The 72,089-nt window shown below is 38.2% G+C and overlaps 3 protein-coding genes and 1 long non-coding RNA gene across 4 annotated transcripts; all 4 read right to left on the reverse strand.

Annotated features, from left to right (window-relative positions):
* Positions 1-35,634: 35,634 nt before the first annotated feature.
* Positions 35,635-38,243, reverse strand: LOC104249423 (uncharacterized). The gene is made up of 3 exons (XR_011403263.1): positions 38,170-38,243; positions 37,346-37,452; positions 35,635-36,490 (listed from the first exon to the last, which is right to left on the reverse strand). It is a non-coding gene; the product is annotated as an uncharacterized lncRNA (long non-coding RNA).
* A 1,496-nt stretch (positions 38,244-39,739) lies between these two features.
* Positions 39,740-52,030, reverse strand: LOC104249424 (protein EARLY FLOWERING 3-like). Its single transcript, XM_070160071.1, has 4 exons — positions 51,405-52,030; positions 46,108-46,880; positions 41,114-41,165; positions 39,740-40,997 (listed from the first exon to the last, which is right to left on the reverse strand). The coding sequence occupies exons 1-4, from the start codon at positions 51,873-51,875 to the stop codon at positions 40,983-40,985; spliced, it is 1,311 nt and encodes a 436-aa protein (XP_070016172.1). The 5' UTR covers positions 51,876-52,030; the 3' UTR covers positions 39,740-40,982.
* On the reverse strand, positions 39,982-40,968 carry LOC138879598 (protein HEADING DATE 3B-like). Its single transcript, XM_070159214.1, has 2 exons — positions 40,719-40,968; positions 39,982-40,604 (listed from the first exon to the last, which is right to left on the reverse strand). Exons 1-2 carry the CDS (start codon positions 40,966-40,968, stop codon positions 39,982-39,984), a joined length of 873 nt encoding a protein of 290 aa, XP_070015315.1.
* Positions 52,031-52,133: 103 nt separating the features above from the next.
* Positions 52,134-55,904, reverse strand: LOC138880317 (protein EARLY FLOWERING 3-like). The gene is made up of 3 exons (XM_070160072.1): positions 55,387-55,904; positions 53,791-53,875; positions 52,134-52,220 (listed from the first exon to the last, which is right to left on the reverse strand). The coding sequence occupies exons 1-3, from the start codon at positions 55,576-55,578 to the stop codon at positions 52,156-52,158; spliced, it is 342 nt and encodes a 113-aa protein (XP_070016173.1). The 5' UTR covers positions 55,579-55,904; the 3' UTR covers positions 52,134-52,155.
* Positions 55,905-72,089: the final 16,185 nt, after the last annotated feature.

Genomic DNA, 72,089 nt, shown 5'->3' on the forward strand with positions numbered 1-72,089 from the left:
ACCGAAAGGATAAGCTTATTGTACCAGGTATGGATAATCTTCTACCAATGGTAATGTTTATCTATAACAGAGTACCGAAAGGATAAGCTTATTATACCAAGTATGGATAATCTTCTACTTGGGGTAATGTTTATCCATAACAGAGTATCGATATGATAAGCTTATCATATTAGGTATGGATAATCTTCTCTTAGGGGTAATATTTATCTATAAAGGAGTATCGAAAGGATAAGCTGCTTTAGGAGGCTTATTTCCAATAGAGTACTAAATAGATAAATATATTTACGGCGGAGTCCCATATGAATAAGCTTATTCATGAAGATTATTTACAACGGAGTACTAAATGAACATCCATAATATAATACTATATTTATAAAATAACATGCGTCTTTAGTGAAATTTTCCAACAAATCGTGTACTACTTCACCTATGGTAGATTCTCCGCCTATGATATATGCAAGTTGACACAGACGCTTACGTATAGAAAAAAGGAAACTTCTAGGGTTCTAATCTTCTTTTTATCTTTTTTGTTATGCAAGGTCTATTTGAAAATTACATTTACATAGTATCTCCCAACGACCTGTATGTTTACCGTAACGTAATTAATATATAATTTTCAATGTCATATTTGTATGCGCAAGAATAATTACATAGTTTGATGATTTTTTCATGTCATAATCCAAAACCCATTATAGGTTGTGATGGCATACAACATCATCTCTAGGCAAGCCAACGATGAATAATCTAACTAATTATTCATTTTATTACTTTTGAAATTATAAGTTTTATTAAATAAGGAGATTAATGCATTTGAAATCATAAGTGCATACAATTTTAGCAAGATATAAATTAAAAGATGACAATATTAAAGCATAACCATTAACATCAGCTAGAATATCCCAAAATTCGGTGTCACAAGTGAATGAGCGTCTACTAAGAAGTGCAATAATAGTACGACATCTGTCTGGAATGTAAAATAGACAGGATAAAGTAAATAAATATGATGGAGACTCTGTGGGATATGGTGCGTAGCATAGAAAGCAGCAAACCATAAAGTCCCTTTAGGAGTTGCGCCTATACGCCAAGATGACCACCAAATGAACATGTCAGATCCTACACATTTACTGCAAAAGTGTAGCATGAGTACGTAAATCAACACGTACCCAGTAAGTATCTAGTCTAACCCTGGATAAGTAGTGACGAGGGATCGACATATCGATACTTACTAGTGGTCCAATAAAATAATATAATAAATAACAGCCAGATAAGAAACACAACAGTAACAATGAGGTAAAAATTGTAACTCACATAATCCTCCAAGATTTCTTTTGATGATATAAATCTCTTAAATCTCATGTGCTATCTCAATAGATCAAAAATTTCAAGTGCGATCTTAAACGAATAAGGAATATCATATAAGTACAAGGTCTTAATCAAAGAGGAATGCCATGAATATTCGAACTTCTAGCGGTATCACGCACGATTATGTCGAGGTCGTACGACCCGATCCAGAGTGGTGTATACATTGCCAAGGGTCGACTAACATGAATCAGAGATGTTTCTCAATATACTGTCGAGGCGTTCGGCCCGATCCACAAGAAATGCAGAAACTTATCGAATTAAGGGCCAGATATTAGCAACACAAGTACAAGAGCATAAAGTAAACATGATTTTTACCCTCTATTAAATATCTCGTCAAACAACTCAATGTGATAAAGCTCAGCCTAACATATTCCCAATTAATTTCACTTATATATTCAAGTGACTAAGTTAGCAAATTTAGTTCAACTAAGACAAATATTACTTGATAAAGTCCTAAGTCTATCCGGACATAAATATGTTTTTAGCTATGTACTGACTCTCGTCACCTCGTGTGTACATAGAACCCACAACTAGTCAAACAACGTACAAACCAATCAAAATATACCCAAAGACTCTTAATTAATCAATTTATAAAAATTTCCAACTCCGCTAGAAATGTCAACAAAGTCAACATCGGGTCGCGTGTCCAGATTTCTAAAATTTTCGAAGATAAACATTACCCATAATACTATGAACTCAAATATATAATTATTCCCAAATTCTATGTCCAATTTCGTGGTCAAAATCTACCAAATTCAAGGTTTTCTTTTAAAATCTCACAATTTTTACCAATTTCTATGTTTAAATACTTGTAGAATCCATGTAATTAACTTACAATATATGGGAATTACTTACCTTGCCATATATTATGAAAACATCCCCTTGAAAAGCTCCAAAAATTGACCAAACCATGTGAGAAGTGGAAGAAATGAGCCAAATCCCGAAATAAATTGAGGTCTGCCTAGGCTTTTCCTCTTCACGATTGTGGAAGCCCCATCGCAATCGCTAAGTCCAGAAATAACGCTGCCCAAAATTACTCGCATTCGCGACCACCACTTGAAGCCTTCTCCTACTACTTCACGTTTGCGGTAAACAAGTCGTGTTTTTAAAGGCTTAACGGCTCTAGGTTCCCCAGCTCCCTATCCTTCTATGCGTTTGAGAGTCACTATCGCGTTTGCGAAGGGAAACACATATCCTTCTCCACGTTTGGGACCTCTGCATCACATTTGCGATGAACACTTCCCATCAGTCCACAAATCCTTCTTCGTGATCACGTAAGTCCACTCGCGATCACGAATCACGACACTAACTCTAGCATCTAGCAGCATCAAAACACGTAAACTTGGTTCGGAACCCCCCCCCCTCCCCCGCCCTCCTGAATCACATCCAAGGCTCCTAGGACCCTGTCCAATCACACCAATAAGTCCCAATACCTTATCAAAATGTATCCAAAGGCTCAAAACGCCACGAATAACATCAAAATCACGAATCGACAATCAAAATCCTTCATTCAACTTTAAAACATTCAAACTTCAATGAACGCATCCGAATCATACTTAAACATTCCTGAATGACGCCAAACTGTTTGTACAAGTCATAAATTCGAGAGGCTATGGAACTGTTAGGAAAACAATTCACTTTTTTTTATTCCTTGTCGTGCGAAATTGCTGGCTTCAAAATTCTAAACTTATATCTTCTATTCTCTCACAGATGGTGAGGACACATGCAGCCCGAGATGACTAGGCACCCGCCCCCTACTAAAGCTGCCAGATCCTAGACCGGGGTAAAGGCCAAGAATGCCCACGTGGTGCAGCCAGATCACCCGAGTGAGCTACCACAGAGGAACCACTTGTAGCTCTCAAGTGTAGGCACCTGACATGCCAACTACAACAACAGCTCTTAAAGAGACCCTTGCACAGTTTCTGAGCATGTTCGGTACTCTAGCTCAGGCAGGGTTGATTCCACATGCTCCAGCCACATCTCAGGCTAGGGGAGGAGCACAGACTCCCGCTCCCCACTGCTCTGGGGTGTGGGCAGCAGGAGTCTGTTCTCCTTCCCCAGCCTGAGATGTGGTTGGAGCAAGGGGAATCAACCCTGCCTGAGCTAGAGTACTGAACATGCTCAGGAACTGTTCAAGGGTCTCCTGAAGAACTGTTGTTGTAGTGTAGGCATCTTAGGTTCCTGCGCTTCGACGGGAAATACAAGTGGCTCCTCTGTGGCATCTCACTCGAGTGCTCTGGCTACACCATGTGGGCGTTCTCGGCCTTCTACCCTGGTCCGGGCTCTGGCGGCTCTAGTAGGGAGCCCGGGTTCCTAATCATCTCTGGTTGCACGTGTCCTCACCATCTGTGAGAGAATAGAAAATAGAAGTGTTTACCTCGAAAAATGGTAATTACAATTAGATTTGATTTTGTTGTTCTAAAAATACATGATCTATTTTTGTGCTATTTGTTAGGTAATAGATGTTATGTTTGAGATTAGAAGATAAGATAAGAACTCAAAAATGGTATTTTTAAGAAAACCTAGTGGCTGAGAATCGGGGCCTCGAGCCTGGTTATACGGGGCCTCGAGGTCGAGCTCAGTACTACGTTACAGATAGCCGGTAAAGGACTAACAACTTTGAGAGCTTTGATGAAGGATCTTTATGATCAATAATGAGCAATAATTGAAAAACAATAAATAGAACATAATAATGTAAGCAATAAATGTAAATAATAGAACCAAGGGAGAATGTGTTTAAGTTAGAGAGTAGAAAATGTTCTTGTATTCAATGTTGTGTGTTCTATCTTGTGTCTTGTATCTTCCTTACAAAATGACAAGGGTTCCTTTTATATATGAGGGGGAATCCCAACATAGTACAAATGCATTTATTACAAAGATATGAGGCTGGTACAACTATTTAATGCCATGATTACGGGCTTGAATTAGCCTAATAGACTTTGTAAACTCTACTCACGTGCCTTGGGAACTTCATATCAATCCACTGCATCCACTGGTTTCTAGTGCCTCAAGTTCGATCACTGAGAACCCTCGGGGTCGAAACCCCGAGCTGAACTTCAAGCCTTCTAGGGGCGATCTTTACGAGGTGACTTAATGATCATAAAATCGGACCGCCGATTTTAACCGTATATAGATAGTCCTTGCATTTCTTAGAATGAAGATGATACGAAACGGTTTTGAATTCCCGCCTATTTGGCACCTACTACCATGACGTCAGTCCATCAGAGCATTAAATGCTATGACTCAAAAGCCGTGCGGGAGTCGCTGTCAACATGACTACTGTGAAGCCCCTGAACCGCCATTGGTTTAACTTTTCCACTTCTCAAACGCTTCATATATGGCTCGTATAAATACCTCAACTGTCTTGCAGTTCATACTTTATGATATCTTCAATTTTTTTATAGCCAAATTCACTACCTCCTTTGTTCTTCTCCCTTCTACACTTGCTTCTTTACTTTCCTTCCCGGAAACCCTTCTTTTTTGTAGTTATGTCCCGAACTTCTAGAACAGTACCTCTAAAGGAGGGCACCGCCTCCTCGTCACGCTCATCGAAGGGCAAACTGAAAGTGCCCCCAACTGTCGAGCAATGCACTCCTACCAAATTCGATACTCTACACGATTTTTTGGTCAAACATCCTCCTGCTACACAAGGCCGATGCGAGCATATATCTCGCTAAATTATCGCGGTGACTGATACAAAAAGAGTGAAAGATGACTGCCGATGGGGAAAGGCAGCATTAGTAGAAATTTCAAATCCGGAGGAGAGCATAGTAGACCATAAGGTTGGGTTCCTCTATGTGTACACATACCCATTTACTTTAGGCCCTGCTGATTCTTTGGATCCTTCTTCTTCATTGATAGATCTGGTGATCCTCGACTTCTGCCATGAGTACCAAGTGACGCTCGGTCAGATCTATCCTTCTTTCTGGAGGATAGTTCATATGCTCTGATACTTTTCCAACAAGGTCATGGGTATGACCTTCACTCTCCATCACCTAATCAGATTATACAACCCTCATTTTTATCGGGGTTTGATCAAGCTTCATCATCGGTCTATGAGGACGTTCTTTTCGAGCATTGACGAGGACAAGGATCAGGGGTGGATGAACCGGTTTGTCCGAGTGAAGACCTCGAACATTATCCTTACTAATGGGATGCCATTCCCGGAGGAGTGGAATATGAACCGTCAGTGCATCTACCTCGAATCATATTTTGTTGCCTTTTTATCCTCTTCCAAAAAAATAATCTTCTTTTGATTATGCAGCTACCATTTGGTACCCCGATGCTGTTCAGGATCTATCGGGCTGGATCAGGCTGTTGGATTCTGCTTTCCCTATTTTGATCGTTCTTGGCACGACTTGGCCAAAAATTTGTGGCCATCCAAGAATCATGGTATGCTTTTTACTGTTATGCCTACTAGGCTTTCTTATGGGTATCTTTAGTAAGTCTGATGCTTTTTGTTTGTGTAGGCCTTGGGGATGAAGTGTTGATGAAGCTGGATCCGATTGGTGGGGAGGGCACTTCGAAGCCCAATAAGGGTAAGAAGAGGAAGAAAGAAGCTTCGACTAGATCTTCAACTAAGGTCGACGCCACGGCCTCGACTTCGGCTTCTATGGCAAGTCCTCATACCGAGGACGAAGGTGACAATGATGATGTAGGCCATTTGGTACAAAAGACGAGATGTGGTGTAGATGCTCCGCAGGCTGTTTGGTCAAGGGTGGTCGATATAGACCAACCCCGTGCTGAGGGGACCCTCAAAGAGGGTGCGGCCGCAGCCCCTGAATTCCATGTTGAAAATGGTACAACTTGTGCCGATGATCCTGCTATTAATGGCTCTGGAGAGCCCAAGCCTGAAGCATCTCAGGGGCGAGAGGAGACCCTTAAGGAGCTTGACGCTCTAGGTGTCATTAATTTGGGCCCTTCATACTCATCGGGGGAGATCAAGAATGCTCGGGATTAGGATACCGCTGGTAAGGGGGCCTTCCATGGAGGGCGAAATGTGCTTGAAGACCTTCTAGCTGGTTTCGATGATAATATTGATCTCGATGCTCACCAGCTTGTTTTGCCTTTGCAGATTAGGAAAAAAGATGCCCTCGTGGGGAGACTTCAGGGAGAGGTTGATGCCAAGAATGCAAAGATCCTCTAAGCTGAGGAGGCAAGATGAGGCCGCAACCTCAGAGATAGAGCTTTTTCGAACAGAGTTGGCAACGATCCAGGGCCTTCATCGGAGTGCTCAAGAAGATGTTTCAGTTCTTTCAGTGGCCAAGGCTGAGGCCGAGGAAAATGCATCTTCATATAAGAAGGATGTTTCTACTGCAAATGAACAAGCCCAAAAAATATCATAGAGGTCCTAGTAGAAGCTAACTTGGGCCATTACAAAGGCGAGGAGGAAATTGCTAAAGGCGTCGATCTCTCGGCTAAGATTGAAGAAGCTCGATACTTGGAGGAAGAATCGGCATTCTCGTCCACTTCGGATGAGGGTTCCGGAGATGATCCGGAGGCTAGTGCCGGCGAGGAGTAGACCCATGTCTTTTTCCTTTATCTCTTTTCTGTGTATGAACTTCTCGGGGAAAGAGTCTTGTAAAGACGCCCCTTGTAAATATATTTTTTTCAGTGTAAGAAAACTTTTCTGCTTCAAATCTTCAAATTTATTTTCGATGCTTATGCAAAGTTAGCCTGTTGAATTTTGATGTTGGCTCTTCGGGGCCTATACTTGGAGTAGTCGGGGTCCTCGAGATTGGGCACCATCTCGAGATTAGGTCGATTGCCTTTTAGATTTGATGCTTGTGACAAAAGAAATTCTCGGGGTCTCAACGGCTCCTAAGTACCGCATGACAGTATCATGTATTTGCCACGGTTGTGAAGCGACCGAGGTGGTCCCACCGGTACATTTCCCAAAATTGATACTGATATGGTCAGAATTAATTGGTCATTAGGATAGGCGAATAGTCGTTTCTTGCTCTATACATGTGCTTGTTTATTTCTTATCTGAGGACCCTGCTACTTTGAGTAACTATCCCTTTCATAGAGTTCGTTTTTTGCGCTAGTTCTCTCATCATTTCAAAAAACTTTCGCCCAAGTCTTTACCTTCTATTTTCTTATTTTACCGTAGCCATGGCTTCTACGTCCAAACCTGTTCATCACGGAGAGGAGGTCTCCGTCTCTGCTTCGCACTCGATCGGTGGTACACCGTCGGTTTCTGGTGAACCAACCTCGAGGTGCTTTGTCACGAAGAGGGATTTTGCGTTAGAGAAACCTCCCAATGTTCAGGGCCATTGGGAGCATGCATCGAGGTTTATTTCCTCGATAGGGGAGGAGCATCTCGAGGCAGTTAAAAAAGACTGTGGATGGGGAGAAGAAGTGGTACTGCAGGTACCTTCCCCAGAAGAGAGCATCATGGCTCACGTCGAGGTGTTTCTGAATGTATATACGGACCCTTTTACGTTGGGCTCCCTTGATAGAGCCGTGCTCGAATTTTGTAGGAGATGTCGGGTTACCCTGGCACAGGTTTACCCATCATTTTGGAGGATAGTGCTGATGGTAAGATATTTTGCAAATGAGGCCAGGCTCGAGTTTACCCTTAGCCATCTTCTTAGATTGTACCGTCCCCTGCATCATCGGGGCTTGATTACTCTGCACCGTTGATCCACTCGGCCCTTTGTGGCCAGCAATGAAGAAGATGGGTACCGAGGGTGGATGAGTCATTTCGTCCGAGTGCGTACTATCGATATCATCCCCACAAAGTTCCTCCCGTTTCCTGAGAAATGGAATTTCGCACGTAAGTGGTATACTTGTGTTCTTATTGTTTTGGCCCACGGTGAAGGCAGACTCTATAAAGATACTTTATCCTTCTTTTATTTTACAGCAATCCCATTGATGCCACATGAGGTTACCGACCTAGCGGGTTGGTCTCGGCAACTGGCGGCTTGCTCGTCTTATGATGAGCGTAAGTGGTGAGATCTGGCCAAGGTTATATGTGAGGCAAAACACCACGGTATGTGGTATGTGGCTAGCTTTCTTTGAAAGGTACTTTTTGTTATGTGTACTAACTTTGTCACCACAGGTATTGGAGATTTTTCTGAGATAAGGTCCAGCCCTCTCGGGGAGGAGGAAGAATCGTCGGCTTTGGGGTAGAGGACTGATAACAAATGGAAGGAATCTTCGAAAGACGAGGGTGCTCATAGCGAGTCAAGCCCTGCTCAAAGGCTCAAAGAAGATGTTTCTGCTGATCCTGCAACGTTTGAGGCTTCTAGCCTTGGAAAAGTGGCTCCTCTATTGCCTCCATCTTCATCTTCCACCGAAGGTACTTCGAGGGATATAGGTATTCAGCCGTCATCCTTGCCCCTCTTCAAAGGTACTTCGAGGGGTGTTCGAGGCCAGGGGCCATCTAAATCAAGCAAGGTCTCGAGTGACCATGTCCCCGATGAGATCGGTTCAACTGGGGCTGGTAAGACCAGGCCAGTAGGTGCACGCTCAACCTTTGAGGAGGCTGAGCTGCTTTGTTCTGTGGTGAGCTTTGATCGACTTCGTCGATCCTTTGATCATATATTTTCGTTTTTCTTATTGAGCTTCTTTTTCGCAGGCTTTTGACAAGCTCAAGTCCGAGCTACTCCATTGTGAGTCCCGGTTAAGGAAAGCCCTAGATGGGGAGAAGTCCCTCAGGCTTCTTTGTGAAAAAAGGGGAAACAAATTGAGGCACCTTTGGTACGAGGAGAACCGGAGCCTAGACTATGAAAGCCACCTTGAGAAATATGTAACTTTTGCTCCGAGGGCATGCGTGCTCCTTCTCTTATCCTCAAAAATTAATACTTTGATACCTCGGTTGCAAAGCAAAATAGCGAATTTGGAATGCCTTTAGGGTGAGGTCGGCCAAGCTAGGCATGAGTTTAACGAGCTAAGGGCTCAGATAGATACCCATGTTGGGGCTACGAAGAATGCTCTAGCCAAGGTCTCTGCCTTCAAGGTGCAGCTCCGAAACGCCCGTGAAAATAGCTCGGTTCAGACGAGCAGGATTGCACGGCTCGAGTCCAACCTTTTGGAGATGAAGGCCGAGGTCGTGGATGCTCGGGCAGAAGCTGAAGAGGTTCGGACTAAGGCCGATAAGAAAGTGGTTGTCTATTTAAAAGACACTGCCAAATCTCGAGATAAGCTAAGAGGGGCTTCTGATCGAGAGAGCAGAAGCAATGAATATGCCCGGTTTAAATCTCGAAGGGAAACCCTTGAAGAGATTAACGCGAGGGGATTCAATCTCTCGGAAGAGATAGCGTAGGACAAGGCGGATGAATATGATGCCAAATTCTTAGTATCTGACGCCGAAGATCGTGGAGAAAGGGCTGATGGGGCTGCAGTCCCCAAGAGGAGGATAGACTAGGCTTTTTCTTCTTGATTCTTTGTACAGTGTTCTTAGGAACTTTCGTAAATGGAGCTTTTTGTATTTTTTCGCTTATGCGTATAAAAGAAAAACTTTCGGTTTCGTCTTCCATGCCATTTCCTCTACTTGTGTATGTCTTTCTTTGTCTTTGAATTTATTGTTTGTCGATGTTTTAGCTAGATGAACTGGACTTCGAGTAACGACCCTTAGGTATATGATTCGGCCTTGAGGCTTTGTTAGGCCAGCCCGTAGGCTCCGAGGCGTTGGTCGATACGACTTTTATCATATGTTGGCGGTAGTGGATCTTACGTAGTTTCCCTTAGGTGTATTCAGTTAAATGTTTCAATCTTAGTCTTTGAGTCGGATTTCGACTCGAGCTTATTGACCCTTAAGTTTTTTGAATTTTAAGCTGGCCTTTAGGCTCTTACGCGTTGGGTCGGTACGAACTCTTAATATAGGTTGGCGACAGTGGCTCTTACGCATTGGGTTGGTACGACCTTTTAGTGTAGGCTGGTGACAGTACCGACCTCTTAGTGTAGGCTTTATTTTTCCCTCGCTAAAGACTTTTTGAAGTTTTCATGTTCGCCCGACTCTTCGACGGCTCGGTAAGAGCCTCGATTGTGAGTCGTTATGTAGCGATAAACGAGCACCTTGGGAGGTTTTGCTCGTTAGCCGAATTGTTTTGAAGACCATTGTTTGGAGCTAATATGATCGAATCTCTTTTGCTTATGCCGAGGGTAGCCTGATTAACCGGTTCTTTTCGAAGTTTTTTTGAAGTAATTGAAGGCCTATAATTTTATAGCGACGGTTGGGCATCCCCGAGTCGCGTTAGTTTGGTAGGTACAGCCTTGTGATCGTAGTCATTGTATTTGGTCGGAGCCTTTTAGTCCCCAAGTGAAGTAGGTTCGTTGTTTATATTTAGGGTATGCCTTTTTAGGGGTTTTAAGAGTTTGAATATATAGCCTTAACTTTAAGATCGGGATTATGCCTTTTATAAGGTCTTATAAATTTTGTTACTTGGTACAACTATGATTCATGCCTTTCTTGAGGTCTTACAGGTTTGGTATTGCCCTTATGAAGGTCTTATAGCCTTTATTTTTCAACAAATCGATGAGGTGACTCTCGACGACAGTCCTCGAGACATCGAAAGTCTTTTGGCTCTGGAGCTGCTTTTTACATACTCGGTGCTGCCTCAATGAGGGCTTACAAGTTCTAAGTTTCTGACCCGGAGGTCAAGTTTTTAACGTCAGTCCCCGAGTTTTTCGGGAAAAATTTTTTGAAGCGCAAAGCGTTTTTATGGAAAAATATTCTTTGATTACTTGGCACAAGTATACAGGTTTTCATCGTCAAGGGCTCGGTTATTCTACACGGCCACGGTTCGTTCGACCGTTTGGCCTGATACATTGTTTTCCTTTCGAGAACTTTTTTTACACATCTTGACTTCTTCGAGGAGGCGACCTCGGGGGGATGCCCCCCAGTATTCGAGGTTGATTGTAGAGAAGCCTTGGATACTTGTTGAGTTCTCATTAGGTAGCACATAGATGTTGCCTTATTAAAAACCTTACCGGTAAAAACCCTTCTTGGGATAAAACCCAATCGAAGGAAAAGAGTGCAACGTATGTTTTGAAACCTAAGTCTTCAAGCTGGGCAGCGTGTTGACTGCTTTGATCGGACACCTGCACAAAGGTTAGTGTAAAATGTGAATCAAAAAAAGGAGGGGGTTATACCTTAGTGGTGATGGTGCTCTGAGCCACGATATGCTTCGAACGTTTGTTTTTGGGACATGACACGGTCCTTTGCTTGTTCCATTCGGGTGTAGCCGAGAATGTATCTCGTGATTGCTACTTCATTGTTTGCTTATCCTTTGATTATTTTGACATGGGAGGCGTTGATACTGGTGCCACGTCGTGCACCATGAACATTTCCCTCGTTGTATGTTGTTCCTCATACATAGCTTTTATACCGTCCTTCGTCGGGAACCTCATCATTTGATGAAGGGTTGATGGTACTGCTCTCATGCAGTGTATCCATGGCCTTCCGAGTAAGGTGTTGTATCTCATGTCTCATTCGATGACATGAAATTTGATATTTTGGATCGTGCCGGCCACGTTGATCGGGAGGGTGATTTCTCCTTTTGTTGTTTCGCTTGCCATGTTGAATCCGTTAAGGACTCGAGAAGCGGCCACGATTTGATCAAGCAGTCTGAGCTGCTCCACTACCCTTGACCTAATAATGTTGGCCAAGCTACCTGGATCCACAAGCACATGTTTAATTTGAAATGTATTCATAAGAAAAGAGATTACCAGTGCATCGTTATGAGGCTGAGACAGGGTCTCAATGTCCTTGTCGCTGAACGTGAGAGCGTCCTCGGGTATGTAACCCTAGTTCGCTTCTCCCTGGCGATGGATATTTTTGTTCTTTTGACAACGAGTTCCTGCAGGATGTCGGCTCCCCCGACAATCATGTGGATGACATGTTGTGGTTCTTCCATTTCATTTTTCCTGTTTTCCTCTCTTTCTCGATATTGGTTTTTGGCTCGGTTGCTGAGGAACTCTCGGAGGTGCCCTTTGCTAAGTAGGCGGGCTACTTCTTCTCGGAGATGTCTGCATTCTTCAGTCTTATGACCGTGTGTGCCATGGAATTCGCACACTAAGTTGAGGTTCCTTTGCGACAGATCTGACTATACATGTCTTGGCCACCTAGTGTTTCTGATTTTGCTGATGGCAGATACGATGTCCAAGATATCAATGTTAAAGTTGTATTCAGAAAGGCAGGGTGCCTCCATCAGTCCTGTGTGCCTGTCGAAGCCGACTTTGCTTACAAGTCCCCGAGGATTCTGACCTCGATCCATCCTTCGATCATTTCGGGGTATGTTACGCTTTGGGGCGTTTCTTCTATATTCGGTGTATGGTTGGTACCTTTCCTTGTTTTGTTTTAGTTCTTTTGCCAGGAGCCTGCTAGGATATACTTAGCCTGAGGGGGCTCCTAGTTGGTTGTCCTCGACCCTAATCTTTGATTGATATCAATTGTGGACATCTGACCAAGTAATGGTGGGATATTCAGCCAAGTTCTGCTTTAATTGATTCGAAGCCACCAAGCTTCGCTCGTCAAACCTTGGGTGAAGGCCTATACTGCCCAGTCATCGGAGACTGGTGGTAGTTCCATTCGTTCCATTTGAAAGCGAGTCATGAACTCTCGTTCTCTCTTTGTTTGATTTTGAAGACGTCTGATTTCCTTGTAGCCACCTTGATGGCGCCAGCATGTGCCTTTATGAAAGAATCTACCAGCATGGCAAATGAATCTATTGAGTTCGGAGCAAGGTTGTGATACCACATCACGGCCCCTTTCGAAAGTGTTTCTCTGAATTTTTTGAGCAGGACAGACTAGATCCCGTCGTCCCTTAGGTCGTTGCCCTTTACTGCACAAGTGTAGGCAGTGACATGCTCGTTGGGGTCCGAGGTTTTGTTGTACTTCGGAAGATCGGGCATTCTGAATTTCTTCGGGATGGGCTTTGGAGCGGCATTTTGTGGGAATGACTTTTGCATGAAATTCTTCGAATCTATACCTTTCAGGATCGGGGGTGCGCCCGGGATCTGGTCGACCCTTGAGTTGTAGGTCTCCACCTTTTTATCATTAGCTTCTATCAATTTTTTGCCTGATTTAATCCTCTTTGTGAGGTCTTCGAGCATCTTCATAATAGTGGGGTCGGCTGCTGACCCGTTGTTACTCGATCTTTTTGGTACCTGTTCGGCTCGAGGGGCCATTTTCGGTGGCTTTGCAGTTGAGCTATAGCCAGCTGTTGTGCTTACAACATCTCAAAAATAACGTGAAGGCTAACCTCTTATTCCTCCCGAGCTGGATTTCCTGAGCTTCTTGTTGATCTCTTTGGTGTATGATCATGTTTGTATGGGAGCTTATATCGCCGTGTTAGGCATCGCGTGAGACCACATCTGCGGGATTTAGCTCTGGCTCATCCTCAGGATTCCATGGTGGTACACCAATACCTGGAATAGCTACGTCGTTCTCCCCGTGGTCCTCAACGCTGTTGTTCCCATATGCATTTACTGAATTAGATATTTTGACCTGAAATCAAAGATCTTTGGATAAGAAAAAGTGTGAAAGATAACTTGCGTTATGTGGTAAACCAGCAAGAAAACAATCACTATTATTTTTAGCCCCACAGTGGGCGCCAAATTGTTTACCTCGAAAATGGTAATTATAATTAGATTTGATTTTGTGGTTCTAAAAATACGTGATCTGCTTTTATGCTAGTTGTTAGGCAATAGATGCTAAGTGTGAGATTAGAAGATAAGATAAGACCTCAAAAATGGTATGTTTAAGCAAACCAAGTGGCTAAGAATCGGGGCCTCGAGCTTGGTTATACGGGGCCTCGAGGTCGAGCTCAGTACTACGTTATGGACAGCCGGTAAAGGACTAACAGCTTTGAGAGCTTTGATGAAGGCTCTTTATGATCAATAATGAGCAATAAATGAAGAATAATCAATAGAACATAATAAATGTAAGCAATAAATATAAATAATAGAAACAAGGGAGAATGTGTTTAAGTTAGAGGGCAAAGAATGTTCTTGCATTCAATGTTGTGTGTTTTATCTTGTGTCTTGTATCTTCCGTACAAAATAACAAGGGTTCCCTTTATATATGAGGGGGAATCCCAATATAGTACAAATGAATTTATTACAAAGATATGGGGCTGGTACAGCTATTTAATGTCATGATACTGGCTTGAACTAGCCTAATAGACTTTGTCATCTCTAGTCACGTGCCTTGGGAACTTCACATCAGTCCACCGTAGCCGCTGGTTTACACTGCCTCGAGGTCAATCATTTAGAACCCTCGGGGTCGAAACCCCGAGTTGAACTTCGAGCCTTCTAGGAGCGGTCTTTACGAGGTGCCTTAATGATCATAAAATTGGACCGCTGATTTTTACCGTATACAAGAGGTTTAGAATTTCGCACGACAAGGAATCAAAGGAAGTGAAATTTTTTCCTAACAGTTCCATAAACTCTATTAAACCGGCTTGTGACTCACGACACCTATGAAACCTAGATCTCTAATACCAACTTGTCATAGCCCCAATTCTCCCTCCGTGAATTTGTCGTGACATCACCTAGCCTCTTCGACTAGGTAAGAATAACATTCACAGAAAATTAAATGAAAGCATGAAAACTAGCAACTAACAGTAACATAATTTTAAATAAGCATTCAACATGCCGCTCAGCATTTACAATAATCACTTTCGAAATTTACACAACTCTCCCAAGATTCGGAACATTATAACTCATAAGCTTCTACGAATCTCTAATTGTTCTATACATCTGTACTAGAATAAATAAAAGGAAAGCAACATCAGAAGGGATATAAGAGGACTCTGAGGTCTACGAACATGGGCAGATGTACCTTGAAGTCTCCAAAAATGGAAGTGACTGTGCAAACTAAACTCAAGGATGGTAGGAGGTTCTTGTATCTGCACACGAAAAAATATGTGCAGGAAAGGGCATGAGCACACCACCACGGTACCTAGTAAGTGCCAAGCTTAATCTCGATCGAGTAGTGACGAGGTCAGGTCAAGGCCCTACTGGTATATATATAATAAAAACAAGACAAAATGATATATTGCAGTAAAATAAAGACTGAAATTTAACAAGAATGAAATCATAGAAGGTAACAGCTCATTACACAGAGATAACAATAGAGGATCTCCCGAGATACCATCTCGTAGTCCCAAATGTAAATATGCAGTGGGGATCTGCCGAAATACCATTTTGTAGTCCCAAAGTAAATGTGCAGGGGAATATCTCGGAATACCGTTTCATAGTCCCAAAGTAAATATGCAAAATAGGGGGGATCTCCCGGAATACCGTTCCATAGTTCCAAAGTAAATATGCAGCTCAAACAACGCAAATAACAGTTACAGCAAGAAAACCTACAGTTTGGGCTAAGTTCAAGACAAGGGAAAATGGGAAATTCACTAAACATGTTGCACAGAGTTCAGATAAATAATTAAGGCAAGTAGACATGCTATTCTAAGCTAACGGGATACTACACATGCTGATATAACTCAAATCGGAAGAAGACATGTTATTACTCAGTAGAATTCGGGTTTTCACGGCAATTAGCTCGTGTACGTACTCATTACCTCACGTATACGGTGCTCACGTATCAAATAGTATCAAATCCTAAGGGGAGTTCCCCCATACAAGGTTAGGCAAGCCACTTACCTCGAACCAAGCTCAAATCAATATGTAAAAATGCTCTTTCCTCGAATATCCGACTCTGAACGGCCCAAATCTAGCAAAAATAAATTATATATCATAAATACAACTACAAGAAACTAATCTAGCTAATGAAATCAAAGCTAAAGCAAGAAAATGGAAAATTACCCTAAAAACCTCCTAGGGACCACTTCTTGGAATCAAGTAAAAGTCACAAAATATGAATACCCATTCACTCACGAGTCCAACCATACAAGAATTTCTCACATCCGGCCTCGAATCACCTTTCAAATCTCAAAAACATAGTCTAGAAAGTTTCTACCATTTTTACCCAATTTCCAACTCAAATCCTTAATTAAAGGGTGGAATCAACTATAGATTAATGAGATATAACCATAAAAGAGTTAAGAATCGTTACCCACGAGCTTCCTTTAAAAATCCCTCAAAATTTTGCCTTAATCCAAGCTCTTTAGGTCCAAAAATGGAGAATGAAATCAAACTCTCGCACTTAGCCCTTTTCTGCCCAGCGATCTCGCACCTGCGACTCCGCACCTGCGGAATTTCCATCGCATGTGCAAAAATTACTTAAAGGGACTGGGTCCACATTTTCAAGAAATGGGTCGCACCTGCGCGCCTAGCCCTGCAGATTTCTTCCGCTTCAACGATCCTTCACGCCTTGGTCATTTCCGCTTCTGCGCTCCATCTTCCGCATCTACGGATGTGTAGATGTAGTTATACCTCCGAACCTGCGACCTCTGGTCTCTTTCTTCCAAATTGCACCTGCGTCCATAGGCTCGCTTCTGCAGGCTCGCACATGCGGTCAATCTTGCGCAGGTGTGATTACACCAGGTGGAGCAGCTTCGGCTATTCTTCCAAAGCCAAATTTGAACAGTTAACCATCCGAAATCAACTCGAGGCCCCCGGGACCTAAACCAAACATACCAACAAATCCTAAAACACCATACGAACTTAGTCGGACCCTCAAATCACATCAAACAATACTAAATACATGAATCACCCTCCAATCCAAACTTAATGAACTTGAAACTTCAAATTTCTACAACTGATGCCGAAACCTATCAAACCACGTCAGATTGACCCCAAATTTTGCACACAAGTCATATTCAACATTACGGACCTACTCCAACTTTTGGAATCGGATTCCGACCCCGATGTCAAAAATTCAACCACCGGTCAAAATCTCCAAAAATTCGACTTTTTCCATTTCAATCCTAAATAAGCTATAAACCTCCAAAACACAATTCGGACATGCCCCTAAGTCCAAAATCACCCGACGGAGCTAACGGAATCAACAGAACTCCATTTCGGAGTCGTTTTCACATAGTTCCGACTACAGTCCAAATCCTAAGACTTAAGCTCTGTTTAGGGACTAAGTGTCTTATAACACTCCAAAAAACAAAACGAAACCTCCCGGCAAGTCACATAAGCAGAAAAAGGTACGAGGAAGCAATAAATAGGGGATCGGGGCTATAACTCTCAAAATGACCGACCAGGTCGTTATAGTAGGTCTGATTACACTTATTTCAAGTCCAAAAACCTCGTCTCACTTAGTTCAAGCTACTCGGGCAATAAGCCACCTCAAACGCCATCTAAAATCTAATACGATGTTATCAATGGGCTAATAGGCACAAATTGAATATGACTAGTTAAGAAAACGACCTAACAGATGCTATGAACCTATATTAGAGATGAGAAATATGGCACACAAAATAAGTATAAGGAACCGTACTCAACACCTCACTATTGCGGCGTGCAAACCGATCCACACATGATACCGTTACGGCGTACAACCTGATCCAAACATGGCACTAGTGTCGGCGTGCAACCCGATCCTCACATGAAAATCAATAAGGAAATACCTACTGAGCCAAAATGTTAATACCCATGAAATGCCAAAATATCAACCACAAACATGCCAAGTGTATAAATACAACCCTGGGAAGACAGATAGCGCCATGAGATACAAAATGCCAAGCGCGACTAAGGTGCAATAAACGACCTGCATCTCGAGAGTCATCTTGCTCATATAACACCACAAGCTACATAGGATCACAACACATGTCCGAATATTTGAGAATAAAGTATTACATAGAATAATTGACAACATGTATAACATCCAACGCCCGAAGACTCCTCCACAAGCAATGCTATGTTGAATGAACACATTCGATCTGATGTAGAGCATACATTCACATTAGATCTACCAACGGACCTCAGGCTAATTTTCGATCATCCCATATTGGGCCAATAACCTTTCGAAGATCCACAATGACCATATTCATGACACATACGAGCAGTCCTCCAATCCAGCAGTCTATAACCAAAGGAAAAGAGTGCCTCTTAGGCATAAACTCTCCTATTAGCAACAGTACCAAGATCTCCATACCTAATTTCAATATCTAACAATCAAATGACTAACACGTCACACTTATACAATCTTCCAGTGAGATATACTCCCACAACCTTCTACACCAAGTAGTAAAATTCGAACATCAACGGCCATCGACCATGCTATTTCCATAGTGCTAGTCAAGCATCCGCATTTCAATACCCAAAACTTCTTCCACAACAAACCATCCTCAGGCTGCCCAAAAATAGTGCCAGCATACTCTGAATATCTAAAATCCTCCCATGCTCCTCTGAGCTCGTGCCATTCATATCAAAACCGAATCGCAACTTTGATCCTCAACTTCCAATTTCTATATCGCTCATTGCACCTATTTTGTCGATGCGCGAGAGTACAAGAATTTTATCATAACCCCTGAACCATCGGTAGAATAAACACTTCATCGGCTAGAACCCTTTTACTCTACTTGTTTCAAAAGAACTATTGCAACACACAATTGAATTCCCATAACCGCAGCAAAAATGCAAACCGCAAGTCGTGGTCTAAACTGATATAACTCTTCCGAGATCCATTTACACATAACAAGGCCATTAGAATCAAATATCTCCAATCAATCAAATTACGGTGGCTATCAAGCCAGCACGTACAACCACGAATCACCTTATAGCCTTAACACACCGAAGGAACTTATCATTTCTACAACCATGCTGATTCAAACCATTACTAACTGACTCAAATTCTTCCAATTTACTCTTGTGTTGCCTTCGAAATAATAGTTCTATTCAAATATATGACAGACCCCAAACAACACATATCTCGAGTGACCCAAATCCCGAGACCACACCGCCTCAATACCCATCAGCCATCTCATACCCTCCTCATGCACTCAAAAGTATCTCCAAGTGATACACTTATTCTGAAAGTTCTCATGCGAATCCGAAGTTGTTTCTCCCATTTCTCCAACATTGTACCGCAAACCCGATGATAACATAGAAATTCCCCAAGTATCATTCATACTCTAATGCAAAACCACTCCTCATCCACAAAACAAACCCAAAATCCTTATACACCGCACTTTAATTCTTGAACCCACTAGAACCATTATTAAGAGTCACCCACTCTGACCTGGTCCCGACCGAATATTACCAAACTCTAGTACTCAATTAGTACATGAACACTCCTAAAGGAGAAACAACATGAATTCATTTCCTTGTACATCACATCTACAAGAAACATAAACTCTAAGTTATCCCAAAATTTGTACATGAATTGATAAGGCAAAATGTAGCATACATTCATCAAGTCCTTTGCCTGAATTACCCTTGATGTTTTCTTTCCTTAGTCATAACTAATCTACCAATGTACAGATAATCTAATATTACCAAGGCACACATCCATGTGACCCAATCGTAGATAGTGGGCTCCCCCACTTAGCTTTAAGTCGCAGTCACATAAATCAAGAACCAAAAGTAACTACTCCTTCTCAGTTTCTATGATCTCGCACCGGTAACCTGCCGAATTTCTCGCAAACTCTTTTTAAACTTTTCATAAAACATTCCGAATTATCAGCCATAATTGCACATTTAGCCTTCTGACAGTCGTACCATCTTCTTCAAGCGATCCAAGCTCACATCACATTACATGCCTCCCGCTGGGTAGAAAGTAGAACTCTTCGTAGGAACTTCATCAAAATCACACAATCACTAACCTACTCACATGAGATAGCCCAGCCCACCTGTGGAATTCCACATCAACATCTTCCAACAACATTGTCTTAGGTACAACTACCATGAAATCAATAAACCCTCCTGAGCCCATGCTCGTCCACCGGCCGTAAGAGTCTGTTCACTCCCCATTAGCATTAACCCAAGGTCCAACAATATGTGCCAAAACTCGAAGTCATGTTGCATCCCAAAACGATAATCAAGCTTTCACAACCCTCTTCATTCCAAGCAAAATCCTTTCCATTATATTCAAGCTTCCTCCGTGCAGAAGCCACTATCCCAAATGAAATTCATAGACTTACTCATTGTCTACCATGATCATCGCTCTCTAAACTTTCTCAAAGCATGTGGCTATCCTACTACATAATCCATACGCCACTCTGCCACTCCCACTACGGTTAAACCATCTCCTTAAGCAACTACTCATCCTCTGATGTTCATACATGACCTGCTAGCAATTTAACTACTACGAGATACCCCCCATCATGTCCTTCCTCCTCCTTAACTGCCAAAATACTGCTTCGAATTATAGTCCATATTTGTAGCACCCAAACGAATAAATTACCACCAACTCTGAGTCTCTATAAAGATCATCTCTCCCGAAACAACAATTCTAATAACACTGATTTGACTCTGAAGCCTCCATATACCACCATCTCTGATAACCACTGCATTGGCACCATTCCACAACACCCTACCCCGAAGGCAATTCAAAGGAGACCATAACACTGATGAACCTTAATATGTTCCAACAAGGACGATGGCACCATATCACAAATGAGAATCACTACGTTCGAAAATATCAACTCTTGCTACTCTGTCAACCAAGGCCTAAACATACATAGTCCAATTGCCTTTCCTCCACTAGAATTAAATGTCGAACCTCTAAACCATGAACCGAGTAATCCTCCTTTTGAGTCATTCACTTTCGTGATACGATAGTAAGAACCATGCCATTACACCAACATTGCGCGATAACCACGTATGAACATTATAATACACTGTGCATAGCCTCAAAACCGTAGGCAACACTAGCACTAGGTTGAAACGATAAAACACCCTTCCACAAGGCGACGATAATAGCATGACTGAATATGCAGGGAGGAACACCCTGTACCACATCTGTAGTACCACTACAAATCCTCTATTATCAATTGAAAACAAGATTTCAATATCGTATGAGAATGAGTAGGAAGGAATGAAGTCATAAGCTTCAATGGAATCAAATCGTACAATGAGGAATCAAGAAAGGAAGTGCTTCTAATGGCCTGGTAGTCTCTCGAAGATAAGTACAGACATCTCTGTACCGATCTGCAAGACTCTACTAGACTTGCTCATGGATCGTGAGACCCAAGTAAACCTAGAGCTCTGATACCAAGTTGTCACGACCCAAAATCCACTATAGGTCGTGATGGTGCACAACGTCGCCATTAGGCAAGCCAATGGTGAACCATCTAACTAATTATTTATTTTATTACTTTTGAAATCATAAATTTTATTAAATAAGGAAATAAATGCATTTGAAATCATAGGTTCATACAATTTTAGTAAGATATAAATTAAAAGGTGATAATATTAAAGCAAAATCATTAACATCATCTAGAAAATTCCAAAACCGGGTGCCACAAGTGCATGAGTATATACTAAGGAGTGCAATAATAGTACGACATCTGTCTAGATTGTAAACTAGAAAATACAAAGTAAATAGATATGATGGAGACGTTGTGGGCTATTCTGCGTAGCATAAAAAGTAGTTTATTATAAAGTCCCCTCAGTAGTTGTGCCTATACGCCAAAATGACCATCAAATGAACCTGTCAGATCCTGTACAATTAGTGCAGAAGTGTAGCATGAGTACGTAAATGAACGCATATCCAGTAAGTATCTAGCCTAACCCTGAAGAAGTAGTGACGAGGGGTCGATATCGACACTTACTAGTAGTCTAATAAAATAATATAATAAATCACAGCCAGATAAGAAACACTACCGTAACAATGAGGTAAAAACTATAACTCACATAATCCTCCAACATTTCTTTTGATGATATAAATCTCTCAAATCTCTTGTGCTATCTCAATAGATTAGAAATATCAAGTACAATCTCAAACTAATAAGGAACACCATATAAGTACCAGGTCTCAATCAAAGGGGAATATCATGAATATTTGAACTCCTAGCGGTATCATGCACGATTATACCAAGGTCGTACGGCCTGATCCAGAATGGTGTGTACATTGCCAAGGGTCGACCAATGTGAACTAGAGATGCATCCCAATACAGTGTCGAGGCATTCGGCCCGATCCTCAAGGAAGGAAGAAACTTATCAAATTATGAGCTATGTGTTTCTAACACAAGTACAAGAGCATAAAGTAAACATGATATTTACCGTCTATCAAATATCTCTTCAAATAACTCAAGGTGATAAATCTTGGTTTAACATATTCCCAATTAATTTCAATTATATGTTTAAGTAATTAAGCTAGCAAATTGAGTTCAACTAAGTCAAATATTACATGATAAAGTCTTAAGTCTACCCGGACATAAATATGCTTTTAGCTACGCACGAACTCTCGTCACCTCGTGATTACGTAATACCCACAACTAGTAGCACATAACAATTTAATACCTACAGGGTAGTTTTCCCCTCACAAGGTTAGACATGAGACTTACCTCGCTCTGTAGTTCCAGAACCGGCTCCAACGCCTCTCTAACACCTTAAACTGATGTCCATCGATCCGAAACTAGTCAAACAATGTGAAAATTAATCAAAATATACCCAAAGACTCTTAATAAATCAATTTATAAAAAAATTCAACTTTGCTCGAAATGTGAACAAAGTCAACCTCCAACCCATGGGCACGGATTTCGAATATTTTGGCAGATAAAGCTTACCCATAACACCATGAACTCAAATATATAATTTATTCCCAACTCCATACCCAATTTTGTGGTCATAATCCGAAAATACCAAATTGTAAGTTTTCTTTCAAAATCTCATAATTTCTACCAATTTTCATGTTTAAATCCTTGTAGAATCCATGTAATTAACTTACAATATATGGAAATTACTTACATAACCATAGATGATGAAAATCCCCACTTGAACATGTCCAAAAATTGCTCAAACCGTGGTGGAAGAAATGAGCCAAATCCCGAAATAAATTGAAGTTTTCCCAGGATTTTCCTCTTCGTGATCGCGGAAGCCTCATCGCGATCGCGAAGGCCAAAAATACTCTACGCGTTCGTGATAACCAGGACACATTTGCGAAGCCTTCAGATCCTACTGCTTTGCGTTCACGGTATGAACTGCGTTTGCGAAGGCTTAACTGCTCCAGGTCCCCCGGCTCTCCATCCTTCTACGAGTTCGCGACTCCTGGTTGCGTTCGCGAAGGGCAACTCAATTCCTTCTACGCGTTCACGACCTCCTCATCGTGTTCGCGATGAACACTTACCATCAGACCATATATCCTTCTTCGCGATCATGTAAGTCCACTCGCGATCGTGAAACACGACACTAGCGTCAGCAACCAGCAGCATCAAAACACCTAAATTTGGTCTGAAACCACCCCGAATCACACCCGAGGCACCCCGAGACCTCGTCCAATCACACCAACAAGTCCCTATACCTTATACAAATCTATCCAAAGGCTCACAATGTGACGAATAACATCAAAATCATGAGTCCACGATCAAAATCCTTCTTTCAATTTTCAAACTTCGACGAACGCGTCCAAATCATACTTAAACATTCCGGAATAATGCCAAACTTTACGTACAAGTCACAAATCACGATACGAACCTATTCCAAGGCAATAAATCCCAAACGTACATCAATAACATCAAAGTCTACTTCAAATCAAACTTGGGAAATTCTAAAGCCTTCAAAATGCCAACTTTCCACATTACGATCCAAACCACTCCCATACCATTCAATACTCAACCCAAACATACACCAAAGTCCAAAACCATCATACGAACTTATTGGAACCTTTAAATACCGATTTAGAGGTTGTTTACTTAAAATTCAAACATTTGTCAATTCTTCCAACTTAAAGCTTCTAAATTGAGAATTTTACTTCTCAATCAATTCTGAACTTGCCGAAAGTCAATTTTGACTACGGGTATAAGTTATAAAATATGAAGTGAAGCTACTCAAGACATCAAACTGTTGAATGATGCGCTAAAGCTCAAACAATTGGTCGGGTCGTTACATTTCATATAAAAGATAATTATCGAAAATTGAATAAACTTTTTCAGATACAAAAGTAAATAAGTTTTAATGTCTAAAAAATATATGCGTATATGGAAAAATTAAATATTACCCTCTCCATCCCAATTTGGTCAATCCTAAAGAGAATGTCACATTTCCTTATTTAGAAATAATTTATCTCTAAAATTCCTACTTTATCCTTAATGAATTGACTTACAGCACCACAAATATCTATGATTTATTTTAGATCAAAAGTTTTAAAAGTCCTTATTTCCTTCTTAAACTTCGTGCCAAGTCAAACATCACCACGCATAAATTGGGACGAAGAAAGTATCTATAATTAGGTATTTAAAGTACATAATTTATATTCAACGATATTGAATAATCATAGTTGGTAACTAATATCATAAATAATTCTCCATATGTTTCAGTTTATGTGAACCTATTTCTTTTTTGGTATGTTCTAAAAAGGATGACCCCTTTCTAAATTTGAAAACAATTTAGGTTAAACTTTCAATTCTACCCTTAATGAGAAGCTTTTATAACCACACAAATACTCTAGATCCTTTTTTGACTTGTTTAGGATAAAAAATTGCAAAAGTATTAATTTTTTCTTAAATTCCGTGTCCAGTCAAATAGGTTCACATAAATTGAAATGAAGAGAGTAATCAGTATCTTTCAAGAAAATAAAATTTTAACTTGAATTCATTAATAAAATTTCCAATAATGAATTCATATCGTTTACTAAGTTATGTGAATATAATATGAAATTTATGGCTCGGTATCACTTTTTTACTTAAAAAGGATAAATATGTGTTAGAAAGTTTTTTTTTTTTAAAAATCAGTTTTTTGCTAAATTCTGCTCTAGTTAAATTTATTGATGTACTCTTTTATTTGGTCCAACGCCTAAATATTAAAGTTCATTTATAGCTACTAGGGCCAAACTTATATCACATGATAACCACAAAATAACCTCGCACAAGTCATAGCCGAAAAACAATAACAAAGGCTAGAAATTGAAAAACCTAAAATCATACGCTCAACGCAAACAAAAAGGAAATCACTCCTAATCGAATCCTAAATTCACGCGTTCAGTATGAAATATTCAACCCCCAAACAGTATAAAAGTCGCACAAATATTCACATTATCAAAAATAATTCTAGGGTTTCTGAAGAGTAAACCCAAAGCAGAGCTCCAAAAAATTCATGCTGAAATTCAAAGTTTTTGCACAATTGTGGTCTACAATCAGCTTAATAGAGTTGAGATTTCGTTCTTAAATTGTAAAATTGATACAAAATCGACAAACACAAATAACGTCTATGAAGATTGTGAATGTTGGAACTACTGTTCCAATTTTGATTCTGATTTTACTTCAACAGAGTGGTGAGTGGGTAAGTGAGAGTAAATTTATTAATTTCCTTGTTAATGACGTGTTGATCAATTCAGATTATTGCTATGAGTATTTTGTTAATGAGATATACAAGCAATTGGGTAGAGATCCAATTACAAGTGCGATAAAGATAAAATATACAGTGAATGATGGCTATGTAGAAATTCCAATATACAATGATATGAGTGTGCACTTGTATATGGAGATGAAAAACAAAAACTTGGATATGACTGAATATTCATTATGCATAACGTTGAAAACTGTGTATTCAAGTACTGAATGCTCATATTCAAGCTCATACTAGGATGGTAACTTACTCGCAACAACTTCAGCTGGGTTACAATGTCAGAACGTAGAATAAGTACACGGAACTAATAGTGTTGAGATGTGGATAATCAAGGAAAAGAAGACAAATTTGAGATATTGAAGGAAAATTGTATAATAGACAACCCACAACATGAAGAAATTGTAGAAGGTCAGATGTATTGGGACAAAGATACACTCATTAGTGTAATAAAATACTATGCAGTACAAGAAAAATATCAATTTATAGTGTATAGATCATCTACAACAAGGTATGATTTCTATGTATGAGATTGCACTTCTCTGTAATTTTGTGTATATTGTTTGTATAAAAAATATATAATTATTGTATAATGAGATTGCATGTGTATACTGCTTATTTATTTTAGATACAAGTGTAAAAATCTGAAGAAGTGCATTATCATAACACTATATTTTAAATAGGTATTGTCTTACATGTGTGGATGAAAGGTGCAAATGGAGTCTTATATCTTCAAGTCTACACAAATCAAATGTCTTCAAGGTTAGACGGTCCAATGATGTCCACACTTGTCCAGAGGCGAGTAGATTGTTTTCACAATATCATGCTACTTCGTCATCCATTTCAAAAATAATTTGCAACAAATATGCCAATGCAAAAACAATATACTCTCCGTTAGACATCATGAGTGAGATGAAACAAAAGTATGGGATTAATATGAGTTACATAAAATCTTATAGAACAAAAGAAAAGGCGTTTGAACTTCTAAGAGGGATACCACGTGAATCTTATAGTAAACTGGATGCTTTCTTATTTGCTTAACTAGGTAAAAATCTTCCACTAGCATACACTGTTTTCGATTCTAATAATGATGCTTCCTGGGAATGGTTTTTTGAAATGTTTAGTTAGTCTTCTGGGAAAGGGAAAGGATATGCATCGTATCCGATCGGCATGCAAGCATATTGAGGGGTGCTTTGATTGTGTATACAGAGGTATCTCACTGTGTATGCATCTTAAATTTTTGGAATATATAAAGAAACAGTTCAAGAAGAACTATGACCGGCTGAGGGAAGTATTTTTTGCAATGGCCAGAGCATACAAAATTGAACCAAACTACTTCATCTTAAAACTACATGTGAATTTTCCGCTAAACTATCACAAACTACTTCATCTTGCCCTTTTTCTTGATATCCTTCAAAGTCTCGTCATCACTAACAGTATGTGACTTGCCCTTTTTCTTGTTATCCTTCATAGCCTTGTCATCGCCAACGACATGCGACTTGTCCTTTTTTGTCAGATCCTTCAATCTACCAATAGACTCGTCATCACTAACTGCACTTGCTCCTTGTTTCTTTACTCTATAATCCCATAGCAATATACCATATCGGTTTCGTATCCAATCAATTAATATCTTTAGGAATACTGCTACATTGAATGATGTACTCAGCAAATGCAACAACATAAATACCATAGTCACTACATGCAAGGTTGTACATAAACATTGAATAAGTTAGTTTAATATCCAAATAGGAATTCATGTACAAAAATAAATAAGAATCAGCAATATTCAATAATAATTTATGTATTATCTTACATTGATAACCCATCAACGACTTGAATCTCAAAAGGATCAATGGCGGGAATTCCTATAGGATTCTCCTTTGTGTCCCAGAAACCAATACGATGAAGGAAATATGTGAGCAACACTAAGTATTCTCATTGATCTCCGAACTGCACTATTCTACTGTGCGCCACTCATGGAGTCATATATAAATGTGCAGATCTTTGAATGACAGTATCGCCAATATCTAGTGCCACTTATCAGACATATTTATAGGAAAAATGACTTCATCAACAGTACACCAAGGAATGTTACACCTTAAAAATACCAAAGTATATACTTAGTAATTGGATCTGCTTCAGTAATCAAATTCATGTCTCTGTTTTTCTCCAAAAACTTATTTTACGAATTTCGGATCAAGTAGTTAAACAAACAGTCGGTAGTTGTGAATTTTACTGGAACGTCAACAGCGTAATTCCCTTTCTTTCTCAAATAGCAAAAACTAACATCAATATGCTGAAATATGAAGAATAAACACACATAGACAGAAAATGACATTATGAGAAAATTAAAATGTATATTTTATGTATAAACTGATTACACATTTTATAGAAGATACTACAAATATACACAAAATATACTCTTTCAAGTTGATACTATATTTTCTATTGCCATTATTGTTCTAGTCCTTTCTTCTTCCTACTATCCAAGGGTTACCAAGTCTCATTTCTCATTTTATTATATATAGAATCTATATGTAATTACAACATGGATAAAAGAAAAGAAATGGCATTTATGCTAACAAATTATCAATTTATAGTGTATAGATCATCTACAACAAGGTATGATTTCTACGTATGAGATTGCACTTCTCTGTAATTTTGTGTATACTGTTTGTATAAAAAATATATAATTATTGTATAATGAGATTGCATGTGTATACTGCTTATTTATTTTAGATACAAGTGTAAAAATCTGAAGAAGTGCATTATCATAACACTATATTTTAAATAGGTATTGTCTTACATGTGTGGATGAAAGGTGCAAATAGAGTCTTATATCTTCACGTCTACACAAATCAAATGTCTTCAAGGTTAGACGGTCCAATGATGTCCACACTTGTCCAGAGGCGAGTAGATTGTTTTCACAATATCATGCTACTTCGTCATCCATTTCAAAAATAATTTGCAACAAATATGCCAATGCAAAAACAATATACTCTCCGTTAGATATCATGAGTGACATGAAACAAAAGTATGGGATTAATATGAGTTACATAAAATCTTATAGAACAAAAGAAAAGGCGTTTGAACTTCTAAGAGGGATACCACGTGAATCTTATAGTAAACTGGATGCTTTCTTATTTGCTTAACTAGGTAAAAATCTTCCACTAGCATACACTGTTTTCGATTCTAATAATGATGCTTCCTGGGAATGGTTTTTTGAAATGTTTAGTTAGTCTTTTGGGGAAAGGGAAAGGATATACATCGTATCCGATCGGCATGCAAGCATATTGAGGGGTGCTTTGATTGTGTATACAGAGGTATTTCATTGTGTATGCATCTTCAATTTTTGGAATATATAAAGAAACAGTTCAAGAAGAACTATGACCGGCTGAGGGAAGTATTTTTTGCAATGGCCAGAGCATACAAAATTGAACCAAACTACTTCATCTTAAAACTACATGTGAATTTTCCGCTAAACTATCACAAACTACTTCATCTTGACCTTTTTCTTGATATCCTTCAAAGTCTCATCATCACTAACAGTATGCGACTTGCCCTTTTTCTTGTTATCCTTTATAGCCTTGTCATCACCAACGACATGCGACTTGTCCTTTTTTGTCAGATCTTTCAATCTACCAATAGACTCGTCGTTACTAACTGCACTTGCTCCTTGTTTCTTTACTCTATAATCCCATATCAATATACCATATCGGTTTCGTATCCAATCAATATCAATATCTTTAGGAATACTGCTACATTGAATGATGTACTCAGCAAATGCAACAACATAAATACCATAGTCACTACATGCAAGGTTGTACATAAACATTGAATAAGTTAGTATAATATCCAAATAGGAATTCATGTACAAAAATAAATAAGAATCAGCAATATTCAATAATAATTTACGTATTATCTTACATTGATAACCCATCAACGACTTGAATCTCAAAAGGATCAATGGCGGGAATTCCTATAGGATTCTTCTTTGTGTCCCAGAAACCATTACGATGAAGGAAATATGTGAGCAACACTAAGTATGCTAATTGATCTCCGAACTGCACTATTCTACTGTGCGCCACTCATGGAATCATATATAAATGTGCAGATCTTTGAATGACAGTATCGCCAATATCTAGTGCCACTTATCAGACATATTTATAGGAAAAATGACTTCATCAACAGTACACCAAGGAATGTTACACCTTAAAAATACCAAAGTATATACTTAGTAATTGGATCTGCTTCAGTAATCAAATTCATGTCTCTGTTTTTCTCCAAAAACTTATTGTACGAATTTCGGATCAAGTAGTTAAACAAACAGTCGGTAGTTGTGAATTTTACTGGAACGTCAACAGCGTAATTCCCTTTCTTTCTCAAATAGTAAAATATAACATCAATATGCTGAAATATGAAGAATAAACACACATAGACAGAAAATGACATTATGAGAAAATTAAAATGTATATTTTATGTATAAACTGATTACACATTTTATAGAAGATACTACAAATATACATAAAATATACTCTTTCAAGTTGATACTATATTTTCTATTGCCATTATTGTTCTAGTCCTTTCTTCTTCCTACTATCCAAGGGTTACCAAGTCTCATTTCTCATTTTATTACATATAGAATCTATATGTAATTACAACATGGATAAAAGAAAAGAAATGGCATTTATGCTAACAAATTAATATCAATATGTTGAAAATAGGAAGAACCATTATAGTGTTGAATTACTGAATCCCACAGGGGCAGGCGGGATACGAAAATGTGAAGAACCATTTTTTTCTTTAACATCATCAACTCTAAATTCAAAGATTTTATTTAGCTTATTTCCAATCTCTGTATAAACACTATCCATGATGAATCACGGTGAAAAGATATGGTTCATAACACTAAACACGAAAAATTGTCACGACCCTAAACCGGACCCGGTCGTGATGGCGCCTATCGTGAAACAAAACCAGCTGACACAAACCCCCAATTACAATTTAACAGTTATAATAATTCGATTGAAGTCATTAACATGTTATAAAACCCAAAATAAAAGTGAAATAGAACAATTTGCGGAAACAACATAGCCCGACATCGGGGTATCAAAAGTCATGAGCATCTAACATTTGTCTAAGAGTATGAAAGTGACTATGTAGTCTATTACAGAACTAATACAAGGAAAATAAGATAGAGGGAAAAGCACTGGATTGCGAACGCCGAGTAACTACCTAGTGTACTCCAAACCACCTGAGATGGAAGCAATCAGCACTCTCGAGCGGGACCCGAGGCTCCCCAATATGCACACAGGGTGCAGAGAGTAAAGTGAGTACGCCAACTCAGTGAGTAATAAAAGTAAAGGCGGCTGAGCGATAAGAAAACACGTAAAATATAACAAAATGCTACAAGAGTCAGTATAAAACCAATTCAATGCAATAAAATAGTGAAAGCTTGTAAAAACACCTTAGTTCAGTATAAGCTTCTTTAAAACATCTTTTAGCAGTTAAACGAGTGAATGAAAAGCAGTGAGAAGAGATAAACACATAAAATCAGCCCCTCGGGCAAAGTACCAACAGAATCAGCCCCTCGGGCTATCTCACAATCACTCGTATCAGCCCCTCGGGAAAAAGCATGGAACAACATCATCCCCTCGGGCTATAACACATCTCACACTGGGTACCCGCGCTCACTGGGGGTGTACAGACTCCGGGAGGGGCCCCTTACGGACCAAGCGCAATATCAAGTCATCTCGTGGCATAATCAATAGGCTCTCGACCTCATATCAAGCCACTTCATGGCGTACAACTCCGGCCCTCGGCCTCATAATCATAAATTAGTATAACACTGTTGCGGCGCGTAGCCCGATCCATAATAATCCTCACAACACAATCCCTCGGCCCCACTCAGTCAGAAATCTCTAAAAACCACTCGAGCACAGTAAATATGATATTCAGCCCAAAATATCATTTAAGATGTCAAAACAGAGTAAACATGGCTGAGTTATGAAAATAGTAGAATACAGCATGACTGAGTATAAATATGAAATCAAAACGGTGAGGAGATAGCAGTGAAAACTCCCTAAGGGTCCAAAACAGTTGGCACGATGCCCAAATATGGCATTCAGCCCAAAACATGATGATAGCAACAGTTTTTAACCAAATACGCAGTAACACAGTCATTCGGGATGGACTAAGTCACAATCCCCAACGGTGCATGACCTCACGCTCGTCATCTAGCATGTGTGTCACCTCTTAATATCACAACAATATATAATCCGGGGTTTCATACCCTCACGACATCATTTACAATCATTACTCACCTTTATCCCCTCAAAATTGAGATATAAACTCCAAACATATTCCCGATTATTTTCAGCAACACCTAATCCAAACAAATAATGATTTTTGAAAACCCAAATTTGAATTCAAAGCTTTCAAGCTTTTTAATGGCTATCAATGGTGGAAAATATCTGGAAGAATATTTACTTCCATAATTGTAGCGCGCCTAAATAGGAATATCTGGAAGAATATGATTTGATCTGATTTACGCCAAATCTTTTTAGAATATTCTGTTCCTCAATTTTAGCTCGACAAATTAGGAATATTCAGCTACTATTAATTAGTATTTAATGATTGGTATAATAACTGTAGAAAAAATGTGGATAGGGCGGGTAAATTAGAAACTATGTACATTTTTGGTAATAAGGTTTTATATATGATATAGGAAAGAAAAAATCTCAAAATTTTAAGGGGCTATACAGGATAGTTAATGCTAACTAAAGCACATTCATATCCGAGAAGAGAAAAAAATCAATATTTACAATTGTAGTGCCTATGTGGAATTGGAATCGAAAAATAACACAAATTCAATATAGAAAAGAGAACATAATATTCTTATGTCAGTCTCAACAGAACATAAAATAAGTTACAAACATAATTTTTAGAATAGATAATTTAAAAGAATATGAAATACTAAGTCCATGGAATGGAAGTGGAAAAGGACTCACATTATTCGTAAGAAGGTCGAAAGGAGGAAAGAAATCAAAGAGAAAGAGTACTTTTCCTTTTTAAAAAGATTAATACATTAAAAAAAGAAGAAGATATAATTCGAAAAGTTATATGGTAATTATATGAAATAATTGTCTTTAGTATTTTGCTCCTCTACAGGATTGGAGAGCGCAATTGTTCTTTTTAAACTATTTCATTTAGACTCTATTTCGTATTGATCAAATAATCACTTAGCCAATAAACATGTCAAGTGATATATGTTAACCTAATTAGTCCCAAATCTAATTACAAGGTGGCCTTCTCGTAATCTAAAACGGTTAAACTTTTTGGTTACTCCACATTTAACCAGCCCCAATAAGAGAAATTAATGCAACTTGACAATAGAAACAAGGGAGGTGTGCACAAATAGATCATTTAGGGTGTGTTGGCTAAGAAGGAAAATATTTTTCGGAAAATAATTTTTTATGGCTTAAATATTTTGGAAAACATTTTCCTCGTGAATTCATTTTCTTCCAATTGGAAAAAAAAAATCCTATCAAAAAAAGGGAAAACATTTTCCAAAACTCCAATCTTCCTCTCATTCCCCAACCCCCACCAACCCACCCCCACACCCCAACCCCCACCAACCCACCCCCACACCCAACCTCACCCTCGCCTCGCCTCGCCTCGCCCCATGCAGTTCCTACCCATCACCCTAAATATAAATAATATTAATAGTAATTTCTTTTCATGTTATAAATAAAGTATTTTTTTCATTTCAACAAATGCGTATTTTTTTTTATTTCAACAAAATGATGTAGTAAAAAGTATTTTCTTTTCATGATGTAGAAAAATTATTTTCTTTCATTTCAACAAAATGAGTACTTTATTTTTATGTTGTAGAAATAGTACTTTCTTTTTCAACCAAAAAAGGTATTTTTTTTAGTTATGGTATACAAAAATATTTTCTGAAAAAAGGTTTTCACTCACCAACCAAATAAGGAAACATAAAACCACTCATTTTTCATGAAAACATTTTCCATAAAAGATATTTTCCTTCGTAGCAAACGCACCCTTAGTGTCATTGAAAATTTTAGAATCATAGCATCGGCACCAGAATTTTAAAACACGCTCGTCATGGTCGCCAGGATTTCGCATTTGATATTGGGCCAAGATTCTTCCTTAACGGCAAGTTATGGTAATCATCACAATTTCTGGCCAAATCTTAATGATGGCCATAATATATTGTGTATGGGAGTGGCAAACGGGCAGGTCGGGTCGGATATGGTTCGGATTGAAAATGGTTAATGAAAAAATGAATCAATTATCCGACCCGACTCACATTTAATACGGATAAAAAACCGGTCAATCAGCGGATAATATGGGTAACCATATTATTCATGACTTCTTACATATGATCACTTTTGGGAGAATTTTTAATCTCCCTAACTTGAGAAACCCCCCATTTGAGGGGAGAAATTCAAAAATAGCCAGATTTACAACTGGTCGTTCAAAAATAGTCCAATTTCAAAAGTAATCGAAATTTAGCCACTTTTCATGTAAAGATAAATCTGAGCGAAAACACTGTTCAAAACCCGGAAAATACACCAGTATATTATACTGGAGTTCCCGCATAAATATGCTTGAACTCCAGCATATTATACTGGAGTTCCAGGATAAGTACGTTGGAACTCCAGCATAATATGATGGAGTTCCACCATAAGTACACTAGAACTCCAGCATAATATACTGGAGTTCATACACAGGTGCACCGAACTCCAGTATATTATGCTGGACCGGTCTTTGTTGCAGCAAAATAGTGGCTATTTTTCATTGACTTCGTAAACGCTGGCTATTTTTGAATGACCAGTCCGAAAACTGGCTATACCGTGCTATTTTTACCAATTTGAGGCTTTACAAATGTAAAAGTTAGACCCATTGGTTATTCATTTTCTAAATGAATATGGTTCTTATCCATATTTGACCCGTTTTTAAAAAGTTCATTATCCAACCCATTTTTTAGTGGATAATATGGGTGGTTAATTGTTTTCTTTTAACCACTTTGTCATCTCTAATTGTGTATAAATACGGTGATCAGGGGCGTATACACCTTATCTTATGCGGTGTCACGGGACACCGCTTCGTCGAATTTTTTAATATTTATGTATAAGAAAAATAAAAATATTAGGGATAAATATAGAAAATGACACCACTTACAACTACAATAAGTTATTTATTTATTTATTTTCTTCAAATTATGACACCGCGTATAAAAAGTCTTGCGTACGCCGCGGCAGTGATCACTAAGGATTTTGCCACATTTGCTAACAATCAATAGAATTTAAATTCTTGTGATTTCTAGCATGAGGGCGCATCCTTTTTGTATCCAAATTTGGTATTTAAATCCCTAAGATTTGTACATAGAGATAAACATTTTGGCTAGCATGAGGGCGCATCCTTTTTGTGTTTAACAATACTTGTGCTTCAAGTTCTGCATGATGGAAGGGTTCGGAGTTGGTCACAGTTGATTTCACTAATATAGTCATCATTGTGACAAGCATATTAATTACCTTTGTCAGGATTAATGGGAAAATGTAATGATCATGAGGAAGCACTTTCAGCTCGGCTGGTAAGCTGTTACCAACTTAAAGACGTTGCAATGTGACTGATATGCAGTCTTCCTACATACTCTATCTAATGAGCAGTGGTGATCAGTTTACAGAATATTAGTTGAAGTCCCTGTCGTCATACTATAAATACATGTGTTTAGGAAAGGGCGGATAGTGTCCTACCACTTTTCCCTCAAAGCTAACACCTATTCCAATGATACTAAGAAATATGTGCATCATTATGATATTATCAGATAGGGTAGTTTGACAACATATTCAAGCACACTAGGTCATTAGTCAAAAGGGACATATAGAATGAAACGATAGCCTTTAATTTCTCTCTTTTTGCTTACTTTGTACTACTAGTTAAGCATGAAAGTAAAAGTACTCTACTTGAAACATCAGAGTCTAGTTACAAGCTTCTGTCAAAAAATACTACTTAGAAGCAACACAATTCTATAGCTACTAAGTTTAGTGAAAACAGCTAAGGCTATTACGTGATCTCTCCGGCACATAGTACTTTTCATATCAATTCACCCCTCAACTACAATTGTTGAAGAGGAAAAATATGCCCACAATCACGAGGTACATTATTCCGCAAAAAATGATATAGCATATCATTTCTTGATTGATGCTAGCAAATGTCGCCATGTCCCTCGAACTAGTGAGCGTCTCGATCCGTGAAAGAACGGATTCAGACCTCACCATACTTAGTGTGACACCTTCTTCATCCTCGACTGCCTTAGAGATCCTCTTATTCTCCAAGTCCGCAATAGGGCGTGCTTCTTCAACCAAAAATTTCTTTTTCCTATTCAATTCCTCGACTGGTCCCTCCAGCCTTTCTAGCTTCAAGTTTGCCACTTTCATAGCGAATACCACACCTACTGTGAAGGTAATGGTCAATACAAACATAATTAATGTTGCACTCCAGCAGTTAAGCTTGTTTGATACTATTATGCCTCCCATGGCATATAACAGGAGAAATGCGATGTAATTCGAAAGTCCGCTTAGCACCTCGTTGGCATTTTTTTCCATCTCTAGCATCTGCAATTGCAATTTAGACCCCAACTTCTCAAGCTCAACCAAAGTACCAACACTTGAATCACGAGCACGTAAACCAGTAGAGGACGAAGAAGAGGTAGTTGACTCCATTTCCCACTTCAAGCAAACTAAGAAGAGATGCAAGAAAAAAAAAATCCAACTCAGAGAAACAAGGCTTTCTATAGAATAAATCCTTACTAATAGTATAAAGTAAGCAAATACAGAGACTCATGGAAGAAATGCAGATTCCCAGAACGAAGAATATTCAAGAAGTAGCAGTAGAAAGACATAACAGACACAAAAAAGGCTTTAGAATACAATTCTTCTTAGAAAAGTAAAGCTTCTGTATAAGAATGCCTAACTAATAGTGCAAAGTAAGCAAATACAGAAAGTAAATTCCCAGAAAGAATCATGCTCAAGAAGTAGCAGTACTACGAGTGAGGGGAAATTCCCAGAAAGAAGGATATTCAAGACCACTGATGTACACGAATTGTAATTAATTGAAGAAACTAAACTAGTTATAACTGTGCTTTGCATGTATCAACTAATCAAAAAGATTCAGAAATTTTCATTCTTTGCAAGAAATTCAGATTACAAAACTAAAAACCCAGAAATAAGATCATCTTATCAAGACTACTGGTTACACACTACTTGTTTTTCTATAAAAAACTAGCTATAACTGTACTTTGCAAATTGCATGTACGAATCAATAACAAAAAAACTCATAATATTCATTCTTCCCAAGAAATCCAAAATCCAAAACCGAAAAGCAAGAAATAGGAGCATCTTCCATATTAAAGACTTGTGATCATGCACTAACTAAAAAAAACTACTGTCGTTATAACTGCACTTTGCATGTATGAATTAATTAAACAATTCTTCAATGTTCATTTCTTCACAATATTACAAAACCAATAACACATAAAATAAGATTTTTGTTAATGTATAAAAACAGTAAAGAATTGGAAGAGAGACAGGCATACCTAGAAATTAAAGAAGAATATCTGAGAGAAACAAATGCAGAGGGCTCTGTTGAGTAATGGTGGGATGTAACTGAAGAAGAAAAAACAATGTCGTCCCACTTGAGCTTCTTTGAAAGAAATAACAGACAACAAATAAAAGCTTTAGAATACACTTCTTCTCAGAAAAATAAAGCTTTCTGTAGAAGAATGCCTAAATAATAGTGCAAAGTAAGCAAATATAGAAAGCAAATTCCTAGAAAGAAGAACATTCAAGAAGTAGCAGTACTCATGGGAGATTAAAGATCTTCATTCATATTCAAAACTATTGATATCATACACTAATTGTAACAAAAAACTTAGCTTATAACTGTTATGTACGAATTAATCAAAAATTTCAGAAATTTTCATTCTTAGCAGAAATCCAAAAACCAAGACCAAAAACCAAGAAATAAGATCATCTTTCATATTCAAGACTAGTGATATCATGCACTAATTGTAACTATAAAAAAACTAGCTGTAACTATACTTTGCATGTATGAATTAATCAAAATATTCAGAAATGTTCATTCTTTGCAAGAAATAATCCAGATTACAAAACCAAAAACACATGAAACAAGATCATCTTTCATATTCAAGACTAGTGATATCATACACTAACTGTAACTAAAAAAAACTAGTTATAATTAATGCTTTTCATGCGTGAATTAAACAAAAAAGTCCTGAAATTTTCATTCCGAAACAAGAAATCCAGATTAAAAAACCAAAAACCCAGAAATAAGACTTCTGTTAAATGCAAGCAAAAAACAGAAATTATAGGTAAAGAATTGGAAGAGAGATAGGCATACCTAAGAATGATTGAGAGAAACAAATGGAGAGTAATGGCAGAATGCACTGAAGAAAATAGAAAATCTTAGTCCCACTTGAGCTTCTCTTCGAGTCCAGCGGAGTTAAGCGGTTAGTTAGTTATAATAGAAATGGACCGCGCGGGAAAGATTCTTTTTTCTGTTTCCGTGGGTTTAATTCTTACAAAGTGATTAAAAATACTTTACTGCACTATGCATGTAGCTTAAATATTGATTATAACATGTTATATTTATTTTTATTTTCTAGGTTATTAATTTACACTTGCTATAATCACTTCATCAGTAATCAGTTATTAAAAATTACTATTATTTATTACACTGCCATTATATTAAATTCAAATCCATCAGTTCACAAAAAATATATTGGCAATGTGAAAAGAGGATAAATAACATATTATAACTAGTTTATAACATAGAATTTTCTACGCAATATATAGTTCATTATGTTTAGTAATTTTTTGACTAACATGTACCAACATTCAGGTTCTTATGCGTGAAACACAATTAAATTCCTTTGGAACATTTGGTTAACCAGAAATGAAAATCAATTTAGAAATTTAAAAAAAAAAAAAAAAAACAATGTTTCAGTTAGCAGTGTTATTAATCGCACAATGGAATTATAGTATACTTTTTCAAGGGACGTATTTTGTAAATGGGTACAGGCAGGTAAATATTTTCGCCTGGGTAATCATGAAAAAACTCCTTATCTAACGATTCATCAGATATTGAAGAGCTGGACATATCATCAGTTCTCACTTGGAAAATTCATGAAGTTGGGTTCTTAGATTTGTAAGCAAGTCAAGACATCCAATTTTTGCAAATACAAGAGCAAGGTCCATTGTATGATAATGTCGAATATGCCATAATTTTTTGGAGTATTATTAGAATGTATTCAGCTCCTTCAGAAGCAATTTTTCTTTTCAATTCGACTATTTTTATTTTTATTACACGATGCTCAGAGCTAGCGGTTGGATAAATCAAAGTACTATTTCCTTGAAGTTACTTGGAAAAACCAAACCATCGACAATGGGCTAGGGGCAATATCATGTTCGCACCACCTGATGTGGCTTTTCAAATTGGCCCTTAAGTTGACGAAAGGATTCAGCAGATTTGTTTACTTCCGACTTGTATTGCTTGAATCCTCCAAAAATGTCTCTACAACTCTTGTCAAATCCTCAAAAAATTCAGAAATATTGATTGAATCCTCCAAAAATACCATAGTACAAGGACGACAACATATTCAGAATATCTGACACAGGTGTTGCGAGACATTTGAGAGACCGCAGCATAAGCTTCAACAGCATTCGACACTCTGATAAACTGATACCAATAAAATCACGACCAACTCCCACAGTGGCGCAAACCATTGAACTCTTCAAGTATATGGAGGAAAACGATCTTTAGATGGCCTACTCTACGAGCAAGTAAGAGCTCCACAAATCTGGGGAGTCGAGTATAAGCTTAAATCAAATATTAAGAGAGGAAAAGCCTACCCTTGACTAAATACATCTGAAAGGAATACCACCTCAACGTATGTGAACAAATAACGACGAACTATAACACATATGAGCACTTAACAAAGATGCTCACTTTCAGTATACAACACCAGGAAGAAAAAACATTTGCCAGTATAATTATAAGGTAATTTTCAGGTATATTATCTCCAAAATGGCTCACTTACCAAATCAAAATCCAATTACAACATTGCTATCGAAAAAGGTTACAATAAATCAACCAAAATCACACCATTTTTGGATGTGCAAATGGTCACATAAACAACTAAGTAACTACTGCCTATAGATGAGTAAAACCAGAGATAAACTGTTTTCTCTCTTGTTGTATAGACTGGAAAATACGAGCAGCAGACTCTGTAGCAGACCTTGCATTACGAGGTACAACTTTGATGACTCCGACAGGATGACTAGGAACATGAGGTTGGGGGCTGCTATCAGGGTTGCCAATAGCTGGAGAAGTTGGGAACAGAGGAAGCACATTTCTTCCCTCCGTGGCATTATCCATGACTACTCTGTGAGCTCTGCTACTTGGACTGCTTGCAGTGCTGGCCAGTATCTCAGCATCTCTAGAGGCACAAGACTTCACATCTGGCACAGTGCCATTCTTATTTCTTGGCACATCACTTGAGTTCTGATGTTGAACACAAAAATTAGCCCCTCCTCCGGATAACTGATTTTGTAAACCTTGAGCAGCAAACTGGTTTGATTGATCGACAGCTGAAGATGAGATTGCTGGGTTTATAACTGGCATGTCATTCGGAGGAAAGTAGGCATGACCAGCCGGAGGTGCAAAAGGTATTCCGACCCCTTGATAGTGATGACGAGAAGCAGGAACTCCACAAGCTGGCGCTGAAAGATTTCCCACCGTTGGAGTCAATCCTGGAGGCCCATAACCTCCACAAACTGAACTCATGACTCCAGGTCCAGGATATAGCTTCTATACGAGTCCTTCAGGACACATAACTGGCATCAACCATTGGTGCCCCGATGGTTGGTTGAAGCACCAAGGAATCATACTGGAGTCATTTGTTATTGCGTGTCCTGAAAAAGGACTGTAGCTAGAAGGCTGGTTACTGCTCTGCATCAAAGAAAAGGAAGCCTTTCCTACCGTGTTTTCAGCAGAACATTCCATCCTACCGTTAGGCTTCTCAGAATCCTTCCTCCGCTTCGAAACATTGTCACTATCTCTGACAATATACTTCAACGGAAGTCTTTCAGCAGACGAATTCTTTACAGGTTTGCCTAAATAAGCACTATCTTCCAGCATGCTTCGTGAACCAGCTAGAGTCTCTGGACCTATTATAGTAAAAGGTACAAAAGCCTCAGCAGAATTACTTAATGCTACAGGAAAATAGTAAATGTAAATTGCATTTCTGATACTACGAAAAACCTAGCCTCTAAAATTGCCTCACCTTTATTAGCCGATGCAACTCAAAAACTTGAACTGCAAAAACTCTTTGCTGGCTGTTCCAAGACAATAGGGACAACGTCAAGCAAACAAATAACAAATAGAAAGAAGTTAGTCCTTTTAAGTGCATCAAGGAAATTTTTTTTATTAAAAGTAAGAAGAATAAGACTAGTGCATAGTTGAAAACAACTTTAAAAAGAAAGAACCACCAAGTCAATCTACAGACATCAATAGATACTGATTAAAGAAGGGGGGAATGAATATCCACACCCATCTATAAACTAGTCAGTTCCCCAAGATGCTCGAACAAAAGAGAACCTAAAACAGAAATAGAAAACCAACCGGCTGATCAAAGGCTGTAGAGCTTTTAAAGACAAGGCCATATTTAAAGGACTACTAGGCAAGGGCCTTCACCAGGACTTGCATGTCGAAAAACTTGGGCCTCTCTCTTTTTCTTTTTCATTGTTGTGCTGGCGGTGGATTTGGGACACACACAACATGCACCGTTTTCTCTTCTACCAAATGAAAATCAAAAGATTCAAGGCTGTCAACAGGATGACCTTTCCTACGGCACAAATATACTTTGGAGTTAACTTCCTTCATAGCATAACCATTTTTATGTAATTCTGAGATACACGTTGAAATCTGAGCTTCAGAAGTAAGGAAATGGAATCAGTATGCTAGCCACCAGAACTTTGCCCCCCACCATCCCAGGCAAGGAAAAATGAAAAAAAAAACTCAATGAAATACTACCTCCGGACTCCGGTACACTTTAAAACTATTTTAAGCCCAAAAAAATGATCCAAAATAACGGTCATTTTAAAAAACCAAGAAGGCATTAATTTTTTTCCTTCCAAATTTACCCTTGCTCTAATTATTAATCTATACAATTTTCTAAAAAGTCTTTCCATGCTTATTTTTAATCTACAAAGAGTCAATTTTCCTATGCTATCAATTAACCAACAACATATTAGTTTCACTGATCTCAATTAAATATTTTTATCTTCTGTCATCTTCTATCATAAAATATATTTTGAAAGAAACGGAGAGGTGAAAAATCATTTCGATAATTGAAGACTCAAATTAAGAGAGTGAAACCAAATTGAGAGAGTTAATGATTCAATGAATATTGAAACTCGATTGAGAGAGTTGAAGACTCAAATAAAGATAGTTGAAAACTCAAATGAAAAAGTTGGATTAAATTTAGACTTGAATGATTGTGTGTTTAATTTGAACAAGCTGCTTGATGAATGTGAAGAAGCTATTGAGGGAGAAGAATTACATCATATAGTTAGGATCATTGTTAAGAATTTATCTTCCCAACTTTTTTTGATAAGGTATCTTCCCAACTTTATTAAGATAATCATATTACTCATATTTTGTTGGTTGGATCATTTACGGTCCTTTCTACTTTTTTCTTGTTACTTTGGTATTGAAACTAAATGCACGTGGGATTAAGTTAATGTTAGGTTTTAATTTTTTGGCATCTTTGCTTTGAGTGTTATACCAATCATTTTTACAGAGAATAGTATAAGAAGAAGAAACATAGAGATATTTTGATGTTTATTCTACCCGTAAAGTTGAATTAGCTCAACAAAATTTGACACCCACCCTTCCAATGGCAATCCAAGTCAACCAAAAAAATTCTATAATTAGTCTTAATTTCAAAACCAACATATCAGAATCAATAAAACTAGATGTTTGACCATTCAAAAAAAGCAATTAAAATTACACTATCAATTTCTTTTTTAAAAATGAAACACTAAGTGATCACATCCACACCATCATTGCCGAAATTATGAACAAATTTAGACTAAATAATTTAGGATCATATTTTGTTTGAGTAGGAAGCTAGCCTTTTCTTTCTCATATTTCTTTATTAAGATGTGGAATATTGTACTTATCAAAACTTTTTGTTGGCATGATTTTTATCATGCATGATTGGAACATCAAAGTAGGAAAATCTTCATAACCACAGTAACAAGCTCATCAACAATTTTAGGTCTCATTATGTTATAAGGATTGAATAGCTTTAAAAAATCCAAGGTCTAAAATATTCAAATCTATAAAATTTGGTGGTTGATACATTAAGCAAATATCAAACCTATCTTGCTTTGCTACTAGGCAAAATTTTCTTCATCGTCACGATAAATGTGTGTTCTTATATTATTTTACTAATGAATAATCTTCTTTAGGCAATTTTCCCTCGAGAGCAGGAATTACTTTTTCATAAGTATGATCAATGTATTTGATTATTGCTATTAGTTTTGTCTAGAGTACCTACAATTCTATTGGCATACTGGTACTTTTAGCTCATCCTTGTATGATAAATGGGAACATACCAATTTTTTGAGAGAAAAGTTCATTTCCTTGTGCATGAAACACCGAACGAACTACAATAACTTAAAGCATGATATTCGTATGGCATTTCTTAGAAGGCAACTCTTGATCTCATCACTTGAAGTCACATATTTGATGCGCTTCTTCCCTACTAGAGCTAGACCAACCTCCTTTTCTATGTCTTAAGTGTTGTGTGAGGTCAAGCTAAGAGATCACGAACTGTCTCCTAAAAAAAGGCCATAATAATAGCATGGTTTACGCTGTTGTAGCTCATCAAGGGTTTGATGCACAAAAAATGAATTCTACTCTAAAAAAAATAGTGTATTCTCATTTGTCACACAAGAATAAGCTGAAAGCGCCAGTAGAGCTAGTTGCAGGCACACGGGATATAATACCGAGCTATAATACCAATCACTTCATACCAAAGATATTATAAAGTCATACTAAATTGAAAAAAGATATTCCTGCTATCAAGGAAAACTGCCTGAGTGAATACTATAGTTATCCAACATTCATTCAGCAACATAATGCAAGAATGCACATTTATCATTATGATGAGTAATAATGTTGTGTAGCAATGCAACATGGATTTGATATTCATTTAATGTGTCAAATACCAAATTCTACGAATTTGAATCTTTTAAAACTTGAGTTTTCTAGAACTATTTAATTCTTACAACATACTAAGACACCTAACATTGTTGATGAGCTTGTTACTGCTATTATGAAGTCACATGAAGATTTTTCAACATTGAAGTCTTTAAATATCTTTCTAACATTACAATCATGCATGATAAAAATCATGCGAACGAAAGGTTCTCATAAGTACAATATTCAAAATCTTAGAAAAACAATGTTAGACAGGAAATGCCAAGCATCTTGCTCAACTGAAATGTGATCCTAAATTGATACAAGTTCTCAGTTATTTAGGTTAAATAATGTTCCTAGTTTATGCAATAGTGATTCTGATGTGGTCACTTAGTATTGTTTTGCCATTATAAATTTTGATATTGTAATTTTAGTTTTTAATTGCTTTTCTTAAATTACCAAACGTCAAGTTTAATTGACTCTGATAAATTGGCTCTAAAATTTTGGTGTGAATTTAGAATTTTTTTAACTCGGCTAGATTGCCATTGAAAGAGCGGTCATTAGATGTCAAATTTGGTTATCTTAACCTTACGAGTAGAGTGAGCAAATGATGATCATTATAATGCCCCTTTTCTGTCATAATGCTACTCTATGTATCTTTATCTTTTTCTACACTTCACGTTGTCAATATGGACGATATAACACTTAAATAAAAAAAAAGGTAAAAGATAGAAAACCCGACAATAATTTAGTCACCATGTTAGCATCCACATCCCTTTAGTTTCAATGCCAAAGTAATAAGAAAGAAAGGACCATAGATGACCTCAAGCAAAAGAATGTTAATTATATGATTATCTTAATAAAAGTTGGGAAGATAGAATATTAACACAATCTTAACTATTTTATGTAATTCTTTTTCCTCAAAAGCTTATTCTCCTTACATCTAAGTCCAAAATCCACCTTTTTTGTTTGCATCTTCAACTATCTCTATCTAACCCTTACATTCTTTGAGCCTTGAGCTCTCAATTGAGTTTTCGACTTTGTTGTTCATTGAATCATCAACTCTCTCAATTGAGTCTTCACCTACAATATTCATCAGTCTTGAACTCTCTCAATTTGAGTCTTCAACTATCTATTGATTTCTCACTGCTCTATTGTTTTTCAAAGAAAAAAGACAGTTTGGTGCACTAAGCTTCCGCTATGTGCGGGGTTTGAGGAAGAGCCGGACCACAAGGGTCTATTGTACTCAGCCTCACCCTGCATTTTTACAAGAGGCTATGCTTTCTTGGTTTCTTAAAATGACACTTATTTTGGACCAAATTTTTGGCTAAATATATTAAAAACAGACAGGAGGTAATAGTACTCAAAAGGGCCATTGTTCCATCCAAAGGTGCCTAAACCAATTGAGAGCTTTTAGACTCCACCCAATTGTTGCACCGACCCCTCAATTTAAATTGTTAAAGACTCGGGAAGACACAAAATGAAACCAATAGATATCCTACTACAAGGTGAAAAAGCTCAAATTGAACAGAGACCAATAGCATTAAAAAAGCAAAAGATAAAGTAAACTACAAAAATTAGAAACTAAACTATAATGAGGAAAGTTTCTTATCATGCACATACCTCCATTAATTCAAATAGCAAAGCTCACATCACTCACAATCACCTAAATTAAACATGCCACTTGAATTGCACCCAGTAGCAAGACTAGACCATGGCATGGAGAGACTATCAAGATGCATTATCTGACAAGGTTCCTCTTATAAAACAAACTGCAGTTGAAATGTAAAATTTAAGTAGAATTTAACTAGGAACAGATGTCTAACAAATGATAAATATCCTTTGGAATCATTCTGAATAGCAAGTGACATAAGTAATAAAGTAGACCTAAATATTTCAAGAGAACATGCCATATGTTTAGAGAACACATAATGTTGTTACCACATGCAAGAATGTTTCAGTAGAACTACGAAAAAGATGGCAGAACTCATGTTTCACATGACATAAAATTCAAATGGCAAGCTCAAACATTTATCATTCACCAAGCCAACACCAACCAGTTGAACTTACTTGGAAATAGCTCTTCTTGCATTCCAGAAATGTTTTTGCCCTATTATTCCAACAACATCATCAGGAGATATGTACATTCCAGATATAGATTCCACCATGGAAGTCTCTGATAAGTTGGCACCCTGGTCCACATTTCTTGTTTCTAATAATTCAGATGCATTGCCTTCCTTTAATTCTGTATCATTAATATGATTATTATTAGGAATTATCTGCTCTTCTGATGCAGCATCCTTCAGAGGGAGAGAAGAATCACCATTATCAACAAGCCTAACAGGTTCAGATAGTATGGTGCCACCAACTTGAGAATCAACTCCGCTTTCCAGTCTTAGAAGATGAGACGTACAAAATATGCCAAAAGTATTATCAGGGTCATCTCTGGATTCATAATGCAATAGTACATTAGCTTGCTTCAGAACACCATCTGGCTTATCCATGGACGGAATTGAGGTAGAGTTTGCAGAATGCTCTCTGCTTATGGCAGGCTGTTTGGAGTTCTCTTTGTTCAAATCTTTTTCATAATGCGCTGACATTACAGCAGTGGGGGCAGAGAGATTTTGACCATCCGGAGTACTATAACACCTTCCATTTCCTCGACCCACCTTGGAGTTAATAAAAATGGGAACTCTAAAGTCATCCTCTCCTGTATTCTTATTAGAATCGACTAGAAGCAACGGAGTTTTTGAATTTGAATTGCAGGAATGTGGCTTATCAGCAGGATGTCTTGATGGAGGAAGTTGTGCTGAGAAAAATACATCTCTTTCACGTCCATTTGCCTAGACAATTTAATTGCTTAAGTCGGTCAGGTCACAAATTTAAACATCCACAAGAGTTATGATCGCCATTCACCCAAGCACAATTAATATAAATTAAATCCGGAATGAGACAGTTAACATCATGAAACCTCTAAACTGCCCAATGGGAATACCAGCTTACAATTAATACCACAGTTTGATGCCGTTAGTATGTGAGCCTGGTATTGGAATGGAGGTAGAGTACGATGATTCCGGTGTATAAGAACAAGGGAGATATCCAAAATTGTAACAACTATAGGGGTATCAAGCTGCTGAGCCACACTATGAAAGTCGGTGAGAGAGTGGTGGAAGTGATAAGGGTGAGGAAGAGTGTGTCTATTTCCGAAAACCAGTTCAGATTCATGCCGGGACGTTCGACTACGGAAGCAATTCACCTTATAAGGAGTATGGTGGAGCAGTATAGGGAGAGGAAGAGAGACTTATATATGGTGTTCGTTGATCTAGAGAAAGCATACAACAAAGTCCCGAGGGAAATCTTATGGAGGTGTTTGGAGGCTAGGGGTGTTACGTGACTTACACTAGGGTGACTAAGAACATGTATGATGGAGCCAAGACACGAGTGAGGACCGTGGGTTGGGGTTGGGGGGGGGAGAGGTTTCGGACCACTTTACAGTTGTGATGGGGTTGCAGCAGGGTTCTTATTTGCCTTGGCATTGGACACGCCGACGAGCCACATTCAAGGGGAGGTGCCTTGGTGTATGTTATTTGCGGATGATATTGTTTTGATTGACGAGACACGAGGCAGAGTTAATGTGCGTGTTAGCGGAAACGTAAAAGAAAGAACACAAGATTTAACGTGGTTCGGATCAAAATAATCCTACGTCCACCAGAGAACAATTGCCCTTTTAATATTAACAAAGGAAGGGGAGATTTCCCAATTACACTTAAGAGAATTTCTCTCTTAACTCTCTACTCACTACAATGTATTGTATTATTTTGGGATGATTTCTACAAGTGAAGGAGTGCATCTATTTATAGAGGTAAAGACCTCCTCTTGATGTCATTGGTGACATCAAACTACCTCCTCTTGATGTCATGGGTGACATCAAAGGAGGAAGCTTCCTCCTAGCATCCACACCAACTCTTTCCACCAACTCTTCCAATTGGCATGCCATTGTTGACTAAACATAAACCAACATTTTCAGCATGCCATTGTTAACTAAACATAAACCAACATTTTCAATCTCCACCTTGGTTTGCGTTTCGAGCGTGTGAACAACTCTGGCCAAAACTTCTAAGCTTACTGGGCAACCCCGTTGTAAGAAACAAGAAGAATCAAACCATTGTTGAACATACCACCTCCACCTAGCAACTGTTCTCTTCGGAGTTGCATCAGTTGATGCACACCCCCGCCAAGTCCTTGCAGTGTGCAAACTTAGCGAGCGGGACTATCTTGGTCAACATGTCTGCAGCATTATCGTCTGTGATAACCTTCACGACCTTGATAGTTCCCTCATCAATAACATCTCGAATAAAATGAAATCTGACATCAATGTGTTTAGTGCGCTCATGAAATCTCTGATTTTTCATTAGATGAATAGCACTCTGACTATCACATCTAAGAGTTGATTCCAGCTGAACCAAACTCAATTCCGCTACTAAACTTTTCAACCAGATAGCTTCCTTTACCGCCTCCGCTGCTGCCATGTATTCTGCTTCTGTCGTAGACAAAGCGACAATCGACTGCAAAGTCGACTTCCAACTGACGGCACTGCCAACAAGGGTAAAGATGTATCCAGTTGTGGACCTTCTTCTGTCAAGATCTCCTGCATAGTCAGAATCCACATAACCGAGAATTGAAATACCTGTACCACTTTTTCGAAAGGTAAGACCAACACCAGAAGCTCCTTTGAGATATCTCAATATCCACTTGACAGCTTCCCAATGCCTCTTTCCTGGGTTGGACATGTATCTACTTACCACACTTACAGATTGAGCAATATCTGGACGTGTGCATACCATAGCATACATAATACTACCAACTGCACTGGCATAAGGAATCTTTGACATATGCTCCACCTCATCCTCGGACTGAGGCATTTGTGACTCTGAAAGTTTAAAATGAGGAGCTAATGGTGTACTTACAGGCTTGCACGTTTGCATATTGAATCTCTCGAGAACCCTTTCAATATACCTCTTCTGAGAAAGATGTACAACATCGTCTTCTCTTGAAATCTCCATACCAAGGATTTTCTTTGCAGCTCCTAAATCCTTCATGTCAAATTCCTTACTCAATAGTTTCTTCAAAGCATTTATCTCTGTAATGTTGTTAGCAGCAATAAGCATATCATCAACATACAACAGTAAATAAATCATTGAGTTACCAGACATCTTCTTGTGATACACACAACTATCAAATGCACTCCTTGAGAATTCATGTGTAGTCATGAATGCATCAAACCTCTTGTACCACTGTCTAGGGGATTGCTTCAAACCATACAAAGACTTCTTTAGTTGGCATACGTGATCTTCTTTTCCCTCAGCTAGGAAACCTTCAGGTTGATCCATATAGATTGTCTCTTCTAGATCACCGTGTAAGAAAGCAGTTTTGACATCAAGCTGTTGAAGCTCCAAGTCAAATTGTGCAACCAATGCTAGTAGCACGCGAATTGAGCTATGCTTCACGACCGGAGAGAAAATCTCATTGTAGTCAATTCCCTCCTTTTGGCTGAAACCTTTTGCAACCAATCTCGCCTTGAACCTAGCATCTTCCACTTCAGGAATTCCCTCTTTCTTTCGGTAGACCCACTTGCATCCAACTGTCCTCTTCCCCTTTTGTCTTTTCACTAAGACCCATGTCTGATTCTTGTGAAGAGACTCCATCTCTTCAGTCATGGCTAACCGCCATTGTGCGGCATCCTTGCAAGAAGTTGCTTCAATATACGAGGAGGGCTCCAGATCTTTAATCTCTTCTTGTGCAGCTACGAACGCATATGCAATCAAGTTTGCTTGATTTATAAGGCGTTCCGGTTCTCGTGTCTGCCTCTTCTCCCTCCCCTTCGCAATTGTGTATGGTTCATTGACAGCAAGTTCTTCAACGCCTACATCTTCTGACTCATCTTTAACCTGAGTCTCTTGATCCTTTTCCTTGGCAAGCTCCACCGGAAGCTCCACCTGCTCGTTGTTCTTGTTTCCTGAAAACTCCACGGAAACTTTACGGGGATCAAGTATAGAGGATTCATCGAAGGTGACATCTCTACTAACTATAAATTTGAGTAAAGACAAACACCAAAGTTTGTACCCTTTTACTCCATCCACATACCCTACGAATATGGCCTTCTTAGCCCTTGGTTCAAGCTTTCCTTCATTAACGTGATAATAAGCTGGACACCCAAATACTCGTAAGTATGAATAGTTAGAGGGTTCACCTGACCATACCTCATTCGGAGTCTTAAAGTCAATTGCCGATGCTGGAGATCGATTGACAATATGAGCAGCAGTGTGAACTGCTTCAGCCCAAAATACTTTGGACATTTTGGCTTGTAGGAGCATACAACGAGCCTTTTCAAGAAGAGTTCTGTTCATTCTCTCGGCAACTCCATTCTGCTGTGGGGTATGCCTGACAGTCCTATGTCTTGAGATCCCATGAACCTTGCAGAATTCATTAAACTCTTCATTGCAAAACTCCAAGCCATTGTCTGTGCGAAGATACTTGATTTTCCGCTCCATTTGATTTTCAACCAAAATCTTCCACTCTTTAAATGCTTCAAAAGCATCACTTTTTGCCTTCAAAAAATACACCCAAACCTTTCGTGAGAAATCATCAATAAAAATGAGAAGATACCTCTTTCCGCCCTTCGATGGAAGTTTAGAAGGACCCCATAAATCTGAATGGATGTAGTCTAGCACTCCTCTTGTCTTGTGTTTGCCAGTGCTGAAGCTGACCTTCTTCTGCTTCCCTAGAACGCAGTGCTCACAGAAGTCAAGCGTGCTGATCTTCTCACCTTCCAAAAGTTTACGATTGCTCAACATCTCCAGTCCACGTGCGCTCATATGACCCAGTCTCATGTGCCATAGTCTTGCCTTGTCATCATTAGATAACTGCACTGTAGATGCATTTGCAGAGCCAACAATGGTGCTTCCGGCCAATGTGTAAAGGCCGTTCTCCAGCTTGCCTTTCAGCATGACTAAAGAACCTTTAGTCACCTTCATAGTTCCTGCTTCGCTCATGTACCTGTAGCCTTGTTCATCCAGAGTACCCAAGGAGATCAAATTCTTCTTCAGATCAGGAACATGACGGACTTGTGTAATAGTCCTCACGATTCCATCATGGCAGCGAACCCGAACTGAGCCAATGCCAACTATTGCACAAGTTGCATTATTGCCCATTACTACGGTTCCTCCACTTTTCTCGTAGCTGCTAAACCAGTCTTTTCGGAACGTCATATGCAGAGTACAAGCAGAGTCTAACACCCATTTGTTTTCATAACTACTATTATTATTACACGATGTTGTTAGTACATAATCATTATCAAAATTATGTACCTGTTCAACTGTAGATGCACTCGCCTTTTCCTTGGACTTTGACATTGGGCAATCTCGTTCAAAGTGCCCCTTCTTGCCACAACCCCAACACTCTGTATTCTTCTTGTTCACACGAGACTTTGATCTGTGCTTTGATTTGGTCTTTCCCTGTTGGCTAGTCCGGCCTCTAACAAAGAGGCCACTTGCCTGGTCATCTCTATCTCCTTCAATGTGCCTCCGCACATCACTAGAGTTAAGTGCCTGCCGCACTTGCTCAAGTTTGATAGGCTCCTTGCTATACATCATTGAATTCTCAATATCACGATATCCTGAAGTCAATGAAAATAGCAAAGCACATGCAAGCGTCTCCTCCTCCCTTTTAATTCCTGCAATCTGTAAGTCCATGACAAGTTTATTAAACGCATCTAAATGATCTTGTAACGAAGTACCTGACCCCATCTTAAATGTGTGAAGACGCCGTTGTAACAACATTCTTGTTGTCACTGATCGGTCTTGGTATAGCCCTTCTAGCTTTTCCCACAACTGTTTGGCCGTCTCTTCGGTACCCGTACTCACTTCACAAAGCACGTTAGGTGCAAGGGATAGTTGGATTGCACTCAATGCATCCCCTTCAATCTTCTCCTTGTCGGGAGCTGATATATCCGTAGGATACTTTCCGTCAATAGCATGGATTGAACCTTCCCTCCGCAGTAACGCCATCATCTGGATCTTCCAGATATTGAAGTTGTTGCGTCCATTGAATCTATCAATTTCAAACTTCATGGAACTCATATTTGCTTGTTCTTTCTCCTTGGATCGTTAAAGAATCCTGTCGCTCTGATACCAATTGTTAGCGGAAACGTAAAAGAAAGAACACAAGATTTAACGTGGTTCGGATCAAAATAATCCTACGTCCACCAGAGAACAATTGTCCTTTTAATATTAACAAAGGAAGGGGAGATTTCCCAATTACACTTAAGAGAATTTCTCTCTTAACTCTCTACTCACTACAATGTATTGTATTATTTTGGGATGATTTCTACAAGTGAAGGAGTGCATCTATTTATAGAGGTAAAGACCTCCTCTTGATGTCATTGGTGACATCAAACTACCTCCTCTTGATGTCATGGGTGACATCAAAGGAGGAAGCTTCCTCCTAGCATCCACACCAACTCTTTCCACCAACTCTTCCAATTGGCATGTCATTGTTGACTAAACATAAACCAACATTTTCAGCATGCCATTGTTAACTAAACATAAACCAACATTTTCAGTGAGATTGGAGGTTTGGAGACCGACCTTGTAGTCCAAAGGTTTCAAGTTGAGTATGACCAAGACTAAGTACTTGAAGTGCAAGTTCAGTAAGGAAACTGAGTAACGCAACTGAGGGTGCGGATGTGGAAGTGAGGCTTAATACACAAGTCATCCATAAGAGAGATGGTAAGTACCTTGGGTCTATTATCCAAGGAAATGAGAGATTGATGAGGATGTTACTCATCGTATTAGAGCGGGGTGGATGAAATAGAGACTCGCATCTGGTGTTTTATGTAAGAAGAATGTGCCACCTAAACTTAAGGGTAAGTTTTACAGAGTGGTTATCAGACCTACCATGTTGTACGGAGCATAGTGTCGACTAGTCAAGAACTCTCATATCCAAAAGATGAAGGTAGCGAAAATGAGGATGTTGAGATGGATGTGCGGATATACCAGGGTTGATAAGATTAGAAATGAAGATATTCGGGGACAAGGTAGGAGTAGTCTCGGTGGAGGACAAGATGCGAGAAGCGAGGCTTAGGTGGTTTGGGCATGTAAAGAGGAGAAGCACAGATGCTCCAGCGAGGAGGTGTGAGAGGTTGGCCTTGGGTGGTCTTAAGAGGGGTAGAGGTAGGCCAAAGAAATACTGGGGGAGAGGTTATTAGGCAGGACTTGGCATTGTTCCAGCTCACTGAGGACATGACCCTTGATAGGAAAGTGTAGAGGTAGTCGAGTATGTGTCTGCCCCATACCGGTAGTAGTAGTAGTTAGTCAGCCTTGTTTTTCGGTTATTGACAGCCTTGGTTACTACATGTTTTCTTATTATATTGTTGTTGATAATGCATGCTCTCTTATTACCCTATTATGGTTACTACTTGTTTCTTATTATCTTGGTGGTTGTATTGCTATTGTTAGTGCTTTCTTTTTCTTTCCTTAAGCCAAGAGTCTATCGGAAACAGCCTTTCTACCCTCAAAGATAGGGATAAGGTCTGCGTACACACTACTCTTCCCAGACCCCACTCGTGGGATTATACTGAGTTTATTATTGTTGTTGTTGTAGTATGTGAGTATGGTATCTTTATATTCAAAAACAATGAGAATAAACAAAGCAAGCAAATGGCAAGCCCATATACTTGATTGGATGAGCTAGTACCTTTAAGCCCCCAGACCCCACTGTGTGGGATTGCACTAAGGTTTGTTGTTGTTGTTGTTGTTGAGCTAGTACCTTTAAGAAAAGGCTAATCACATATATTAGTTCAATAACGTCCTGCTGGAGCATTAAGGTGAGGAACTTAGGAATTTCGATTTAATGCACAGTTGCACACCCATCCCAACCTTTTCCCCGAAAACCAAAAAACAGTCGCTGGAGAAAGGGGTTAACAGAATAATGTGCATATCCAGTGCCTATCTCAATTAATGCTTGCACATTGGCCAATCAAATAGAAGATTTTAAATGCTATCACAAAGTAAAGACAGTTGATTCTGTTATAATTCTGATAGCAATGCACTGCAATTTAACCAAGTCAAAGCAAAAACAAATATTCTACCCTATACCATAAACAGCCAGCTAAGAGTACTTTTTGAGTACAAAGGAAAAAAGTAAGATTTCAAAGAGGAAACAGAAGAATTCATTTATCTTTAAAAGGTCTAATATCTCATGTTCAAATCCAAGTCAGTGTTATCAAAGGCAAAAAGCGCAAAAAAGCTCTAAGATACGTTAGGGCTTTAAGTGCAAAACACAATAAAGTGTGGGATTTCACGAAGAAATGCCCAAATGGAGAAAAATACAAATATGTATGTGTAGTCCAAGACTAATAGATTATAAGTATGAATAACAAATATATGGACAAAGAAATTAAAAAAAAAATATTACGACAAAAGAACTATCAATTGTTTATTATCGCCTCTTCAGGATCACACTCATTGGCAAGGAAAAGTATGTCTTAGAGCCTTGATGACAGCACTGAAGCGTCCGCTAAGCGAGGCGAAGCGCTCAACATGTTTTGAATCTGGCTTCAGGGTTTACGCACGCCTTTGACAACACTAATCCAAGTGGCAAAAATACTAGGTGATTGCTTCTTATGTGCCTAAGTTTTGGTGGCATACTAGGTGGACACAAGTCGGTCCGGACACCACCGTCATTAAAAAAAAAGGTCTAATATTTAAAACCAAATGCTACTAATAATAACAGTAAACCATCAGAAACTAGAAAAAGTAAATCTCCAACTCTATTGACAACTTTAAAGAAATATCATAATCTATATATATATATATATATATATATATATATATATATATATAAGAGGGAATAGAAAAGATGACTTGGTACCTATAAATAACCACGTTCAAATCTTTTTCTTCACCATTGCCTCTTCTTTCATATCCACACCTCAGAAATCCAACTGCAAATCCTTGAAAAACTATTTTTCTGATATATTTGGTATTGAGTTGCTTTCGAGTCCTTGCCCCGTTATATTAACAACAATGTAGTATTACGAAATGCATGGGCATGGTAATCAAAACAGAATTGTGTGTTCATTTGGGATTTCAAATAAGGATTCGGTGAGTTTTTTTTTGGGTTCACATAAAATTTTACTATTTGCAACTGACCTATTCATTTTTATCTTTTTCTTTTCCTTGTGTAGTCTCTCCTCTCAATTTATAGAAGATTCGATGGGTGTTAGGAGAAAGAAGCATACTTTTCTAAATAAACTCAGCAAAAAGAGATGATTTTTCACACTTTGTATACCTGCAAATTAGCATTATTGGGATTATGCAAAACCCCATGTTTGAATCTTTGTGAAGGAATACTGAGCTGCTCATAAAGTGCCATCTTGTTCCTTGGAGGTGCTCTTGGACCTCCCTTTTCTGTATCATTAACGTGAAGCCTTGGAAACATAGGCCCCATTAATAAATTCTCTTCACCTTTCCCTCTCTTCATTTCTTGCTCCTAAATATTCCATAAATAAAATAATTATTTAACAGAAGGCCTGTTGTTTAGGCCTATGTTGGGAACAATAAGAACATAGGACAAATTAAAGTGAAAACAGAGAAGTGATTCGGGAACTGGGAATTTCTGAAAGGAGAAAAAGATGAAACGACTGTGTGAAAAGGGAAGGGGCATGAGTGCAAAAGGCAGGAACCGGTTTTGGATAGAACAGGACAGAAAATAGAACGTCCTTCTAAAGAGTATTTAACAGCCAAGTATTCTCTCTTGTACAGCACTTTTTTACGACTCACGGATACGAGTTATGCCATGGGACAGGAAAAGACATAGAGCCCGTTTGAATTTGCTTAAAAAAAAGTGATATTTTTTAGTAGAAATAGCTTTGAAGTCCGGTCTCATGGCAGGCCAAACGGACCAACAGAAATGTTTTTCTAAAAAAAAAAAAAGAACAGTTGGCTTAAAAAAAAAAAAAAAAGAAGAGTTGTTGGCTCTTCAAAAAATAGTTATTTGACCCCCAACTAATTTTTAATCTCAAACTTTTTATTATTACATTTTTTCTTTTTTTCTACTATAAAAAATATCTCCTCATTCTTTTATTTTTCTTATAAATCAACATCAATCTATCAAAATCTCTCTCTAATTTTCTTCAATACTTGCTATAATTATTTACTTTATCAAAAAAAAATAGTGAAAGAATTGTGAGTTTGCTACTACTGCTTACTTTAATAAAAAAAATAGTCAAAAAATATTAAGGCTGTTAGAATTTGTGAAAATTTTGTGAATTTGGATTTTACAAATCTTTAACAATAATCAATTTCAAATTCAGTAAACTCGTTCCAACTCTTAAGTCTTAATATTATAGTTTTGTTTGTTTTATTTAGTTGTTATTACTTGATTAATTAAGATGTCTTCCTTAAGAAATATTTTTGGGCACGATAAAAGTAAGAATAAGGTAAAATCTAAGACTGGCAAACTAGTGATACTGTTGTTCCTCCTCCCCTGCCCCGGCTCCCTGATCCAAACCCCGTAGTCGTCCTGCACCTGCTATTTTTTATACCGATAATAGTTTATTACTATTATCGACACTGAATTTTGCCATAATAGTGCACTCAGTGATTTTTTAGACCATGAATTAATGAATGTTCTCTACACTAATGATTATACTACTATTAATAAAAAAGATGATGAGGAAATTAATTTGGATGAAACTCAATCGGACGATGGTATACCCACTAGTCATGCTCCTATTGTTGACCCAACTAGCGATAACGTTGTTAATCCTAATGATGACCCAACTGATATTTCCGTTACTACCCTTAATTTTTCTAGACAACCTACAAAACAGACGAATACATCTGTTGCTTGGTCATTTTTTACTCAACTAGTTGAAAAAAGTAAGGCTAAATGTAAAACTTGTTGTCTAGAGTTAGCTTTAAAATATGCACCAATGCGATTGGGGATGGAAAGTTTGGCTAGACACATAGCTAAATATCCTAATGATAACGCCAAATATCTTTGTATGAAAGCTCTAGCCGAGGGGAAAAGTACACCTAGTCCAAGTCGGATTGACCCTAGTGGTATTGGTTCCAATCAATTTCAACCAAAAATTAACATTGTTACCGGTGGTATTTTATATTATGATCCAAGAAAAGATCGGAAATTGACAAAATTAATAACTGTTATGTGCTTACTCTATAGTTTTCCTTCTAACCATGTGTTTGTGCATTGCACTAGAAAAATTTATAATCCTACTTATAAAGGTTTTCCTTACACAACTGTAAAGAGCGATATTTATAAATATAAGCATGAATATGACTAATATTTGAGCTACTTATTTACTCATACAAATTATCGTATTGCTATTACAACTTATATCAGTAGAAGTAACAACGATTATGATTGTCTTACTGTTACATGTCATTTGATTGATGAGGATTGGGTAATGCAAAAGCGCATAATTGCTTATAGAATAATTGCTTCACGGCATACATGGCAGTTTATTGCTAGCATAGTTACAGATATTTGTAGATATTTTCGCATTAGTGATAAAATAATATCGGTTTCAATGGATAATGCTACTAATAACACAAATACTATAGACTTGCTTACCACTACGCTAAATCCTGCATTTAGTAACATTTTTCATGTTAGATGTGTTTGTCATATTTACTATTTAATTGTGGGTGATGGCCAGCATGAGAATTTCAAATATTCAAATTGAAAAGGTTAAAATGACTTTTAACTGGCCTATTCATTCTAACTGTATAAGTTGTCACGATCCCATTTTTCCCTTCGTAGGATGTCGTAATGGCACATAATCTCTAAGACTAGGTAGGCCAAACAATCATGCAGAATATAACTGAAATAGCAAATAAACACTTAAATACTCAACATCTATATAATATAAACTTCGCTGCTCTACATATACATTTTTTTCAAAACCTGGTGATATAGAGTCACAAGCTCTACAACGGTATCATAGTCATCCCTATACAATTGTATCTAATAAAAGAAGGAAAGCATAGAAATAGATAGAAGGTGACTCCAAGGCCTGTGGACACTGGCAGATGTACCTTGAAGTCTCCAAATATGAAATCAGCTCACCGATGTCTGGTCTGGAAGGAGGTACTTGGATCTGCACAAAAAATATGTAGAAGTATAGCATGATTACATCGTAATGGTACCCAATAAATGTCAAGTCTAACCTCGGTAAAGTAGTGATGAGGTCAGGTCAAGACCGTACTGGAATAAATAGGAAACATGACGAATACTTTAATGATACAATAATAATAACAATGAAAATAATAAGTAAGGAATATGCCAAATTAACTACACAAATTCAAGGCAAATAATGCACCACGGAAAGAAAACAAGAAATGCTAAGTCAAGGAAACAAAACAACCAAACACAAGCGAAGTAATAGAGAGTACCAACAAGAGTCACTACCGAGGTACCGCCTTGTAGTCTCAAATCACAAGAATAATTCACAATTTTTCCTTATAACACCGCGGGAGCCTTACATTTTAGTTTTAAAAATCATTTTTCCGAAATAATATCCCGCGTTTTATCCCACCTTATCACACCGCATGACTTCTAGTAGTTCCCCTACTAGCCACGTGTATCAAGCCCACCTTATCTCACCGCATGCATTTCAACCCCAAAACCTTATGCCACTGCATGCGTATCAATATCACAATGTATCACAGATCGCACCTCAAGTGCCCAATATCACAACTTTGCCAAAGAAATCAACAATAACAGTGTTTTCATAATAAACCCATGGCTCTATCACAATATACACAAGAGTCTCGACAATGATAACCGGAAGTGAATAACTCAATAGAATAGTATTTCACGACTTAACACTTTTGCTCAATATAAATCACAGACCTTTATAACTCAGTGCCTCTTTCAACACAAGATATTCCTGTCACGACCCGAATTGTCCCACCCTCGGGGGTCGTGATAGCGCCTACTAATATGAGTTAGGCAAGCCAAACCTTTAACTACTTAGCTCATTATCCAATTATTTCTGGTTAACAATTATAAGGCGATAACGTGATAACAGCGGAAATTCAAATTTAAGCGGAAAGCAATAATAAAATATATGAAAACTGTATCTATTACAAATACTTAAGCCTTAACCATCCAAAACTTGGTGTCACAGTGTCACAGACTGTCTAAGATTGCTACATACAAAGTCTGAAGAAATAACAATACACTATTTCTGAATAAAAGGAAAATGAAACAGGAAATAGGGATAGAGGGAGACGCCAGAGCCTGCGGACGCCTGCAGGTCTACCTTGGATCTCCGCGTGGACTGAAGGTAGCCTCCACACTACGGTCCAAAAGCTGCTCCGGGATCTACACATAGTGCAGAGTGTAGTATCAGCACAACCAACCCCATGTGCTGGTAAGTGTCTAGCCTAACCTCGGCGAAGTAGTGACGAGGCTAGGACCAGACTACTAAATAAACCTGTGCAGTCAAATATATCCAGCGGAAAAGAAGTACAGAAATAACCAGACAAAATGGGAGGGGGAGCATGCTGTGAGGGATATAACAGTTCCGAATAGAAAGACATCCAAATAAACGAAAGAAACAACATAACTCGGATATCAACAAAGAATCAGAAATCAATAAATGTACGGCATCACCCTTCGTGCTTTTACTCTCGTCCTCACCAAAGCAATCATATAATAAAAACGTGCACGACATCACCCTTCGTGCTTTTACTCTCTTTCCTCACCATATAATCAATAAAATCGGCACAGAATAGTACATCATGCGGCACGGCATCACCCTTCGTGCTTTATACTCTTTCCTTAAAATAATACACGACATCACCCTTCGTGCTTTACACTCTTTCCTCACAAAACAAACAATGCACGGCATCACCCTTCGTGCTTTAACTCTCTTCCTCACCCAAACAATAATCACAAACAATAGGTCAAGGGAATAAATGAAATTGCAGTAAAGATCCCGGCAAGGGAATAACAATTCAACAAATAAATCCCGGCAAGGGAACATCATCAATAACCTCAACATCCCGGCAAGGGAGATAACGAATAAATCAATAATAGCCTGGCAAGGGAGACAACATAATGATCTCTTCTCTTTCTCACTTTTACTTCACAATTCATTTCACAACTCGAGTCAATGCTCTAGAGGTTCAATTTTTCACTTACACTTTCACAATTCGTTATGCAACTTGAGTCACGCTCCTCAATGTTCATAGGTCACAATTCCTTCCACAAACTTTAAACAACAAATAGAAACCACCACTAAGGCATGAAAGATACAACGAAGTCATGATAATCACAATATAAAGACTCACGGGCATGCTAGACACCAACGTATAGATACTCGTCACCATGCCTATACGTTGTACTCAAAAATTAACACATAGCAAATAGGACTCAACTCCTAATCCCTCAAGCTAAGGTTAGACCAAACACTTACCTCGATGCCACGAACACAACACGATTCAATTATAGCTTTACCCCTTGATTCCACCACCAATTCACTCATATCTAGTCACAAGTTACTTAATTACATTAATAAACGCTAAATGAATCAATTTGAATGCATGAAAATGAATTTTCCAAAGTTTTACCCAAAAAGTTAAAAATCGCCCCGGGCCCACATGGTCAAAACCCGAGGTTCGAACCAAAACCTGATTACCCATTCCCCCACGAACTCAAATATATAATTTGTTTTGAAATCGGACCTCAAATCGAGGTACAAATCCCCAATTTTTTAAAAACCTAGGTTCTACCCAAAACACTCAATTTCCCCCCATGAAAATCATTGATTTTGAGTTGAAATCATGTTAAAAAATATTAAAGAGTGAAGAAAATGAGTTAGAAATCACTTACTAACGTTTTGGAGAAGAAAGGTTGTTTGAAAAATCGCTCTTATGTTTTTGGGGTTTTGAAAAATAAAAAATAACTGAAAATCCCGTCTAAATATACTACTCTCAGATGCCCTGTGCGGACCGCACAAAATCAACTGCAGCCGTACAGCCCTTCTTGTGTACTACAATGATATGTTTTAGTATTTTGGCCATAACGTTTTCTACAGATGTCCAAATTGTGATTTCTTTACCTTTCTGGAAACTAGACACGACTGACTAAAACTTTTGTTTTTGTATCATCTCAATATTCCTTGTAGATCAAAAGATATAGGCTTCCGAAGTCGGACCAGTGAACCTGTGCGGACCGTACAAAATCAATTGTGGCCGCACGGTCACCAGTGCGGAGAACAAAAAAACCAGTGCGGACTGCACTAGCAGGTTCAGAGATTTACACTTCTCTGAACCTCCAATAGCCATGTTTCCTACCCGAAACTCACCCGAGCCCTCGGAACTCCAAACCAAATGTGCATACTAACTCAAAAACATCATATGAACCTACTCGTGCGATCACATCATCAAAATAACATGTAAAATCATGAATTAAATCTCAAAACTCAACATTTTCATCAAGAACTCTCAAAGTTCATAACTCTTCAATCGGAAGTCCAACTCATGTCAAATAAACTCTGTTTTTCACCAAATTTCACAATTATCTTTCAAATACTATAACAAGTTTGTACCAGGCTCTAGAACCAAAATACGGGCCCGATAACAATGATTTCAAACATTAATTCTTTTCTTCATTTCTTAGATACTTCAGTAAAACAATTTCTTTCAAAAATTGATTTCTAAAGCTTGGGACCTCGGAATTCAATTCCGGGCATACGCCCAAGTCCCATATTTTACTACGGACCTCCTGGGATCGTCGGAACACGGATCCGGGTCCATTTTTTCAAAATGTTGACCAAAGTCAACCATAATCAAATTTTTAACTCTAAAGATTTCTATTTCTCATATTTTCACATAGAAGGCTTTCCGGATATAGGTCCGGACCACGCACGTAAATCAAGGTGGGGTAAAAAGGAGGTTTTTAGGCCTCGGAATACTGAATTCACTTGCAACACAAATGATGACCTTTTGGGTCATCACAATTCCAAGAATAACAATTTCATGTAAAGAATTCAACGGTTACATAATGAATACGGAATAAGGGAAACAAGAACTTCAACTAAACATGTAAAGCAGTTAACAAGTAAGAGATAAGACAAGTAGAGCATGTAAAAATATATTAGAAATGATGGCTATAATATGTTAAGGTAACTCAATTTAAGGCATGAAGGAAATCTACATAACTAAAACGGGTAATTTTCACATTTAGCCCGTGCACACACTCGTCACCTTGCGTACACAACTTTTACACATCACAGTTCCTAAGGGGTAATTCCCCTATACAATGTTAGGCAAGACACTTACCTCAATTCATGCTAACTCAATCCACTAGTAAGTCTTTCCCTCTATTATCCAACTTCAAATGACTCGAATCTAGCTAAAATAACTTCATACTATAAATATAAACTATAGGAAACTATTTCGAACAATAAAATTACCATCTTTGCGAAGAAATATAAAGTCAACTCAAAAATTCAACCAGGACCCATGTCTCGGAACCCGACCAGAATTATAAAATCCAAACACCCATTCGATAAAGAGTCCAACCATACAAGAATTACTCAAATCTGACCTCAATTTGCCTTTCAAATCCGCAATTTTTTGTCTAAGAAGTTTTCACAATTTTTTCTCAATTTTTCTATTCGAATCACTAATTAAATGATGAAATTAACAATAGACTCATGAAATACAGACCAATCCATGTTAGAATCACTTACCCCAACGATTTCTTTGAAAAATCCTTGATAAATCGCCTCACACCGAGCTCTCTACGTCCAAAAATGGATTATGAATCAAACCCTCAAATTTTTTTATTTCTGCCCAATAAATCCGCTTCTGCGAGCCTGTCACCGCATCTGTGACATTGCACCTGCGAAAATACAATTGCAGGTGCGGGTTCCACTTAGGCTCATGAGATTCCGCTTTTGCGGACAAACTCGCACACCTGCGAATGCGCTCCTACATAAAAATCTCTGCTTCTGCGATGGCCAACCAAGCTTGCCCCTTCCGCAACTACGACCCCTTCTCCACACCTGCAGACTGTAGATGCAAAAACTACCTCGCACCTGTGATCCCAAGCCTGGGCAGTGATAACTAGGGATTCTAGTCTATTTTATACTCCTTTTTGCTTGAGTTTTAGATTAAAAGTGTGTACAAGTATTCCCAATAGCTAACTTATTGGGCTTGTTTGCAGTGTTTGGTCAAAAAGAGATAAGAAAGTCAAAATCAGCTCAAGAAGGAGGGAAACCTGCACAAGTCATAGTTGAGTCAACTGAGAGCTACAACAGAAAATCCACCGCGGACGCGAAGGACCTACCCCGACAACGGTCTCTTTATCGCGGTCTGCGGTGGCAAGATTCAGAGAGTTGTCATTTGGGGCTTTTCAAGTCACCGTTGACCGCGATGCTTTTATGCGGTAGTGGTGCCTCCACCGCGATAGCGGTCCGTTTACCGTAGTCCGCGGAGAAAAGATTCAGAGAGTCAAAATTGAAGCTACAACTAGAAAACCGTGGTCCGTGGTTGATTTTATGCAGCCCTGGTAGCCTCACCGCCGCAGTGGTCCATAATTCGTTGTCAGCAGTACCTCCATTAGGGGATTTTTTGTCTGAAAAATTTAGCTATGTATAAATACTTCCTTTTCAGATTTTTAGGTGATCTTATCAGTAATGTGCACGTGAAACCGTCGTTTTAGCTATTTTGAGTAATTTTGTAGCTTGTTTAGCAATTAATCTTAGTTTCTTATCTTGTAATTACATTTTATAGATTATTCTTCATCCCAATATATGATTTTTTCTTCAATTATGAGTAGCTACACCCATTAGCTAGGATTATGGCTCAACCCTAGTGTGGGTATTTGATGAGTCTCTTATTTTAGGGCTTGAATGTTTATGGGTGATTGATATTTGACTTGATTTATGCTTTTTATGTTGAATTAGTGGTTGCAAACACTAATTTTTGCCTTTTTGACTTAGGCTCTTCTTGCGAAAGAGAGCTTAAGTCTAGAAAATTTAGGCCAACAAGGAATTGGGGTGTATTCAAGAGATTGATAGCCCCAATTAAAGGGTTAAACCTAGAGATAGTAATACCCGACTTGAGCCAACATTGCTTGCACAAATTGAACACCCAATTGGGCTTGAGAAAGCCAACTAGGGCAAAGTCACTCAAACTACGGAGAGGTATAGAGTGAGCAGCTTCGTGCATTGGCTATATCACGATCCCAACCATAACATTATTTCCCTAAGTTTGAGATCCCGTTAGATACTCATCTAGGAGTAAGTCACTTCCCTAGTGCCTCTTTACCCATTTAGAAAACCCTACAAAAATATTTACTTAGTTTAATTTCGTGCATCATTAGTATTAAAATTAGAAGTAACAAACAAACAAGAATGATTGGAAGTGCAATCAAGAGCACTACACACTGCTAGATTAGATAGGAATCCAACTCCAAATATTATATTAGCTCCCTGTGGATTCGATCCCGACCTTCTCGGTTAAAAGCTACATTGACCGCTCTTTCCACTCAATAATGGTGTAGGGTTGGACCATATCACTTTTTAGCGCCGTTGCCAGGGAGCTAAACTGTTACACCCCGCAATATTACGTCCCGTAATATTATATTACGACAATGTTATGCTCTGCAGTAATATGTTACAATGGTGTTATCCTCTGAAGTAATATATTACGATGATATTACGTCCTGCAGTATTAAGTTACGACAGTGTTCTACCCAGCAGTATTACATTATGGATATATTACGCTTCACAGTAATAAGTTACAACAATATTGCACCTTGTAGTATTACATTACGGTGATGTTGCGCTTTGCAGTAATAAGTTACGACAGTGTTGCACCCTATAGTATTTTACGTTGAATTTGTCGTAAAGTAATTGACATCAGTCCAAAGAAAAGATTATTTGGGGATTATAAGGATTATGGTATTTCACAAGTGATTAGTAAATTCATGAAGGCGAAAGATGGAGCAAGTCTAAGAAAAGAAATTTTGTCAAAGTTTGGCATCTTGGGATAAAATACGGCCCGAACTAAAGTACCCGATATTTATGAACTAGTGTCATACAAGATACTACATGGTTATGATAGTAAGGTGTACAAGGTATGTTAAAAGTGAGTAATATTTTAAGTAAGTGGGAATAATTCTCAATTTTTCGGGTAATTGATTAATTGCCGGGTAACGAAATATTACCCGATTAACCAAAAAATGGATAAGATTAAATCCCTTTTCCCCAACAAAACGTGGCAGAAGGCCACTATATGAGAAAATGATTCATGTTGATTTAAGAGTAGGTGGCATCTAAGTGTCATGTGCAAGACACCTACGTACAAGACTACAAAAACGTGTTGGCTTCAAATGTCTACTTTTAGTCATTTGATATGTGATTCTTACTGCAGTCTATCTTTTAATAACTCTCATCATTCTTATATAAGTTGTGTCACACCTCCTTTTTTACCTACACCCGAGAGGGGGTATAAGGGAGTTTTTTCAATTTAAAGTGACAATCGAAACGAGATCATTTTATTAAAAAGTTCAGAGTCGCCACTCGGGATAATTTTATGGTGTCCCAAGTCATCGGTTCAAATCCCGAATCGAAGAAAAAATTGACTCTGTATTACAGTTCGCGAGCACAGAAATCCAGGTAAGGAATTCTGTTAACCCGGGAGGAGGTGTTAGGCATTCCCGGGTTCCGTGGTTCTAGCACGGTCGCTCAACTGTTATAATCGGCTCAATTATCTGATTTTAGTATATGTTCAAATCTATGTGCATTTGACTTTAAATCGCTTTTAACTATTTTTAAAGAAAGATTTACAACGTCATTTAAAATATGTCTTGAGCCACGTCACATAAATGCACCCGTAGTCTGCAACACATTCTATATGACATTGTCGAGATTTGGATTTGGATCAAATAAATGCACACCCGAGTTTAAGAAGGTAAGTTAACGCGCCTAAAGCAACTACGCGTTTGTAACTTTGCGAGGGCCATGAAAAATTCTACTAAATGGCACACCTCGAGTTCTAAGGATTAAAAACTAATTAAGTGAGGGCCATACAATTTAAGGTTTTATTTGGCACGACGCGCCTCGAATTATTCTGACCTAGAGGTTTTAAAAGTAAATAATGAGGGCCATAAACTATTATTGGTTTTGAATGGCACACCTCAACTAATCGAAGACCCAATCTATTAATTAAGGAAAGCTTACGGAGTTCTAATGAACTTGAGCTCATAGTTCGACCATACCAATTAACTGAAATTCGTCACATGAGCCAACCAATTGCATAAGGAAAACCAATTCAACGAAAACAAATGAATGAGCCCCTTTTGGAAAGTGCCTTCCAGCTTAGGCTCGAAATGGGTTTGGTTTATGAAGAGAAAAGCGCCTGAGTTCAATTGCTCTTCGGCTGAACCTGCATCAGGCCCAGTTCTTATGCTCCAACTTACTCAAATCCCTCAACTGATGCCAATTAATTGATGCTACCATGGGATGAAATCAACTTAACAAATTAAAACCCTGATTTTAAAACATCAGACACCAACTACTTATCAAGCTTTCTGATTTTAATTACGAAATGACCATATAAACATTCTGAATACAAGTCTTCAAATCAGACAATCATTTGATCATCAAGTTCAAAATCAGTTTTCAATCATTTTTAGAATAAATCTCCACCTTAACTTCAGAAATAACCATGCTTGTATTTAATTTCCAAGCTAATCCCACAAACAAACATAGGGAATTTAAGCCCACTTAGACCATTTAAAAGGCAGTTTTTACTAAATGCAATATTGCAATACTTTCCAAATTATAAAGCAGAATCATGGACAACACTTCAATATGACAAGTTTTGATTTTAAACTATAGGGGCACTAATTGACACCCTCAAGCAATCTTCCACTACAAAATATCTAACAGTTCATTCATACAATAGAGTTCAAACATTATTGCAATACCAACATTTTAAAATTAAACACCTAATCTAAATAACCAAACCACCTTAAGCTACTAACATGAACCAGCAATCCAACACATGCAAGAGAACTAAGTTACTACAGAACTGGGAAATTTAATCAAACAAAATAGCAGAAACTAGCAGTAATCACAACAAGAACTAATGTTTCCGTTTAAACTCCAACTCAAGCTTCCAGACCTTTACACAGATTTAGTCAGGCTTCAATGCCATGACAGTTTCGAAGGTATACCTGAAAATTGCAAAGGAAAAAGGAGTGAAGGATCAGCAGTAAACAGTTGCAAAATACAGCCCCAAATTCAGCAATTGAAATAGTGAAAATCCACTCAGAAGAATCAATAGAACAGTAAATCAATCAGCAAACTTAAACCAGCTCTTTTCAATACCCAAGTTTAGTCCATTTTTACCCCAGATGAGTCAAAAATTGTTTCAGAAATTGACAACTTCAAGAATCACACAGGAAAACTGAATGAAACAGTGATTTATAAGATTTTTTTTCCAGCCGTTTTTTGTTTTTCTGAATTTTTCTCCCTTCCAGTCTTCCTTGAATATCAAGGTAGAGTGACTTTATAGGTAAGACATTTAGGGCAGCTTCCAAGTCTCAGTATTACAATTAAGACCTTTTGAAATTTTCATTATAGCCTAGATACCCCTAGTTAAAAATTCAAAAGCTCAAATAAGTTCCCTTCCCCAGCTTCCTAAAAGCTTCCTAATCAGTTACCCATAGATTCCCTTATCCAATTTTCCAACTTACCCTTATAACCCCTGAAAATAACCCCTGAGACCAAAACGAGTTATGGGTCATCTTTGACCCAATGGTCCAGACCCAAAATGAGTCGGAATTCACCCAAACCCAACCCACAGGATTAAAAACTCACTCGGCCCAAACTAGAAATTATCTAATTAACCAATAACACATGTCAAAATGTTTCAACCATTAAGAATTTAGTCTAAATGATTTACTAAAAAATTTAACCAAACTAACAGATTTACACTAATCTAATTACAAACTGACTACACTAATTAAGAAAATGCTCACAATTACTCATGCATGACCCAATACCTCTAGAGCAATATAAAAAAAAATCAAGAAGAAGAGAACAAGAAGAAAAATAGAGAAAGAGAGAAAAATCGAATAAAAGATAATAAAAGAAAAAGGGAAATACCTAAAAGCCTCGGACAATAAAAGGTTGTGACAAATCTTCAAATTCTCAGATTTTTCGGTCAAATCTGATGTTAATCATGTGCTCTTACAAAAAACACACGAATAAAATCAGATTAGACCCGAGATATCAACAAAATCTTGACTTGGGATTTTTATGTTTCATCTTCGATCTAAAATTCGAGAAGCTCCAGAAAGATTCGAAGGAAACTGACCCGGAATTTGGGAAGAGGGGGTCGTGGGGCTCATGGGGTGTTAATTTGGGAGGGGTTGGAGGTGGCGCCGCCACCCTAAAGCGGTGGGAGAACGGTGGCGGCTTCTAGGGTTCTTTGGGGGTCTCTAAGGGGTGAGTTTCGAAAGAGACGAGAGAGGGGGGGTCTTCTTCAGACACTCTTATAGTGTAAAGTAAATTAGTTCTCATCCGTTGATTTAACGGGATCGAACGGCTCAGAGCATGGACCACTAAAACGGGGTCGTTTGGTTCAGTAGGGAGAACGGACCGGGTCAGGGGTGGAATTGGGTCGGATTTTGGTGAAGAAATGTTTGGGCTAGTTGAATGAGTATCTAAGGAGATTAATTTGGGCTGAAGAAAATACATTGATTTGGCCCAAAAAATCCGTTTCTTCACTTTTCCTTTGAAATTTTTCTTTTTATTCTCAAACTCTTTTTTTGATTTCTTTTCAAAATAATATTAAACTAAACTAATTAATCCTACCACATTGAATTAATTAACCAATAATTACCACAATTAATTAAAACCCAAATTAAAGGAAAAATACCAAAAATTCCAAACTAATATTAAAAGTGCAAAAATAAACTATTTTTGTGATTTTTCATTTCTTATAAAAAAACTAATTTACTACTTAATCTAAAATGTAAAATTAAATCCTAAATGCAAATGCAACATATTTTTGTACTTTTTATGAATTAAATAAAATTAACATGCGCAGACAAATGCAAGCAATAACACAAAAAAGCTATGAAAATCCACGAAATTGCAAACAATGGAAAACATTATTTTGTTTTGAATTTGTGGGAGTAACTCATATAGTGCAAAAATCAGGTACTCACAGTTGCCCCTCTTTGCTCGGAAACACGAAAAGTTTTCGTGCAAAGATAAAGTGAGCGGATACGAGCGATTTTTGCCCGTTTGAATACTCCGTGGGAAGCATTTTTGAAAGATTTTTGACCGCACCCTGCTTCTGAGGTTGCCTACATATCCTTGGCTTTAAAGGAATCAGGTTAGTGTAGTTCGGGAAGTTTTGGTAGTTGGGACTACCATAAAGCTGTGATTTCACTGTTGTTGTTGTTGTTGCTGCTACTGCTTACTGAACCCCTTATTACACCATGACAAAATAAAAAGGAGCTAGACTAAACTATGATCTATGAATTACAAAAGTCCTATCTATATTTTCAGACTTGATCTTGTGATTCTTGTTGCCTTGCTGACTTGTATTCTACCGGTGAAGTCCCTTTGTTGCCGATTTGAATTGTAATCTGAGATGCTTTCCCTTTTCTCCAGGTGGACGCCTGATTACTGAACTTTGAACTGTATTCCCGTGCTCTCCAGGTGGGCGCCTGACTGCTGAACTTTAACTGTATTCCCGTGCTCTCTCGGTGGGCGCCTGACTGCTGAATTTGAATTGTATTCCCGTGTTCTCCAGGTGGGTGCCTGACTACTGAACTTGAACTGTATTCCCGTGCTCTCCAGGTGGGCGCCTGATTGCTGAACTTGAACTGTATTCCCGTGCTCTCCAAGTGGGCGCCTGATTTCAACAAAATAGACAAAACAAAGAAAATTTTTTGCCCCTGTTTGGTAGCTGGGCACATATGTGAGTGTTAAATGAATAATGTTACCAAATATCAATAAGAATTTGAAATCTAGGTCCCATTATCCAGGGAGGTCCTGACAACTCTTAATTAAACGACAATTTTAAATCTAAGTTATATCTTCTAAAGGTGTGACTTCCGCTAAATCTTGTTATCTAAGAGGGTCTTAAACTACACCCCATTATCCAGGAGGATCCTAAAAGTCAAAAATCAAGTATTATCTTAAGAGTGACAACTTTTACAGCTGAATTATACTACCCTACAGAAGAACTTACGCTAAATCTTGTTATCTAAAGGAAATCTTAAAGCTAAGTCCCATTATCCAGGAGGGTCCTGAAAACTCCTAATTGAATCCTATCTTAAACATGCTAACTTTGAAACCACTTATATTCCTTGGGGTACATTTATGCTAGATTTTGCTACTTATGATTATTTCGATTTTTTTTAAACTAGGTCCCATTTTCCAGGAGGGTCCTGAGAATTTAATGTCAAACCTGTTTGGTGCCTGCCTTTCCTTACGGAGGGTCCCTCCAAAACAATCGAAATTTTTTGTCCCTGTTTCAATCAAAGAAAAATCTTGTCAGTTTAAAAATATGGTGGTTAGTTTGTGGCATTCTTGCTGAAGGTGGTCTCTCCGTTGCCGTGCTTCATTTTGACTGGCTTCCCCGAACTGGCCCAGAACCGCTTGACTTTCTGACTGACTTTCAAACTACCTGACCCTGGATAACCCGAGTGTTCTATACCTAAACCGTTGTCTTACATTTCTGACCCCTTTATCTGAACCTCTGCATCTCCCATGAAGTTACTAAATCATCCTGCCGATGGAACTTTCACTGACACTTTATACTCCACTTTACATCATACTATCTTTGGTATGTTCTGGCCACATTGTGCTTTGCAATTTTTGAAGTTGGTAGTGAGCTTTGAAATCCTTTCTTATTTGCTTGACCAAGACTGACATTGAACATCTTAGAGAAATGAAACCCAAAAGAACTGAAATGCAATGACCTTGAGAGTTAAGGTTAAAGAAAATCCAAAACTGGATGACTTGCTAAAAAGGAAAAAGGAAAGAGACTTATCTGAGTGGAACAGCTGGTACCAATGATCATGACATGCATTTCGGATTAATCAGTCGAGTCTATCCAACCAATCAACTTTCAGTTGCCATATTTTGTTTCCCCGGAATTTCCATAACCTGATTTCTTCACCAAAACCTTGACCTTGTTCGGCCTGCGGTGCCCTGAAGGATTTTCACCAACAAGCCTCTCTCATTTGTTCATCTCTCAAATCACTTTCGCCTTACGGTGCCCATGAATGTTTTCACCAATAAGACTCTCTCATTTTCAACATTTTTCTGCTTGGACCAGAGTGTTGCCCCTGATATGAATTACCTTTCCTTGCTTGACTTGGCATTTCTCGAAGATTGATCGGAATATCTTTCTTTGGAGCATAATGTGGGCTTTTAGATAGGGTTAGAAAGAAGGGGTATCAAAGGCTTAAAACAATTCAAATGGGTTCGAAATTATAACTTTTGGAATCAGATTTCTTGCAACAACCACAACTTCTGCCCCAATTTCTTTGCTTGGGGGCTTTTGGGATTTTATTTTGGTGGGATCGAACCGTGAGGCTACCTACGTATCCTTAAAAGGAATTAGGTCGAACGTAGTTCATGTCATAGAAATTACTTTGTTGTTGTGATCTTTCCCTTTTCTTTTCTTTTCTTCCCTTTTTTCTTCTTCTTTGTTTTTCTTTTGTTGCCTTTTCTTCTTTTTCTCTTTTTCTTTTTTTTTTCTCTCTTTTTTTTCATTCTTTTCTTTATCTTTTCATTCTTTACCCTTACTTATCTTTTGCTCTTGCATTTTTGAATTTTGCCACTGATTCCAAAAGAGGGGTATGAAAGGAAATAAATAAGGCTCGAAAAGGGTAACAAAGGATAAAGTGTTTAGATAGCAGAACAAAATGTCTTCGTCATTCCAATCTTCAATACATTCCAAGTACAAACAAACACA

This window comes from Nicotiana sylvestris, chromosome 10, assembly GCF_000393655.2.
Source record: "Nicotiana sylvestris chromosome 10, ASM39365v2, whole genome shotgun sequence".
Lineage (NCBI taxonomy): Eukaryota > Viridiplantae > Streptophyta > Magnoliopsida > Solanales > Solanaceae > Nicotiana > Nicotiana sylvestris.

Coding starts and splice junctions, on each gene's coding strand:
- LOC138879598 (XM_070159214.1), bottom strand. CDS start 40,968: ATGCTGGAAGATAGTGCTTATTTAGGCAAACCTGTAAAGAATTCGTCT. Junction 40,605..40,718: donor CGCAATAACAAATGACTCCA/GTATGATTCCTT, acceptor TCATGAGTTCAG/TTTGTGGAGGTTATGGGCCT.
- LOC104249424 (XM_070160071.1), bottom strand. CDS start 51,875: ATGTTGTTACAACGGCGTCTTCACACATTTAAGATGGGGTCAGGTACT. Junction 46,881..51,404: donor GTGCATCTACAGTTGAACAG/GTACATAATTTT, acceptor TAAATTGTCTAG/GCAAATGGACGTGAAAGAGA. Junction 41,166..46,107: donor GCAAGAAGAGCTATTTCCAA/GTAAGTTCAACT, acceptor GTCTTGGAACAG/CCAGCAAAGAGTTTTTGCAG.
- LOC138880317 (XM_070160072.1), bottom strand. CDS start 55,578: ATGAAGAGAGGGAAAGGTGAAGAGAATTTATTAATGGGGCCTATGTTT. Junction 53,876..55,386: donor CCAATAATGCTAATTTGCAG/GTATACAAAGTG, acceptor ATATGTGATTAG/CCTTTTCTTAAAGGTACTAG. Junction 52,221..53,790: donor TGGGGTCTGGGGGCTTAAAG/GTACTAGCTCAT, acceptor AATTGGTATCAG/AGCGACAGGATTCTTTAACG.